Below are 72089 nucleotides of genomic sequence, written 5' to 3'. Positions count from 1 at the left end.
GGCAAAATACACGCGGCCCATGAGCGGCAAGTCGGTAAATCCGGCCCTGCACTCGACCAGACCAAAGTTACCGGAGAGATTCTTGGAATAAACCTCCCTCCTTTCTTTCCCTCAAAAAAGAGAAAAAAATGGGGTAAAGAAAGAAATATTCAGTTTAAGCACACATTTCCCTCTTCTTGACGATAAACCATGGTGCGAAATAAGACACTTCAACGAATGTACGCGACTATGAAAAAGCATTAGCAGCTTGGCTGCAAAAAGAGATACAGAAAAAAGATGTTGTGCGAACGGGCTTCTAGGAAACGCCTCCCATTCGTCTAAAACGGAAAATTAAGGCAAAATTTTAAAGAAGGCTGAAGCCGCACAATATTCTCGGCGAAATTTATATTCCTTTCCGAGATCATTTATTTACATAATAAAATAATAAAACCAGATTTGGCTCCTTTGTATCCCACCTTTCATATTTGCCCCCTCCGCTCATTTGAATGTCTCCCTCCCTCTCGCACTTCTTGCGTCCGCATGTTGCCAATGTTTTTGAAAAACATACACTTTTCTTAAAACCACACATCCAAACAAACTAGATTCACGTTACAATGTTGGTTGATCACCAAGAGGCGCTTATTTGCCACTAGTGGTACAGTGACGTCTATGCTTAACACGATTTGTTTAAAATGGAATAGATAAGGACAAAAAGTTGGCTCTGACAAGTGTTCTGGTGATTGACGTTGTTGTACCCTCTGTAAGCATACCCTATAGACGTAAATATGTTCAGATTTTCTGGAGAACCGTAATATGATGTATGCAACTTTGGAATACATCTACAGTGAAACTGCGAAAATGCGTCTTGCGTAAATCGGTTGCGATGTTTCGGAAGCTCCGCTACTATTTTATTTTTTAAAAGGCAACCGAACCAACATCGTGGCTTGAAATTCGCACAAATAATACCCTTAATGAAGAGAGGAAAAATTACGGAAAATTCTAAGAAATGACGTTCGGTAGTTTTCCATGTAAAAAATAAAGTATGATAGGAAATCTGCAAGGCTGCAAACCGAGATACGTATTTTTGCAGTTTCACCGCCGACATGTGACTGTTTCATGTAACTACTGAGATTTTCCGCAGATATAGACCGTGTCACCGTCTTGTCATGATAATCATGGATGTGTTTCTTGCTTTTCGAATAACATCAGGGAAAAGTCAGCAGCTTTAGTATGAGGTATCAAAAAATACTCAGGGAATTTTCGCAGACGGAATCAAGGGAAAATCAGGGACTTCTTGCATACGTACCGAGTCACTGAAAAGAAAAGATAGGCTTACGTGCTGCCTTAATTTTTTCGTAAAACTGAGTAAAGTTTAAAATTTAACAAAAAGTGCAACCTAGATATTTTTTTAAACCCAATTCAAAAGTTTCTTCCGGGAGGTACACACGGAAAAAAGAGGTAGCGGTTCATTTCCAACTTTGGGGGATCAGTTCCAATTAATTGTGGAGTGCCCCAGTAAATTCCGTTACTAAACCAAATGTTGCGGCACTACCCCGCAACTCGAATTGCTGTACTACCAAAATTAATTGGAAATATCCGTAACACCCAACAAATTAAAATAATGCCGTGCTAAAGAAAAACACCGTATGAGCATTCGAATGTTGCCAAATTGCCCCTCGGAAAATATTTATTTTTGAAGAAACTTATGAATATTTTACATTGAAATTTTCAGACACTTCAGACCAAATTACGAGCAAAATTTTCAGAAAAATCGGAAGATAATTGTTTCTTAATTTTCCCGAAAATTCGTGATTTCTCGAAGGAATTTGGCAACGCCTAAAGGCTCATAGGACGTTCCTCCTTAGTGCGACAGAATAGTGCCAACATTTTTGGGGATATCTTCTAACACTTTTTTTCCGTGCGTATTTTCAAACACGTGGCAACACCTTTTCAAAGGAACTCTTCGCCATCCACGCGCTTCTCGCGAGCTGGAAAAATTGCGAGAGCTGATTCAGTAATTAACATTTTCTCAGAATCCAGCCGGCACGCCGCGCCGCGAAGCGCGCGCATTTTAGAATTCAGTTGCGGATGCTGCGTTTCTACGGATACAGACAAATGCGTAAATTTATCTCGGCGATTTCGATTATTCCTGAGCGGAGGAGCAACCGCTGTTGGAAAATTCTCGCTCGGCCGACTCGATTGAGATGCAAAAATGATCGACAAAGCGTTTTCCCTGCGCCTCGTTAACCAATCTGAGGGGGATAATCCGCCTTTAACCCTAATTTCATCCGCAGATGATTGAATTTTGAATAAACTCTCATCAGCTCCGCAGCAGGGCGTGTTCTTGCACCGCACACCCAGCAGGGAAAGTATTATTATGGCACTTGCCTTTATCATAGCAGGAGACAATCATGAGCTCGAGTGAAAATTTTCGATTTGACATTTTTATTTATTCTTGTTGTACAAGAGGCAGGAAGAAAAAGATCACACCCAAAAGGCTAAGATGTCAGCATTAAAAGCAGCAAAATTGGGAACAGTGAGAAAATTTGCACAAACATCAAAAAGTAGATGGGACCGTCCATAATAGAATACATAAGTAATGCTGAAAGCGGAATTTTTCAAACCCCTTCGTAATGGGTTTGTGAGGTAGACCCTTAATTTCCTTAAGCCGTGTAAAATTCAAAAATAAAGTAACGCCCCCTCCACCCTATAGCGGTCTCCTATGGATGGATAGATATAGTTGCTTACGGAGATGACATTCAGGTAAGGGTACATATCTAAGAGTTATGTGGAAAAGATTTGCTTTCTGTTTGTCAACGCTAAATAAAATGTCGGGGAAAGATTTTTCGAAAAGTTTCTCAATGTAGAGGGTTTATTATTTCAGATTTTCTAGTTGCTTTGAGTTACGCGGCAAAAACTGCAATGACAGAAACTTATTTTTTTTCCTCTGGAAAAACTAAAAGAATTTTCATACTGTTTTCCAATATAAAAATATTTGAAGAGGAAATAATTCATAAACAATGACAAGAATGATCATACTATAGCACACATTTCATTCCCATTTTGATATACAGATATACTACCCAGTTCGCAAACTGATCGCAACAGTAGAGAAATTAAACATTCCCCAAACAACAATCTCATAATATTCGCATTTTATTCCACATCATTCTCTCATCTTCCACGCCTGCGGCCGCGGCAAGGAAAGATGAAGAATCTCGATTTCGCGCTATGCAAAACCACTACAGTCAACAATTCGCGGAGCAAAAAGAAAAAAGTTATAGCAGAGAGACACTTGCATTAACACCAAACAAACAACAAACTGTGTCCGACTCGCAAGGTTGTCAAATCCTCAAAATTAAATCAAGCAAGTGTTAACAATATCACGGGTAAATTTTGGTTGATTCTTGACTTGGCAATCTTGGTGGAGGGTTAATTAACGCGCGAGCGACTTGAATATTCAAGTGTGCATTTTTCATCAACTCCCCGTTGGCAGAAGCCGGACCGCGCGCTCTATGCGTCTTAGCGACTCCGCTTCAACTCAAGTCGCCCCGGCGAGATGTGATAAATCCCTCGCAAACTTAACTTATTTAATTAAAACCTCTTGTTCCAGCAACAGAAGGGCCGACAGAGAACCCCCGTGCGGGCGCGAGTTATGAACTTGTGGAAACAGGGGTCGTAAGGGGTGTCAACACTTGAGCATGTTTCCTTGGCGTGTTTGCTGGTTTTGCGATAGGTCAAATTGGTCGGATTGGCGTCATTAAATCGTATTTTGATCGTTGGATCATACAGATTTGCAAAAATCTTGTCAAATATGTGCTGATCGTAAAGGCCAGAAAACAGAGACAGTGGTTCAGATGGGCTTAATGGTTGGATGAAATGGCCACGTCTGACTAAATTGTGGCGGATATTCAATTTATTTTCAGCCGCGACAAGTTGCAATCCCAGCCTCGACTTGAGTCGAGGATGCACCACCCCCTCATTAATTATATTTGACCATTCAACCCAATAAATTGTGGCTGGCTCTAGAGAATTATGGTTCAGCCAAAACTAATCACAAATTATTTTGCCCGTGGACGGAAATATGAATTTATGAAAAAACAGCATGGAAATTGATGCCATCTGACGGCGATGTGTAAACTATAGTTTCTACTAATATACCGTGGTTTTTATGGGTGACGTACTTGCAGCAACCGTGCAACCAAAAACCAGCGACCAAAAGCGTGGCTCAGTAAAGAGTATAATGATATTCTGGAGGCTCCTCATGACGATAGTCGATTTGAGTCATATTCGTTCATCTCTCACGGGTGCACAAAATGTACTGATTTTTTTCAGTTAAAATCTCGAAGGCAAAAGGACAAGTAGGTAACAATGACAAAATAAGAATCGTTGAGGATACAATTTCATGATTTATTAATTAGCGAGATCAAAAGAAACTGGAGTTATCAGTGTGAGAAGTAACAATTGTACAATGGTGTCGCTATTAAGAGGCGTTCCTCTAACTTCCCGACATACTCAGGAAGTGATGTGAATATACAGCGTCGCTTCTTCTCGTTGATCTCCGATCCTATGGCCATATTTTGCCTAGTGGCAAGGTGGTGGGCATGGTGGTGCGCAAGGCTTGGGAGGAGCAGGGTCTAAATGACCGGGTTTGTCGGCTGAAGGCTGAGCGTGACCATGGCCATGGCCATAACCTCCACCCATACCACCGCCCATACCTCCACCCATACCTCCGCCCATACCTCCAGCACCACCCATACCTCCAGCACCTCCTGCACCACCAGCACCTCCTGCACCACCAGCACCTCCGGCACCACCAGCGTCAGGCGCCACCTGCTGGACGGTAATGACACTTGGCCCGGCCTGCTCGTTGATGGCGGGCGCGTCGAAGGAGTCGAAGACAACGGGGTTGAGGGAGAAGACGTTTAAACGGGCCTCCTTCTCGTGGTTGACGACGGTGGGCTTCTCGAAGTAGTCGATCTCGACGGGGGAGGCGGCGTGCTCGATGATCTTGGGGGCGGCGCCGAAGTTGACGACGAAGGGCGCCGGGAGGGGCTGTTCCAGGGTCACGGCCTGACGCTGCGGGAGGGGCGCAAATCCGCACTGGACGCTGGTCGAGTCCCGGTTGTAGTTGCCGGCCGAAAGTCGGAACCGCTGTGGCTCGCCGTGGTGGGACCAGTGGGGGTTCCGCCGCACTCGGAGGTGGGCCCCGCTGCTCACTGCCACCAGGGCGGATATCAAGAGGAAGCACTTCATGGTGGATTTCGTTGTGGTTGAGGATCGAAGTGAAAGTGACTCTGGGGAGGATGCGCTGAGTACTTATACGGTCCAGCGCATGCTCTATCGAGTGCAGATCGGCGCTCTATCACTCACGCCCACGCTGTGACTATCTCGACGATTTCCTTATTGCCACTGATTCGAAGATTGGTGTTGGCGATCTTTTTCAGTCAGCCGCAGTACCATGAGCCGAAGAAACCGTGTTCTGATCCGAGTAGCACTGGAATAAAAAACACATTGGATCTAGAGTCCAGACTCTTAAAAATATCGACAAGAAAAAGGACTCTGGATTCAATCGGATTTAGGCTTAAATCAAAAGGAAATCCGCTCAAATTAAGAGGCTTGGTTTTTGATTTAAGCTTAAATCTGATTGAATCAAGAGTATTTTTTTTTTGTCGATGTTTTTAAGAGTCTGGACTCTAGATCCAATGTGTTTTTTTTCCAGTGGGGGATCGAATCGTTTGTGCATATTATAGACTGAGAAAATTCAACGCTAAATTGCTCAATTAATGACTTAAATGGAGTGTCATTATTCTTCATTTCTATTTTCATGAACCAAGGAACGTCGATGGTAAAGCTAAACATTTACATTTACGAAGTGTCAGATTTTCGGTCAAGTTTTACTTCTGTAAAGGATAGCTGATCACCGTTATTAGTCAATCGAGTGGTAAAATATTTTACAACCAATGAGGGAGGTGAATGAAAGTAACTCGGGAGCAGAAATTTGTAAACATCGTGGTCGAAATCATTGCTTGTGTATGGTCTCTGTCAATGTGTGCTATTACTAATTTTTTAAGGACAAATAAGTGATAGAATACCACACTTACGTTTCACGTGAACATCCTCATTGTAATGCAATTCACGCAGCAGTAATTGTGCTCTTTGCGAAGCACCACTTACATTATTCTTTTGGAGTAAAAACTTCTGGGTGTGCAAAAAAAGTTTAAGATATGCCGCCTCGTTTACGCCTTTAACCAATTGTAGCGCCCTCTAAAAGACATTCACAATTTTTTTTAACAAAAATTAAAATAGAGAAAACATGGAAACGAAAGTCAGGCACTTGATTGTGTGACTCAGCGCGGCTCCGGTAGTGTGGAGTAAAATAATCAACTCAGTGACAAATTATTTTGGGATCCCACAATATATGCTGCTTGTGGTATTTAATTGGATTTTAATTTGGATTCTTCTGCTTTTTCTTCTTTTGTCTTTCCTTTTTTGTATATTACAAACCATTTGACTGCTTCGATACCTAACGCGAAGTCTCTGACATATGTGGTTCATCTCACACCCGCAGTCCATCCGAGATTCCACAGCCGTGCTTGTTGTTTTTTTCTACAAGAAAAAAAACCTATTTGGGGGAAAGACCTCCAAACGAGCTATGTTGCCTCTCTCTGAACAGCTATTATACTTCAAAACATTAAAACCATATCTTGAGTTTTTGGAGTCAAAGTAATTAAAGTTCATACACAGAAAAGGAGAAGTATCATGTAAAATTATTGACATTTTTGGTAGTTGCCAAGCACTATGGAACTGAGAGACCCCTCAAATTTTACCACATTTGGTAGAGGAAGGAAAAAGTTGATAAATCATCGATATTACGGTAACATTTTTGGATAACAGTAAAACAGCAGTAATATGACAAGTAGTCGGCACAACCGGTTAGGTTGATCGATAACAGTGGCGTGGCGTGAATCGCGATGTATCGATTGTTATGCAATTTAAACCTACGGTAAAGAATCTATTATTAAGGTGTTAGCCGCAAATACCCTTTTCATCGATCCTTTTCCATAGGTTCAAATGGCATAACAATCGATACATCGCAATTCACGCCACGCCACTGATCGCTAACTGTAATAAAGCCCAGGCATTTTGACGGGAGTATTTCCGGACTATAGCGCCCTCTTTGCAAGGGTCTGGATACTCTAATCTTCTAATTTTTAAAATTGATCAAGTTCCTTTTTACAACGGCGTTCCCCCCGGCGGAGGAGTGATACTTCGTCCGAAGGTTGCAAAATTGACTCAATCGATTTTAATTTTCACGAAATTGTACTCATGCAATTACTGTACAAAATTTGTCTGATTTTTGCATGAGATCAGAAGGAGAATCAGTGCAATTTTCAGTTGGTATTGCTCAAGATTCTCCTGGTAGACAATCTATTAAATTTGCGAGGGAATTTGACCACATTGATATAGATGCTTATGTTCTTTCATGAGGGAAATGACGACATACGCGATCGACATACTACAAACTTTGGCAACAATGTCTACATATTTCGGTCCACATCCTACTTCCATGTTTGGAATTTTTTTTTCGCTCATTACTCCAGTTTTCCATGCGGAGGGACACGACAATGAGCCCGTACTTAATTCACACGCAGACCGAAGAATGGATCGCTCCGACCACCGTGGCTCATCCCACAACACTCGCTAATACGCGCGAGGTGGCATCAAACCAAACAAAAGGATGGCCAAATGATCAAATGATTACTTGATGATGGAGTGAAACGGTGTTGCCGCATCTAAATTGGATATGATAAAAACGGAAGAGTTGTAATAATGGGAAAAATTATTACAATCCACGGAAAAAACGATATAGTGCTGAGCACTAACTGTTTAGATCAAATGGTGCCAGCTAGTATGGCAGTAGCGCTGAGCCCTGAAACTTTTGGGTCCAGCCCTACAGACTACAGGTCTCAGCAGTACTGTCATATCAGCTGGCTCCATTTAATCTAAACAGTTAGTGCTCAGCACTATATAGTTTTTTCAAGCCGAGAACACTTTCCATTTTTCGGGTTGTTCTTATGGCAGAGATTGAATAATACTGCTTTGATTCCTCCCACGAAGTAAACAACCATCGATACATCGAACAAACTCTGCTAAAATAATATAGTTTTGTTTTTCCCACTTTATAAAAACAGAGGTACAACAATATTGAAGTATACTTCAGCTTTCTATGATTGAAGAAATCTCTCCCGAAAATTTAACAGTTGATGGTGTGAAAATTGTAAGTTGTTCTACCTATTAAAATAGAACTATAATAATTGAAGCGCTGGGTGCAGAAAGGGCATTTCTTGGTTGTGGTGTCTCAACATCTCCGCTAACGTTTCATCCATTATGATTAAAGCAAATTAAAGTAATTAGTCGGAACTTTCACTGAATATTCTCCAGAATTTCACAATGCTGAAAACGTAAACTTTCGGAAAATTTGGCGAAAATTTAACTCTCAAAAATAAAAATTAGCATTGAAGATTTTGAAACACTTCAACCGAAAAATGCCCTTTCCCTATCCATCACCGCAATTCGTAGATCATTAAGAATGTATATAGTATTGCCTTAAAACGTCCTTTCATTTCAATATCACACACGGATTTTCCTTATCATAATAAGGGGAATTTACATGCGAAAGGTTGAAATACTGCGAAAAGTGAGGCAGCGATTTTGTTTGCCAAATCATATACTGTTGTTTCCCCAAGTTCACCCTTCGTAGTGAAGTTTGTGTGAAGGTCGTTGTGTCGTCGAGTTTAAAGACCCCCAATTTGAACAGTAGGTAATCATATTTTCAAAAGTTCTCGTCAAAAGCTGAGAAAAATAAAGTTCCTAAATGCCTCAGTGCGCGGAAAGTTTGGGAAGTTGCTTTTTGTGTACTTGTTCTTTTTATTTTCTTTTTTATTCGATCTGATGAATGACGGGGTTTCGGCCACCCTTCATCGAAAACTGACATGCGCGGATGTCAAATTGCACGCAATTTTAATTTCAAATTTGAGAGCATATTTTCAGCATGATGATCAATATGGGAGGAAGTAAGTAAAGTTGTTTGGAAAACAGAATCTACTCTTAATCTACATAGAACAAATGACCTTGATTTTTCAATAGGGAACTAAAAATTTTAACTCCTCCATAAAATCACATGTCTGGGTAAGCAAATTAAAGTACCTTGCGTTGTTTCTAAAATATGCAAGAAATAGCAATTCCACATTGCAAAATTCAGACAACATGTAAATCAATTTGATCAAGGTTCAATTTTATGAATTAATTGTTTCTGATAGAAGTCTCGAGAGAGCCTACACAGATAAATTTTTTCTTTTTTGTGCTTTAATTGAAGTTCTTTTTACGGCAGAGAGAGAGGATTATGGGCACAAATCTGACCCTCTTCTTTTGAAGATGATTGGATATTTTACTGCTGTTTTTTACTGATATGACGAGTCCTTCATTCTTAATGATATTTGGATTTTATAATATTTGTATGATTTAATGTGCTCGATACTAGATGGCCTGACAAACAGGGATATACCTTGGTCGTTCGCAGAAGAAGAAGAAGAAGAAGAAGAAGAAGAAGAAGAAGAAGAAGAAGAAGAAGAAGAAGAAGTTTAAGAAGAAGAAGAAGAAAAGAAGAAGAAAAGAAGAAAAGAAGAAGAAAAGAAGACCAAGAAAACGAAGAACAAGAAAAAGAAGAAAAATAAGAAGAAGAAGAAGAAGAAAAGGAAATAGAGGAAGAAGTAGAAAAAAAGGAGAAGAGGAAGAAGAAGAGTAAGAAAAAGAGGAAGAAAAAGAGGAGGAAGAAGAGGAGGAGGAAGAGGAGGAAGAAGAGGGGGAAGAAAAAGAAGAAGAAGAAGAGATGGAGGAGGAGAGGATAAAGCGAATAATAAGTAGGTATATAGACAAAGTATTCTACGGGAATGAATAAATAAGAAACGAAGCATAAGATTCCTTGACTGGCAACTTGGCACGGGTAACGTAAAGGCACGGAAAGTGTCGTGAGGAGCAGGACAAAAGCTTAAAAAGCTTATAAGTCATGCGAGCTTTTAATCTTTTTCGTCGGTTTCGCCGAGACTGGGGACCGAGGAGGGTTTTAAACTTGCGAATTTCAAGATCCTACAAAGCCTGATATATTTGAAGTAACTTTTCTCCACTTCCTCCCCTAAAAAAGGTAGAAAACGAGAAAAAAAGCTTGTGAGAATTTCCAGCTTGTGAGGGTGTACTCCCCACCGGAGGGACGAATCAATTTATTTCCTTTCAACAGCCTGCCTTGAATGGCGATTAGTAAGCTTTCAGCGTCATTCTGGACTTTTTAATTCATAGAAAATGACAGAAAAACTTCTCGAGACTCCGATGGGCTTTGAGTGTACGACGACGTGGGGTATGAAGATCTTATTTCAGAGATGAGGCCTAAGCAGAAAAGAGGAGGAAGAAAAAAACGAAATGTAAAACGGTGAGAGTGTTCTCTAACGAATCTGCCATAAACTTTGTTTTCGAGTAAAACACGGATAATTATCACTTATCGACCTGATTCGTGAAAGTTTCATTCGTTCCAGCGGAGCTTTTTCCGTGATATTACGCGAAAATTGAAGAGATTACATATTTTAAATAAGAAATCTGCACACATGTCACTGAGTCATGGACAACAAATGGAGCATTCTGCAAACCGTAGCAGAAGCTTTGCTCCCCAAAAACACTTCATTTTCTCCCCTAATACCTACCCTAAAGACTTCGCAAAACAATAAGATAAGTTCTAATCATTGATGGAAAAGGAGAGGGCTACTTCTAATATACGGGTCATCTTGCAGCTCATCAGACTATGCAGTCTCTCTATCAAAGGCAACTTCGCAATAACCTGGCATCTCAATGAAAATGTGTCCTCGATGCCGGGGCCGGATTTACTTACTTGCCGCCCATGGGCCGCCTGTATTTTGCCGCCCCCTCCTCATTCGTTTTGAAACATCAATAAGAACCATCAAGTGAACGTGCCGGAGAGGGAGGGGTGCATAAGACGCGTTTACCCGTGTTGGACACATTTTTTTTGCGAAAGCCCTGTCAACGCTACTGCCAAAAGTTCACGGAACTCGGCGCGAAAGTTAAGTTCCGTAAACCTATCCCTGTGTGGACAAGGCCTTTCATTGATATGAAATGAACGAAAAAATTATGAAAGAACAAACATTAATGTGGTTTAATAAGTTTAACTTCCGCCGCCGCGCAGCGCCGACCGCACTGTGTTTGGCGCAATGCGTGAAGTATTCCAATAGTCTTGTATGCGGTATTGCGGTATGCGTTTCAAGCCGACCGCTGCTGCACGCACTGTGTTTGACGCAGTGCGTGAAGTATTCATGCAGTCTTGTAGGCGCTATGCGTTTCACGGCACCCGCTGCTGACCGCAGCGACCGCACTGTCTTTGACGCAATGCGTGAAGTATTCATGCAGTCTTGTAGGCGCTTATATGTTTTACATGCCGACCGCCGCGCTGCGCCGAGGGTTTCTCCTTTTCATCTCAAGATCTCGTCATCATCGGTATGTATTTGCGCCGCGCCGTTCCGGGCCAAATTCCGTGTTTGGTTTCTCTCTCAGTCTTAACTCGACTAATTAAAGGTGCTGTCTCTTGTATCACAGAAAGACGACACAATTAGAGATATACTCTCGGGAAATGAGAGATTTTGTAAGCTTTTCTCGTTTGTATTTTTTTTTTTTTTTTTTTCTGAATCCGATTTTTCTTTTTTACATTTAAAAAAATTACAAAATTTGCCGCTCCCTAAATTTGCCGCTAGGGGCCGCGGCCCATGTGGCCAGCCCCTAAATCCAGCCCTGCTCGATGCGTTGTTCACGATACCCAAGCACACAGCAAAAGAACAATCGCACCTTTCGTCAGCGGGAGGTGAAGCGTTCTCAGGGCTGGGAATAAGAAAAGCTGGCGAAACTCTCAAACTCCGTATCTCGGTTTGCGACGTTGCAAACTTCCTGTAATACTTTATTTTTTAATATTTTTTTTTAAAAATGGTTTCTGAACCGAAAACGAGGTACGTACGATAGTATGGTGGTTTCACTATCGTTACGTGACTCTTCCTACCGAGTAGAGGCCCTCCGAATCCAACGGTGTCGTATTCTGCCATGCTAAGGAAGAACGCCGCATGAGCCTTCAGACGTTGCCATATTTCCTTAAAGAAAAACCGAATTTATGGAGAAACTTGTGAATATATCTCCTCAAAATTTTCAGTCAATTTTGTTCACGATTTAATAAAAAATATCTGAAAATTTCATGGAGAAATAAGCACAAGTTCCCTAAAAAATACACGTTTTATTCGGGGAAATTTGACATATCTCGAATGTTCATGCGGCGTTTTTCCTTAGCACGGCAGTATTGTGGTGACGCGACTGATTTTCCGAACTAATCGATGCGAGCAAGCGAATTTTGGACGCCGCGCCGCGCCGGGATCAGATAGGCAAACGCGTCGGGAACGAGAGGGGGTTTATACATGGGGTCAAGTTATGTAAAATGCATGAAAAAGCTACCGCGGGCTCCCCAGAAAACACCTGATCCGCGGATAATAATTCACGGGGGAAGCGACCAAGCTCCGACGCCAACTCTTCAGATTTACTGTCGTTTCCACGTAAAAAAGTCACCGGGATAACTGAGGAAGATGGGCAAACTCGCTGAAACAATACATACACAAGACAGTCGAAGAACTGCTCCTTTGCTTGAACTTCGACTGTTTGCAGGCAAGGGAACCTTAAGGGGTCGTTCGAGTGTTACGTAAGTTACTGGGGTACGTTAGGGGGAGAGGGCCTCGAGCTTGCCTCGCAGTATTTTACGAGGGGAATCTAAACCGAGTCTCATGTAATGCTCCCACTTTAAAAAAAATTAACATTTTCCAAAATTAAAAAGATTAGCTCGTTTTGGATCTTTCTCTGTCATTTTTTGAAAAATTGGGGGGCGCTCAGACCAGTCTTACGTAAATCAGAAGGAAGGGTAAAGGGTTGTCTAACAGGTGTCTCTTAAAAACTGAGGGAGAAGGGAGGTTAAAAAACTGGCCAAAATGCCTTTCGTAGTACTTTATCGGCCCTTTAATGTTAAAAAAACTCAAATTTGAGACACGTGAACCATTGATATGATACGAGGAGATGCGATCTGCCGAAGGAGCTCTGGCAGGATCGCTATCAGTGGCGGTTGGGTGTCGCAGAGCGCACAGAAGCACTATAAGAGCGACTTGTTAGTACTTAGAACCATTGATGCATTAAGAAGTTTTTACGAATTGTTGTTCCATCAAAAACTCTCAGAAATTTAGAAAAATAAAAATAATTATGAACATGTAATTTTGAGGAAAACTGTGAGGTTTTGTTGATTTATGAATCGGACTCCTCATCAACATCCTGTTGCACTTAAGATAATTTCACAAATAGAATGAGCGATAAAACGCACTGGCGGATGAAGAGTAAGACCTAGGATGGCGCCATTTTAATATATTTTTACCCGTTTTTAAATTAATAAGTAAGCGCGGTTTGTTATTAAACGCGAGAAAACAAGCTAATCCACAAGAATGGCTCAACTTTGGGTAAGACGATCCTCGCGACTGTATGGAAAGGTACTGGCAGAGTCCATCACGAGGAATAAAAGTTTCGAAATTTTATTATTTCTAAACAACGATAAATATTATGACTGGTGTAACCCAACTTTTTATCTGCCGAAGTTTCGAAAACTTCCGAAGCCGGTGCCAGGCTCGTGAGGTGAGTCCCTCCGTTTCTTCTCACATCTCCGAAGATAAATATTGGTGGTAATTCTTCTTGACACTACTTGAGGCGTCGTTACTTGAGACAAAGTTTCGATGCATCGGTATGTGTTAGAAAAAGAGGAAGAAAAAGGAGAAAGGTGGAAAAAAAGTTGGAGCTTTTTCCTCTGAGTGCTTTAATCTATCCGAGTACTAGTTTATCTTCCTTGTTTTCGAGTATACTGGGTAGGGAAAAAGAGAGTAATTAGTAATTTTACAATCTGCGCCATCCCTCATAATTTGGTTAAGAGATATAAAAACAAAGGAGTTAAGAAATGTTACAGCGAAGAGTCAGTACACGACGAAGGTTGAGGAAAATGTATCAATTCCCGTACAATGAAAAAAGTTTTTGAGTGGAGCACAAAATAAAAAAATTAAAGGCTTTTTCAAAAATGTCGTGCATTTTCTCATGGCGGCATAATTCTAAGTATTTGACTCTATTTCCGGTAATTCCTTGAAATTTCAGGAGAAGGAAGCAACAACATTTACGGTACCCATTACCAGACATGCTAAAATAACATAATGTACTAGGGGGCTACGCCCCCTGGCCGCTACGCGGCCCAACCCCCTGAAGGCGCTCCGCGCCATCAATGGGCCGCTTCGCGGCCCTATTTTTACCCTCCTATCGGTGTTAGTTTTATTTTTCCCCTAAAAAATTACGATATGAGGTATACTTTACTTTTAGAATGAAATAATTTTTGGTTTTGATGAATGAAGAAACAAATTTTTTTTTTGAAGTCTAACGGACGCGTTTTGGAATGACTGCTTGATGAAATATTGCAGTAAAACAACGAACATTGATAATCAGGTAATAATTAATTACAACTGGAGACGGGGATTGAACCCACACCTTGATCTTAGTGGAAGCATCCGACGTCTTTGACGACTCGGCCACCGCTTGTCTTTAGGAATTGTGGGCGAATCTTGTGTAGATAAGTGTAGAGCTGATGCGCAGGCTACACAGCTACTGCGCAACCTCCTCGACCACTGCGCATCCTCCCGCGCATAGCGGTAGCAGTCTCGGAGCATTCTGAAAATTTACTCACTATTATAACGTGATTGTAAAAAAACCTGGGTCCTATTTCCAAAATCTGAATAGAGCGGGCTCATCTAGGGCCAATTACCCGTCGATTTACGCAAAAATTATGGAAATCGGCCCGGTAGAACGCTCAAACGAACTATGACAAAAAGTATAAATTTACATTGTTTAAATGGGAGAATTCGCAACTTTACCACGTAATATAAAAAAACCTGGGCCACATTTTGAAAATCTGAAAAGAGTTGGCTAATCTACAAACAATTGTCCGTCGATAGCCGCAAAAATCATGAAAATCGGCCCGGTAGAACGCTGGAACTAAGCGTCACCAGTTTCGCAAAATTAGGAGGTCTTGGAGCTTATAGTATAGAAGAAGAAGAAGATTCTGGGAAAAAGCTGATGTAAAGTAGAAAAGAACACATACAAAAAACCGGGACGTCTCGAAATAAGTACGACCTCATTCTCAACCGGCACAAAAAATAGAGTCGCCGATTCGCTATAATTGCGAGACTGAGACTGGGCTCCATTTGAGTTTCAGTCTCGCAGTAAAAGCAAATCATCGACTCAATTTTTGCTTTTTGGCCGGATGAAAATGACCTTATAATCAATTTGAAACCTCCCGGTTGTTTCTGTGTGATCTTTTGTACTTTACATCAGTCTTTTCCCAGATTACATTGTAATTTTAATTACTATGTTTTCTGGCTGATAAAGTTGTCCTTCGTGCATTACCCGACAGCAGTGCGTTGAGAGTACACTGGAAAAAAAAAACCTATTGGATCTAGAGTCCAGACTCTTGAAAACATCGACAAGAAAAAATACTCTTGAGTCAATCAGATTGAAGCTTAAATCAAAAAGAAATCCGCTCAAATTAAGAGGCTGGGTTCTTGATTTATGCTTAGATACGATGGAATCAAGGGTACTTTTTCTTGTCGATGTTTTTAAGAGTCTGGACTCTACATCCAATGTGTTTTTTTTTTTTGTTTTTTTTCAGTGTACGACATCCCGAATCAATGACTACCTTAACCACTGCCTAAATTATTGCCTTTTTCGGATTTTTATAACTCGCTGACTTTCAACCGTTTTTGTTTTACTCTTGTACCTTGTTCTCCAACAAACTGCGATTCTGCTGATACAGATCTTACTCACCTCGACGATTAGAGTTGAAAATACTATAGCTTAAACTTGCGTCACATTACATTCACGCAATTGCACGAATCAATCCGAGAAGCGTTATACTTGTAACAGAAGCTCTCAATTTGGGATCGGGAAGGGGGTTGTGTACCACCCGATAAGAATCGCAGGGCGGTGGGAGTCAAACATTCTGAACCTGGGGCGGAACGGGAGTCGCAGACTTCATTTCGTGAATAAATAACGTGGGGATGGCGGGGTGACCCTGTTGTCATGTCGCAACTGTTCGTCAGAAATCGTGGTTCTTGTTGTCGTGTTGTTAATCTCATGGTTGTTGTATTTTTCCTTGAAATGGATGTATTTAAATCGAAAGGAACTATCTTCATTGTGACAAGGGCCCTGAGGTCCACTGGAATACGAGCATGACAGGGCTCGTGTCAAAATTGGGATGATTTCTCACGATGGAACAGGGGGTCAGCACTGTTGGCAGAGCAAAATTCGCCTCTGTGATTCAACTGCACATCCATTACTTAGATGCAGTGCAGTGCGGTCTTCGCAGAAACGAAATGCCTGCCAAAATCTCAGAGGCCATCGAATAGTAGTCTTAGTGGTTATCTCTCACTGGTAAGCTGATCGTCGAGCGAGAAACTGAAAAGATTTCACCAACAGATAAACAAAAAATCATCTGAAACAGTTCTTGCACTGATAGACGGATGCTCTGTCGTGTTGGTGAAGATATTGATAGGGTACTAGAAGCTTACACACAAAAAGTGGCAAGTTTAGCTTTGAATTTACTTATTTTGGATACAGGTTGGCTTTCAGATCTTGGATACAGGTTAACTCTCAGATTTTGGATACAGGTTGACTTTCGAGTGTAGTAATCCCAGTTAATTCACCGTGTACTATGGTAATGATTTCACGATTAAGATAACATCAAATTGAGCTGAGTGCCCACTGCCCAGCCATGTTTGGAAAAGTATATCCATTTTCACTGCTTCCAGGTTCTTACCTACATCCTCGGTAACGAGAAATTAAAATAAACAAAAATTGAAAGATTGGACGGTAAAGATGTTCAGATTTTTTCTTCGATTCTGGGCAAGTCTGCAAGGAATTCCCCCGAATTACCGCACTTTTCGAGGAAATTCCTTGTCTTTCCCAAGTTTTTTAGCCGATTTTCCCTCCTACCGATTCCACGTTTCCTAAACCGCAGGCAGGAAACCTTGCTTCGCCGAAGAGTAAATGGACTGAGTTAAGCAGAAAGGAACCAACCCACATTTTGGAAAAAATTGAGTTATGAGTGGTTTTGAACTCAACCACTGCTCTACTATCTATCGTCAAAAATTCAAAGTTTTTGTTGGAGCAAATTTTGCAGAAATTGAACTTGAAGTTCAACTTTTACATTGAGTCTTATGCAGGAGCTAAACTTTAAGCCTCTTTTTCTCGGTTCGATCCCGATGTGGCTTGGTTCCTTTCTGTTAAACTCCGTCCAAATATGTGTACAAAATCACTTTACGTTTTTTTGTATACTCTGTTGGCAACAGCGAAAAAAAGTGAGATAAATTGAAGGTTGGCAGGGATGACTTAAGCCCTGCGCGACAAGGACGCAACACAGCCGCGGTGGCCGTCCGTGCAGGGTCTATGATTGCAGCCCCAGCGCCGTCTGGGGGGGGGGGGGGGGGGGGAAGCGCCCCTTGAGAAATAGTCTTTAAATTGTCCGTGTCCTGTCTTTTTTCCGGCTGCTTTCGCGGGCTCGGACTCCCTGCACTCGATCCCTCCTGGGCTCGCGATATGTCTCAATTTTGTAATTCACTGGTTTAGCGTCCTGTGTCCTCTTTTATCCCTGCCGGGCCTCTTCCTTGGCCCTGAAAAATGACTGTTGATCTCCGTTGCACGGTCCGCTGTTTATCCGTTCCGAGGCGGGATTGAGCGAGTGGTCTCGCTAATGCTCTTGTAGTTTGGAAGATGTTGTCTGGAATTGAAATAAATTTTACTGGCTGGTGGACATTTGTTTCTGGGGTGTTCTCTCATACCTTTTTTTTGTGACAAAGACACTGGATCCTCTCCAACCGCGTTTCGTAATACTGAAAAATGTATTCAAAAAATGTGGAGGAAAAATGATAGAATGATAAAGAATAAACGCGAGAACATTTCATTGCTACAGAGGAAACTGCTCGGTGAGCTGAGTTTGAGGATTGTTAAAGTTTTGGTTCGGGTATACACAGGAAAATAGAGAAAAATAAAGGACTCTTCCTACTTCTAGACCATAAAGTAAGTTGCAGAAGATGTAGTGAAAATAAATGAATTTATGTAATAAATGTAAGCACTGCATTCTGGTAATAATCCGATCGGTCTGAAACTTTACAGGATTTTTCTTTAAAATATCGGCACCTACTAAAAACTGGGAAGCTAAACTTTTCCATTTTTTTTTTTTTTTTTTTTTTTTTTTTTTTTTTTGGCATACCAATAAGTCGCACCCTATGTACAATAATATCCCCCTGCAACACTTTAAAAAATTACGTAACGCACTGGTAAAAGATTGCCATCCGCTTAAATTGACGTTGTATTATTAATTTTGGATGGAAAACTGCATCCTAGCGCCAGCGTTACGTATACGTACCCCTGAGCTGCCCCCTTAAAACGTTACGTATTTTATGACCGACGCCATATGTCCTATCTATGCATGAATAAGGCATTAAAAGTTGTAAAAGTACACGTTAATTTGAGTCGACAAAAAATTGTCAACCTCTTAAATTGACGTTGTATTCCTAATTTTGGATGGAAAACTGCATCCTCGCGTCAGCGTTACGTAAATTTATCCTTGAGCTGCCCCTTCCCCTTAGAACGTTACGTATTTAATGACCGACACTACATGTCCGATCTGCATGAAAAAGTTATGCGTTAGGCGTCAAAAGTTGCATTATTACAGGTTAATTTGAGGATCGACACCTTTCACAATGCACATCCGAACAGTACTGGGAGTTCTTTTTCAACCCTCGTATACCGACGTAATTATCACCGACGAGCCAGGACTCCCCCTCCCCCTCCTCCGTATCGAAATCCATAAGTGCACGCCTGGGTGCCGATTCCAGATCCGGTTGAAAAGGCCGGGATATACGGGGATAAGTGACGCTGGCCGGGCATTAACCGGGAACATAATGCAAACAAATGATGGATTATGACCACGAGCACGCATGAGGAATTAAGCCCCCCACCCCCTCCCCCGCCCGCCCCCGACCCATTTAAAACGAAACAATACGTGCCGCTAATTCCCGCTCAAATACGCATTAGGGACCGCTGCATCGGCCTGTGAGTAATAACCGTTCTGAAATATGTGGAGGTACCATTTTAAACGCTGTTGCCGTGCTCGAATGAGACAAGAAAAAAGATAATTACAGTGAAAAAAGAACCATAAAGATGGGTCACTTCAATGACGCGTTCGCTCTTTTGGAGATGACCTCTGGGGTTTACTTGCACTGGAAAAAAAAACACATTGGATCTAGAGTCCAGACTCTTAAAAACATCGACAAGACAAAGTACTCTTGATTCTATCAGATTGTTGCTTAAATCGAGAACCAAGCCTCTTAATTTAAGCGGATTTCGTTTTGATTCAAGCAAAAATTCGATTGAATCAAGAGTGTTTTTTCTTGTCAATTTTTTAAAGCGTCAGGACTCTAGATCCAATGTGAATTTTTTTCCAAAGTGCTTTAAGAATGGAGGTTAAATGCAATTTTTGAAAAGAGATCGGAAAAGGCAAAATCTTAAGGGAATTCAGCCGTTCGCAAATTGATCCTAGCAGGAAAATGATATTGGATAGCGGAGAAAAAAATAAGAAAAGAAGGGAATGCTGTTTTTCTTGCTGGAAAAGCATTTTGAAATGCAACATTAATTTTTGCAGGGGATGTCAAAATAAGTTTGATTCTTCGAAATAGAAAATTTTTACGGCGAAAATTGAGCATTTAAATTAAAAAAAAGAGTTATAATGATCCAGCCCCATCTATCTCCGTGCTTCTAATGTGAGATACCTAAACTCACTGCTGTAAGATACTTCATCGAAATTTCATACAAACTTGTTACAGAGATGACATCCCTTACTTCAAAGGTCGAGTTACAATAGTTGAATTTCTTTTAACTTATTTATAATACACATGGACATTTATTCTGATTCTGACAACTACTGCGGCTACTTTTGTCTGTACGATAAAAAATTCGTTCTGCAATGTATGAGGCGTTTTCTGAATTTTTTGTACACTAAAATTTTCTCTTATTCAGCCAAAATCTTCATTACAGAAAAACAATTTAGATTGTAGAAAAATGAATTTTGGTACTCTTAAACAAAAGAAATGCTAGGGAAATATTCAAACGATGTTCCTGAAGATTTAAAAAAAAAATTTAAGTACTGACTTCCCTTTTTCAGAAGGTAAATATTATAGCGGGATACACATTTTGTATTAAGTCTCGTCCCTTCACGATTTGAGACGCATTGTTTGAGCGCAAAGCAGGAAGAGATTGAGAGAGTATACACGATTGGGGTTTCTCTGCGATACGATTCATTTTCCCGTGGGAATTATCGAGAACATAAGTTAAAAGCGGAGCTTATCCTTTGCAGCGACACAATGTCCAAATCCAAATGTTCGATGTCCCAGGCTAAAAGCTTTTTTATATAAAGCTGGCTTCTTTAAGGTTCAAGAGACCGCATAATCTTGCCTATTTACCTTGGTTCTTTGGAGGCAACGAATGTTATTTTTCTTGAAGTGAGAACAGATAGATTTCCATTAGATAGTGTGTTTCGCGGGTATATGCAGTTCAATTAGCTTAGGAAGTAGGAACAGTTACGTAACTGATATGTCAGGTGAGCATTTGAGGAATAAAGCGTGCTGGTCTAACGGTAGAATATTTCCGCTTGAGAGTAAAATTGATTGGATGGGCAGAAAAGAGCCAATGCAAGTGAAATAAGTGAAAGGATATTGAACTAAAGATTCATGAGTCTAAAAAAATGCAAGGTAAGATTGGCTAACCCGCATTTTTCAAGGAAAAATGCTTTGTGCCCAATGCGGTATATCCTCATTGGTAATGACCATCCAAAGTTCATTGCTCACACACGCTACGCTTAACTGAACCTTTTTTTTACGGGAGGACTTGCTAAATCTGTCAATTTTTCAGAGGCTCGGGGGGGGGGGGGGGGGGGGCTGACGCTTGCGCTTTTATATAGAAAGATTTAATTCGTTAAACACTGCGTTGAGAGGACAAAATGCGCGATACAAATATATCGACTCTCTCGTACCTAAAATTGCATAACCATCGAAATGAAGGCTAACTTGGATCTCACTTCTGCAGTTCTCATGCGGGCGGAGAATTCGAATAATGTGATTCTATGATACTAACGGTGATCCCTTCCTTTATGGATCCATCCTCAATTTTCGTGACATTTAAGGAGGATAACATTCTTAAATTGCTTTGGTTCTTACCGCGTACCCTTTAAATAGTAGGGTACAACAAGTAAATGAGCTCAATGGAATTGTCAACTGAGTTGGATGTTGGGAATTAAGAAACTCGTTTCTGAGTAAATGTATGTAAAAATTGTAAACTAGGACCCATTTTTCAGCCAATACTCGAGTTCAAAGTTCACCCATGCTATAAGCTTCGATGGCAGTTTTAAACATTAGACGTGTTTTTCTCGAAGTCACGATACTATCATTACTCCACTATCTGCGAAACATTACCTCGTCAATCGTTACACTAAAATCATTGAAAATAGCTAACTTTACTGCTCTCATTTTCTTTTCTTTTCTTTTATTACTCTAAAGTGTACTTTGAGAAGGCTATTGTGGAAGGAGGAATTCGAGAAACAACCCACCCGCGGCATGTGTGACAACACACGGACAAGAGGACACTCGAATTTTCGGCGAAATATCCTTGATGCGTCTGCGGAAGTGTAAATATCCAAGGTGCAACCCCTTTTTACCGCATTTCAGTGCTTACTCGTGTAAGGGCGCACCGTTACCGCAGACTATAAGTGCGATGACAACCCAACCCCGTTTTTATGGCTCGTCAAGATTACCGGGGACCCGCCGTAAAACTATTCACCCTCCATTCAACTTAATGACCGGCCGAAAACAATAAGCCCGGAGTTGTCGAGTGAAAAATGCGGCGGCCTTCCCTCGCGCAATTCAGCCGGACTCCGCAGAGATAGGCAACCCGCAGTTCACCCTCACAGCGAGGCCCATGAAGTATCGGAGTTGAGTATCCAGCGACAAACATAGGAATGCAAATTAAGGGGGATTCGAACACTTCTCCGCAAGGGTTGAGGTCTTGCGTTTAAGACGTTGTTCTGTCCACGCACAGAGATACAGGGTGATTCGGGATGAAACTTGAGGATGTTGGGTCAATTCTTCGAATCAAAATGAGACTTTTCTGTAGAATTTATGTTTTTTAAAAGACATCTTTCTTACCGAGCTACAACTCCTAAAGTTCGAGGACCGGTAAATCCTTTAGGGACATGAACTTTCAATGAATCGAATTCAATGAAAATTTGTGCCTGGGATGATTTCAGGCAATCCGTTTGTATTAATCTCGGAAAATAAAGAGCCGCCTCTTGTGGAAAATGAATAATTTATTGGAGTTGTCAGGGATATCAAATGGAAACAGCAGTTTTGGCTCATTTTTGTAATCGAGAAATGAATTCCATCCCAACCCTCTTGAAAGCGGCGAATGAGAAGAAAAATTCGACACCTGGATATCATAAAAATCACATAATCACACGGTGAAGTAATAAAAAAATCGAAATTCCTGCTTCAGCTTTGACATTTACCCGCAAATACTCTAAAAATTCCAGGTAGGTTAAACCAATTTTTGATCCATGCATTTTCACAGTGTTAAAACAAACATTTTTTTTTTATTTGTGCTCCGGCCGAAAAGAGTGGGTTTTAAGAAGAATGATCCACTCTAGAAAAATTTCTATTTTTACCAAAATGAGTAAGGGTCTGACCTCTGGTCAGGTGCTTGTTAAAGTGGTGTTTTGAGCTGACCAGGAGCTTGACCAAAGGTAGGAGTGTATGACTCCCGGATTTTCTTCAGGTCAAGTCCCGGTCATCCTTTGTTCTACCTCGCAAACCAGTAGTTAGCCAGATTAGCAGATTGACTGCTGGTCAGCGTCTGACCACTGGTTTCGGTAACCAGAGGTTGACAAGAAGATCCTACAAACGGCCTTAAGTCGACTTCTGAAAAAGCCAGATCCTGAATCACCCTATAGTGTGATGAGATTCAGATTCGGAAGGGGATGGGGCTTGGAGTAAAGTTGAAGGCCTGTGAATAGGCTGAGGAGTCTTTAGTGCGGTTTGAGAATGCCTGCGGCAGACCGGCAGCAGCTTACGCAGTTATGCTCGATAATGTTCATATTTCGCCGGGACCGAACCCCGAGCCACCAGGTTGTCGGATCCGGTGCTACGAAATTCACCCCTTCCGATGCGATGTTCCTGGGGGATGAACGTCTGGCGCCCGTGCGTCTGTGGCGGATTTTATCCCGATAATCTTTGCTGACGGCCTCAACATGAATTCTGGATCCCGGCGGCTTCGAGTTCGCTTTTAGTGCCTGTAAACAAGGAGCTGGCCTCTCGAGGACCGTCCGCGGATTCGTTGGGGGTGGTTTTTATCCCGGATGCGGGGGAAAGTTTGTTGTTTGAACTTTCGAGGGAATCGGAAGTTTCTTGCCAGGATACTCGGCTTCGAGATTAGGTCAGTGATTTGAACTTGACGAGTTCTGTGCGTCTCATTGAATTTCTGACATTTTGAGTTACCAAATCGTAAGGCAACGGAATTTGGAAGGCCTCAGGCTTGATCACCACAAAAAGGAGAAAAATTGGCCTTTGGATTGATCGGATTGTCCGATGGATACCTCCAGCACTGATATTCTCTTGGTTACGAATGAAATATTTCTTTTTTGAGGTAAGAATGATCAGCATAAAAGCATCTCGTGGCCTGCCGTTAGTTAGTCTATTATCCACCTTCGTTGTCCATTGCAACCACCCAGGGTGGCAAAATTTCATGAAAAATAAAATCTTGAAATTTCACGTAATATATTTCATGAATTTAGAGATTAATGAAAGGTATTGAAAATACAGAGTCCTTTCCATGTTTTGCAAAATGTAAAAATTGTGACTTTATATTTTTGTGTGTTTTAGTGCGGGTTGCATACTCTAGCCCCTGAAAAATATGAAATATTTCACAGCCTAGTGAAATTGCATAAAATATTTCAAAGCCTAGTGAAATTGCATAAAATATTTCACTGAAGTTTCCGATCCTCTATTTATTTCTTACGTTTCATGCCACCCTGCAACCACCTACTTCCACCGACAGGATCTCTCCCTATCCCTTTTGTCTTCTTCGTGTATAGCTCTGTCTGTCAATTTCAACGATCAGCCCGCAGTATGCCTCTTGGTGGGGCATTGGAGAAAATCTGAGCCCTTGGCGGCTCGTTATTGTTTTCCTGGGAGCTTGGGCCGTACTCGCGGAAAATAGCGCGGATGCTTGGGCAGTCCGGGGGGGGGGGGGGGGGGCACCTAGATGAAACGCACCCGCTTGCCGTTGAAGCACCGCCTCGCCTCGGTCCAGTGCGGCGGTGGTGGCAGGGAGAATGCGAATTCATGGAGGCCTGCCGGGAGGCATTTCCGGGTTTCCTTGCTCCATGCGCCGCGCCGCCCGGCCGCCATGTGTAATTCACTCGAAATTGTTTGCGGTTTGTCGCAACGATAGCAAGCCGGGTAAACGGTAAGATATGCGCGGTTATTACCGCCGCGACGCTCTCCGAGTCGCAGAGACGTGACATTAGCGCCGACGCCCCGAGCTCCTTGCCACGTCGTCGTCCAAACCCGGCTTCAACTCAATCTCTACTCAGAGTCTCAGTGTAAACAAATAATAATTGCAAATCGAACAAATTTTCCTGAAACGCCGATTCCGGTTTCATTCTCAGTGAACCTCGGAGAAAAAAGAAAAATCAGTCATTTAATCCGAAAATTTGGTCCGGAATTCCGGTCGGTCAAACCGATAAACCTCCGAAATTTCGTCGTTTCACAGACTATGGAACCTAACTCCAAACTTGGGTTGTAAAGTTGACGCAAAGAATTAGTTTTTTTTTTTGGTAAAAATATAACTGCACATGCGCAGTATCTGTCCAAAATTTTGCTGATTTTTGGGTGTAATGAGAAGAAAAATCATTGAAAGTTGTAGTTATTTTCGACAGTTTTTTTAGGAAACGTACAATTTGTAAAAAGCGGCGTTGCCAGCGTTGGAGTTTGCTTATATTCTTTCGGCTGGAGAATACAATTCGTTACGAATTTTTATCCAACCACTTGATCGTGTATTGCAGACCTTTGTTGGGCGGGGAAAAAGAAAGGTTGCTACACTTAAGAAAAGTAACACGATCGCAGCGGGAAAGTCTGAAATTTACTCAAAACTTCACAATCGATGTAAATAATTTGCGCACCAGGTGACTTACTTGTTGTAAAATATGTATTTTTAAAAGCAGGAAACGTAAATTTTGAAGCTAGCAGTGAGATTCAGACTTTACCGATGTGGCCACTGTTAGATCGCGAGCATTCGGGACATAAGTTTTGAACACTAGAATCTAAACCGATTGTGAGACGGAAAATGGTTGTCATGTCATGTCGTTGGCACGCACTACAACGTGGCCAATGATCATTTTCCGTGTCAGTGCATGTAAGGCTATCGATTTAAGTGGCAAAAAATTGTGATCCCAAGTTCGTCACAAAGTGTCATCGGACTCTCGGACTATATGAATTTTAAGCCATTATACGTAAGAAACAGCGCTTCTTGCCGCTTCGGTAAAATTTAAGAACAGACCCATTTTAGTCAAAATTTAAATTTGCTCACTCATTTCACAGTATTATTTTTACTTCTTTAGTTCTCTTGAATAAACTTTGAAACATGATATTCATTTAAAATACGTTGAAAATCAAGTTTGAATCTAACTGTTTCAGCGATGTTCATATGGAGTATATGACTACAACCAGTACACGACTACACCGAATGGAATACTTAACCCCACGCTTCTTGTGGGAAGCGTCGCTTGTGGCAGTCATGTCATTAAAGCTTCAATAAGGTACGTGACACTGTCGTTGGAAGTGTCGTTGTACGAACCCGGAACATTGAATGCATATTTGATCAGCATTCCCGACTAGTGTCCGTGCGCCGAAGGTGATCGTCAACGGTGTAAATTCTACGCTCTTCCTGGGTGCACTGTGCAGAGCTCTCGTAATGGGTGGGCAATGCGCCACCGCTGGTGCAACGCCCTCGAACCTCGGGGAAAATTCCTTAAATTTTTATTCATTTCCTGCCTCTACAAATCATACAAAAACATTTCCAAAACCTCCGCACCTATATATCATTTAAGCGACTGTGATTCAAAGTTTTTACAGAGATTCCGACTAGACGATTTATGAAACACTGCAGTTGCACACAGCAGGTTGCGAATAAAACACAAGCCAGTGTTATAAAAAACACATTTTTAACACATAAGTAAAGTTACTCACGGAATATATTTTCACTGAACGTTGGAAGTAAGTCCTTACCTGCGAACAGAAACAATAAAGCTTTAAAATACATTGAGATAATAATTTTGTTGTGAAAGTTTTGACGATTTGTGTCAAAATCAGGAGCATTTCATAACATGCAGAAGTACCTATCGATACTCTACAAATACGGTAGGTTGGGTAAAATATGTTATGAGTGTCGTCGTTCTACTAGAATCGTGAAATTATTTTTCAAATTACCAACTTGAAACATGTATAGGGTGTCTAAAGAGTTCCACAAACAAAGATATGACACATTTATATTATATGTATGTTTTATACGACCATTTGTTGGAAAAAGGTATGACCGCGAGGCTAAAAAAAGGTTTCAGGCCCCATTAAAAAACAGCTTGCGAGGAAAATATTCAACCATTTATATCAATTCTGATTGAAAATATTGATTTAAAAAAATACGAATAATAAACTAATCTACTTAACAATCTACTGATAGGAGCAATTTTAGATTTGATTATTTCAAAATGAATAAACTTGTCATTATCATCTCTACTTCGAAAAGAAAAGAAAATTATCGATGAATGATTGTGTGATGGTAGATTTCAAAGAGATATCTTACTTTCGTAAAATGAAGATTTCCGCATTTGTAACGCAGCTTTATCCAAACTAATCCCCAAGTTTGGTATGACGGCGGATCATAACTTACGGCCACCGAAATAGGTCGATAACCGCTTTCAAGTGCCGCATCATCAGCAACACGCAGTAAAGGCCCGGAGCATCTGCGAGAGGATGGGGAGAGGGGGGTGTACAATTTTAACGACCGTAAAATATCGCTTAACTACGCGACTAATTATTAAAAGGATCCGGGAAGCACCTGAAAGGAAAAGTTTCCGCGCGTCTCGAGTTCCTCGAGATGGGGGCGGGCGGCTAAGAAAGTTGAAATTACCGCCCGCCTTAATTCGGAAAGAAGTGGCGCTTTAAATATGTATAGCCCCAACGCCACACGCATCCGAAGCCTGCGTTGCAATGCTGCATGCGGCAATCACTACGCATGGAAAAATATTGAATAATGCTTCTCGCTATTCCTCTATTCATGCAGAAGAGCGCAGACTACGCAGAGCATCATGATCATTTTCTACTGATGGTAAAAAAGTATTTATACGTACACTTTAAATACGAATTGCGACATCGAGTTTGTATGAACTGATATTAATCAAAGTTAATAATGCATTGTCTTAAATTGTGTTTTTTTGCTAAGTCCTGACGATGGCCAGGGCCGAAAAGCTTCGACGAATAAATACTTAATTTTAATGTTAATGCACGGAGAAAAAACCTCGTGCGTGGGACCGTGGGACCCGAATTTGAGGTCACATGGATCTCTGAAGTTTTCGGATCACGTATCTAAAAACTTGAGGTCCACCTGCCGAAGTTCGGGTCACACATCTGAAGTACTCCGGTGCATACCGAAGTGCCTCGATGTCTGACCCGAACTTCGGCAGCTCGACCTCAAGTTTTCGGATGCGTGATCAGAAAACTTCAGAGATCCATGTGACCTCAACTTCGAGTCCCATGCACGAAGTTTTATTTCTCCGTGTGTGAGTAAACAATTTCATTTTAACCCATAGCACTGGCTACCAAACAAAACAAAAAGTTATACAAAGCGCTACTAGGTACCATAATGTTGTAAAATACATCAACACTTTAAAAAAAAATTCATACAAATTTCAAAGAGTCCAATAAATTTTGCTTTCGATGGGATCAAATTTGCCATTACAGCTACTTCACTAAAGCTATGCTTGCGCGTGAACATTCAAACAACATCCGGCAAAAACGCTCGAACTTTGATGGGGAAGCATCAGCTGTAGCATATTTGAAAAAAAAACCCTCATAAAAAGTGCCCGCTTCCCGGGGCTTCGGAATTTATGCATTGCGCCCCCTCCCCAACGTGGGGTTCTTTTTCGGATTTATGCGCGGTTTTTGGTCTACCTCGCAACACCTGCGCCGCGGCCGGGGTGCGTGCAGTAATCAACGTGGAGCTATATTGCTTACTACTTCAGAAGTGTTTTCCGCGGACGGGTTAATGGATCTTTACGGAGGTAAAACGCTCGATTTATGACGGCAACTGGTCATAAACTATCTCCCAATTAGACCTGCGTGATGCGTGTTGGCCGGTGCTCCAACCAAGATGCATCGATTTTCTCGGAAAAATTTACCACTACTGGTGGAGCAGCACTGGTGATCGTCTTAATTTTTAAAGAATTAGCCCACTAAGGTTGTTAATAAATTATAATGATTTAAAAGATAATAACAAAACAAAATGTAAATAAGGAAATTTTTAAAATTTTGGAAATCTTATCAATAAAGTTGAAATCTCTATTAAAACTAGGATTACAGATACCCTATTATAAATCTTATTAAAGTAGTAAAAGAGATTCTTCAAACCGAAATATCTGCAAATTCTGTTTTATTCAAGCATGATAGTTCTTTTTGGAGCCAAGAGTTTTCTACCTTGATTCAGCCTAAATTCTTCTAGAAACAAGAAAAAAAATGCTGGGGAAAGAGTAAAGCTAAGCAAAGAAGTAGCTTAAATTATGCAGCAACATTCTTGACTTAAAAAAATATTTCTTGGCGGCAAATTTAAGATAACTTTACTTCAGTGAAAGGGTGAGAAATTGCATCAAAATTTATGTATTCATTCTTGCAGAACGCATTGAAAATATCCATGATCAATAATTTAATCATAAATGAGAATTAATGCCGTTCGTTGTTTTCATTGAAATCAATCTATCGCTGGAAAAAGACTTTTGGGTCCAGAATCGAGACTTTTAAAAAATCTGATGAGAAAAAATACTCTTGATTCGATCGATTTTTGCTTGTATCAAAAGAAATCCGCTTAAACCAAGGGGCTTGGCACTCGATTCAAGCAAAATCCGATTGAATCAAGAGTATTTTTTCGTCAATTTTTTGAAGAGTCTAGACTCTGGAGCGAAGATATTTGTTTCGGGGCTTTGAACTCCCCGCTAGCCTAAAGATTAAAATCAGCATGGGTTAAATCGGCCGATGAAAATATATTTCGGCAAAAGGACTGATAAATTCTTAGGAGAGCAGAAAATTCAATTTCCGATCGTGTCAAACGCCGATTTCTCAATCATAGAATGACTTTGAAAATAACAAGATGTGTGTTCGAGGTCTGTAAAATGTTTATGGAGAACAAAGTATTAGCTGATTGGTTTTTTAATTTGTCTGTCAATGTTACCAATGATATAGATCGATACATAACGCTTTTACGAAACACTAATATCGTTAACACAGCGGCCTAAGTGTCACAAGCGCCATGCGGCGTTTCAAAATTCCCGCCGCCATTTTATTTTTTTACAGAGAAATTGCTCAACGAAACTATCCGAAAATTTCACGGAATTTCCTTCATGCTGCCGATAAAATTCAGTGAACTTCTCGAACAGATTCAACCATCGATTTCTCTGTAAAAAAATAGAATGGCGGCGGAAATTATGGAACGTCGCTTGGCGCTTGAGATGCTTTGGCCGGAAGGTGACGATATCGTCTATTTGAAGGGATGAAGGAATTCCCGCAACATCCGACGTCCATGTTGCCACCCCTGAGAGCGTGAAGCACTTTCAATCATGACGCGTAGGCAGACTTAAGCTCATTGAACATGGAGCCGAACAATAAGCATTTAATCATGGACGTCGAGTCGATTCGCACACCCGCTACCCGTAATTATCACCCCTCATCAGCCCCCGTGGTCAGGGGTGATTCCGATTTGCGTCAGTTTTAATTAAGATCCCCTTTTAGTTACGACTCAGCCGGCGGCCTTTCTCTCTCGCGCGCGGCAAAGGGTTGCGTCGCAATTTTTGCATCAGGGACGATCAGGGTGCATACGGAATGTGATCGGAATCGGAAAGCGTAGATTTTATTATCAACGCACGTCTAGAATTTTCGAGCTTGAATATTGAACGGACATCAGATACACTGATAGAAATATTTCACTGGAAAAAAAATCTCTGTGTATTTACTAAGAAAAGGGTAAAATTGCCAAGAATTCAGGGTTCTATTTGATCCTAGTTTTTTCTTGGTAAAATTACCATTTATGGAATTGGTAATCTTACTGAGAAATCTCGGTAAAATTATTGAACTTTCTCGGTAATTTTACTGGACCTTGGTAAAAACGCCAATATTTTTTATCGACTGTGGTAGAATTACCGAGATAAAATGGCAAAGTTACCGGGAATTGATTACCAATAAAAGTGGTATTCTTACCTGGAAAAAACAGTAAAAATACCGGGTTTTAGGTAAGCTTACCAGTCTGTCTTGGTAAAATTACCAATAATTGGTAAAAAAAAGTGAGATGGTAAAGGTACCAACGGACCTTGGTAAAAACGCCGATAATTTTTTTTCATGTGGGGAATCGGTACACAAACCAACACAAATTTTGTGTCGATTATGAAACAGTTTGCAGTGTGTTTGGCGCAGAAAACAGTGGAGGGATTGGGAGAATGTATTCCACCGATTGCGACGTAGGTACTCACCACTGGTTTTTTATTGAATTTTTTCAAGAAAACTAACTGGCATTACTTTCTCTCGAAATTTTGGACCCAGGGCTAGGGTTATTTAGTGTTTTACTACCCGTATAAACCAAACTTTTGTGTTGAAAGTTCTCTCTGTGATTGTTTCGAGGATTCGATACAACCATCTATTCATATAAAAATTTTGGGCGGAATAATTTATAATTATACAAAATCCAAGACGGAATCGAGAAATGGATAGAATCTTGGGATGAAAGGCCATGCCCGATCAGACAACACATTGAAATTCTTGCTGCGATACTAAATATCACTAATTAATAACGGGGAAAATTCCCTGACTTCCTCGATCTTTTTTTTTTTTTTTTAAAAGAAATCCCCAAATTCCCACAGTACTCCCCAACATCTGTAACCTTTTGATGAACCCTCTCTTATATATTTTTCAACTGAAAAATTCGAGCTTTCACCTGTACCATTTGATCTGTCAACTTTGATGGACAGAAAAACGCCCGCTTCGAATGCTTTAATGGATGGGAGATAGATTGTTGAAGCACAGCTCGTTTTTTGGGGGATCACTTACTGGGATGTGGAAAGTTCATGCAACCACAGCAGATCTACTACAAATCCGTTCTAAACACGTCAGTCTGCTCTCAGGACGCAAAGGAACAGTATTAAATAGCGAAAACCCGTACAAACGCAACAATGCACTTTGAAAATTATGCGATTGGTGCTCGTAACAATCCTTTAAGTGGTTAACTAAGCAGAATTAAAATTAAATTATAATTCAAAAACTTTTTCGACTAAAATCGGTGGCGTTGAGTTTGTGCTCTGCAGTGTTTCTTTCATGTGATTACTGTTCGGTTATATCATTTGCTTCGAAGCTCTTTCACATTCTGTCGGATATTGCCTCTTGGTTGCTTTTAAAGAATATTTTAAAGTGATAGACAAAACAACGAGAGAAAGTTGTTACTGTGTCCAAAAAAAATGGAATTCCACGGGTTGAAAATTAAAGTGATTGTAGTTCTTACGATTTTTCCAACAGTTCAAGGGGTGAGTTCAAATAATTAACATTATTTTTCATTCAAATCTGTCCTGTTATTGAGAATAGCATCGTGTACATCAATAATGAAGTTTCGAAAGAGTATAGTTTTCGAGGACCAAGTCCATAGTTATACTGCACAAATTTTCCATTTTTCATTTTATGAATAAATCATGAGTTGAACTCTCGAAAATTGTTAAAATGATTGAGGAAGAGTTAAATTCATATTCAACTCTGAAAACAAACGGGGTTTTTTTTTTTTTTTTTATTTTACCTTTTGTACGTCAGAAACATGTGACACACTTTGCGATTGTGCGAATAGGAACTGTGAGAAAAGAATCAGATTGCTAAACGTCGATAGAGAGATTGCCAATTTACATTAAAACTCCAGCTTGCAGTATACGGTTCTAAGAGATGATGTGTGTTATCACTGCGATCTAAATAGAAAAGAGAAAAATTCATAATTTAGTTATTTCTCACTTATATCTCTCGTTTTCCAAAAGAGGTGTGAACACTGCTATTTATTAAAAAGAAAAAATGGCTCCTCGGATTTAAATTAGCTGCCGAGTACTGGGTTGGTAAATTTACTAAAAGTTGCCTGTTTGTTTCTGTAATGTATATTTTTTCTTATGATGCTCTCATGACATATCTAAGGGTAGAGACGGGCAGTTTTTCACTCATGGTTGGATTACAGAAAATTCATCAAAACATTCACTATTTTTTAGCTAATTTTTGTAAAACACACGAAGAGGCCCGACTGACGGCGTCGAATACTCAGGTATACAGAAAATCGTACATTCTCATCATGCGATACAATTGAGGAGCTTTTCGGAGAAAGGACACATAGCGTGAATGACCACTGGTCCGTTTCCGGCAAAAGGGCACTTTGAGAAAATTTTAAAAAATTTCTCCCAAAAAACTAAAAGAAGTATAAGTTTTACCAATGGTCATTATTCATTATAAAGTGTATAAACTTTGATCCAAGGGTACAAGTTCCGATGTGCGTCACCATCAGTGGCCAGAAAGTAATAGTAAAAACTTCAAATGTGTCTTTCTCACAACGTTATTTCTCGGATGTACGCGCCCTTTTCCCGGAAAGCTCCTCAATTTCAACACTGATCGTGTGCTAGAGTCTAAAGTAGTGGTATTAAAAAAACAAATTTGCCATGCAGGAAATATTTTCAAGCACGTCGAATTTTAAGGCCCAGAAGACTCGCATGAGCGTTTTCCAAATATAAGGGCACTGATAAGTAAAAAAAATAATCCATATCCTTTGTCCTATTCAGCCATTCTGGCAACGACGGGAAAACTTTGCCTATACGCCCGTTTTAAAAGTCGACTTGGAGGAGGCAGACTCGGACACATTAATGGAGTATTTGTACGCAATTCGAAGGGGAGATCCGTGTAAGAAATTGGGACTCTGCGCCAATTGTGATGACCCCAGAACACAGGCTGAAATCAACGCTGATGCAGCCTGCAAGTACGCATTAGACATTTGGGACAGACTCTCCACATCGAGGGTAAGTATGTTTGTAATCTTAAAAGGTAACCATTCCCGGAATAAAGGCCTCAAAGCAAGAATCACCGACTTTGAGAATTTTCGCGACTGCCTAGAAAAGTTTTTGATGAGCATTTTCGCACAGACAAGTATAACACCAACAAACATCAAACCAAACCGAAGTCATGACCGTTTGGACTAGACTGGAAAAAAGAAAAGGAACAAGCGCATCAATTTCCAATTTCATGTCCAATTTAACTTTTTAAATTCGGAAAAATCAAGAAACAATTATTTCTTCCCGCTTCAGCAAAAGTTTGCAACAGTGCCTAATCTCGCTGATTTTTGAAGAGAAAATGTGTATTTTTTTTTTTTAACAGACGGTGCGATGTCTAAACGCCGAGGTCGCAAAATGTCGAAAGGCGACGGAGAAATCCAGAAGATGCTATCCGCACAAGTGGCATCTGGAGTGTTCATTCCGTTGCACAAGAGAAAATCAATCGACTTTCAAATTCCTGTCGGAGTTGGTCGACCTACCAGAAGATAAACTTCCAACTGCTGTAAAACTGTACAAGATTGAAGATCTCCTTAATATTTGAATAGACTGCGGGATTGAGCGATTTAACCGGAGACATGTGAAGATATCAATTTATAGCCGTGAAATAATATCACTTTAATGATGTCTTGCATGCTTCATTTCTAGAATGAGGTCATGTGTGACTCTACACGAGAAAGGCAGATGTTACAATGAGAAATGACTCAAAATTTAGAGATTGGTACCACTTGTTTACACTTTGGGGAAATAGGTTATTGCTAGCCCCCAGAAGTGGCGTAGCTAGAAATGACAGAACAAAATTGGGAGTCTACGGTGAAACCTTTCCCAAGTAGGGGTGTATATTGGTAAAATAATTACCAAAAGTCACGAAAAATGACGGGTTTTTTTTCAATACTTCGTGTTACCCTTGCTGGGCATGCCACCACTGGTACCTGGGTAGCCCAACACGAAAACAACCCTCTATGGATTTTGGGTAGGTCAGTACCAGCTTTAGCCCGGATTCGGAATAGAGTCTACTCCTGCGGCTCTAGGGCTGGTACCTAACCATAAATATAGGTAATGCTCTATTTAAAACCCAGCCCTAGAGACTTTATTCCCGCGTAGTTACTGTTGTGCAAAAAAGAAAAAGGAAAAAAAAATTGGATTTCATTCTAGTTGGTGCTGTAAACCGTCTAGCACCATTATATCTACCACAGTTTAGTCGGTGTGCAACTTCAAATGGTTAGCTGGGTGAAAATCAGGCATACTCTTGATATACAAAACAACATTTCTCTAGTGTACGAACATCATGACACAAAACATGTCAAAACAAACCACAACCACCAACGGTTTATAGTTTCCAGATCAAAAATTTAATTTTCAGAAAAATATTTAAAAATTAAGCTAGAAGTTGAACAAGAAAAAAGTGGGGAAAATTCGAGCGTCACTTCATATTCCTATTAGCACAGATAATGCTCCTAAAGTAAAATAGCCCACAACTTAATTTTTTTAAATATAATAGGAATTATTTTCCATCGGAAACTCGAAGTCCGATGTTTTCATTCAACTCGGCATAATTCACTCTCACGATAAATTTGTCCCCAGGTACTGATGTTTGTTATCCTCTTCTTCTTCGTCTTTTTTTTTTTTTGGTTATACAAGTACCAATTTTATTACTTTGTGATCCGTGTATTATAATGTATGTTTAAAAACTAAGCATTCTCGTATTGTTTTGGATTTACCTATTCAAGCCATATGGTAAATATAAGTTTTTCGTTTCATTTGTGTGATGCTATTACACCCTAAAAATCATAAATGACTACATTTAAAAAAACCTTCTCCCACAAAAGAGCAGCTAGGGGAACATTTATTCTGGAAAATGTATAAGTGTAAGAAAAAAATGACATCCGATGCTTTTAAAGCAATACTTTGTACCGAACCATCTACAGTACATACAACTATTGAACATGAGGAAAATTTTTTTCTTTCAGTCCACTTCGAACTGTCCTGCTTCGGCACAAATGTACTTAGGCTCAACTTTAGCTGAGGAAAAACTTATGAAAATTTTCAAATTAAGCCTATATATCCACACTCAGTGTCGCAGTCGGAAATTTCCATGGAGGGAGATCCGTAGGTGAAAAATTCATTAAAATCACGACAAAATGACGTTGGCGGGGGGTGGGGGGGGGGTTCAGATTGAGGAAGGGTGTCCCGGCTGAACCATTGGCCACCCTGCGTATCGTTCTTTGATTACAATGAGAAACTTGCTAACAGTCACTACTAGTCTCTCCAGACGTTATTGCCGGTGACGTAATTTTATGCAAGTGAACAGGGATCATGATCATGAGTTCACTTGCAAAGACAAGTTTTGAATTTCGGAGCTGATTCTAAATTGCGAAGTCGGACGCTTGCATGTCTGACAGAACTCCGCACATGTTTGCATATTTGGGTTGCGAAAACTGACATCATAGAACAGCTCCTTTCACGTAAAAAAGAAAAAAAAATGGTACGCCATGGTACGTTTCTGGATGACGATAAAAGGAGGAAAGTCCAACAAAAAACGATACATTTCAACCGGGACGTGCGTGCAATATTATACTTTAGAGCTCGATAAAATTTGATTCGCGTTCATGTATGACGGCAAACATGCTGGAAAAAAATGCTTTTAAGCTGCCGCAAAGAACATCCCAAAAGTCTGGTACATTACCACGATGCTGTGCATTCCAAGTTTTCTTGATTTTACTATTAGTGGATCGTCGGGACTGTTTTTTTTTTTTTGGCAATTCTTTTGAAAAAATAAAAAATGAAGTAACACGCTAAAGTAAGGTCAGAGGGGAAAAAAAAATTTCAACGGTGCTTTCGGAGAAGTAAAAAACAAGCCTTACCTAGAGCCAACTCTCTACACGAACCAGGGCTGGTAGCAAAAAAAATTCGTTTTCATAGAAACCAAATTTAAAAATTGTATTGCGGCCTAAAAAATACGCTTGAAACATATGTGCGTCGTATGATCACGAACAATTTCAGTTTGTCGAATTATGTTTCGTAACCATTTCTGAAATTGGACAAAAGGTTTTTCAGACAGTAAAATCTAGTTACTACCAAATTTCGCTTTATCTACGTCAACGCAGTCAGAATCGTCGTGAAATGAGGGGTCTGATGATTGCTCGTACATGCTCGAAGAGTGCCGTATGAACATTCGAGAGTTGCCAAATCTCACCGTATAAAACATGTATTTTTGAAGAGAGCCTTGTTTAGTTTCCCTTGACATTTTCAAGTACATCAGATTAAATTACCAACAAAATTGCCTGAAAATTTTGAAGAAAAATTATTCATAATTTCTCGAGTCAATTTGATTTTTTATTGAAGGAGATATGACGACTTCTGGAGGCTCATACGGCGTTCTTCATCCGCACGGCAACATGTGCGTTCGTGTTGATGGAACCATCGGGAGGTATGAATTCTTGGTTTTTTGCTGAAACATCCAATTAAAAAGACCACTTACGTGCATGATCAAAGAGGCTAGCTTAATGTAGTTTGTGCATTAGCCTTAAATTTTCCAGGCAATATAGTTGGCCAAAATTTCTAAATTTTTCTGGTTATCTTAAAATGTATTTTGTGAGGTTATGCTTTACTTTGGAGAATCTTTGTCGAGGAGCAGAGTCGGTGTGGGCAAAGAAATATTTTTGGGCCGAAACGCACCTTAAATTGTCATTATTCTGTCGTTAAGGGCGAATCTTAATTTCCATTCCACGTGAGCCCCGTTTTACATATAAATCTTTGCATTCTGGGGCTCACGTGAAATTCGAGATATGTCCTGACGTCAAAGGAGCGACAAAATGTATTTAAGACGAGACAACAGTAAGGCACCCTATGTTACGTCATAATGTTGTCATGTACGAATTGACATTTTTTTCTGCAGACTTCACACAGTCAGATTTGCTTCTCATTACTTCGACACGTAACCATTTGGTAACCATGCAAGTGAGCAGTCGCAACAGTCGCATTGCCGCATACTGCTGTCGTACGGAAAAATGAGGGATTAAGTGTAAATTTAACTTATGATTCGCCATCACTGCACCAAATTCTGAGTCTCGCTAGAGTCCCTTTATACTGAGAGTCAAGACAATGGGAATCCATTTCTGATTGGTTCCCGTATTTTAGGCCTTCACAGTGTCACAAACGAGAAAAAAGGTTACATTTTTATCGATTGCAAATATTATAATCTGGAATGATGGACCAGGGGAGTACGGGTTCGGCAAGGAACAAACGGAATGAGAGAAGGAACGGAGAAAGTAATTTGAGAATGGGCCGATCAAAGATTACAAAAAACGTTCAATTTCTGTAATCTTTATTCCCGTTTGTGACTCCATGAGGGGGTGTTGTCTTAACTCTCAGTATAAGGGAACTCTAAGTCTAACCAATGATGACTAAAAATTTTCTGGAAAAAGGAGGGGATTTGTTGAATGTTCACGGAAAAAAATTAAATTGCTGATTCAACAATTCAATTGCTAAAAACAGTGAGTGCAATGTTTCAATGTAGATTTTACAACAAAAAAAGGCTACTTTAACCACCCCCGTGGTTAAATTAGTTTACAATGCGGTTAAAGTAGCATTTTTTTGTTGTAAAATCTGCGTTGAAACATTGCACTCACTGTTTTTAGCAATTGAATTGTTGGATCAGCAATTTTTTTCCCGTGTTATTACCAATTTAAAACCTAAAAAATAAATTTTCAGAAAACTTATTTTTGTACATACTGCTCTCACCGATACCGGGATCCGCAGGGAGGCTTGGGAGCTACAGTTTACAGCGAGAAAGTAAACATGGAGATGGGGCCCCTTTACACCGGTCCCGAGCAAGGAGATGAATATCGCGAAAAACTCGCTTCCAGTCGCAATTAATTATTCCAGCTTCCAGCTCAGGAGCAATCGGTAGCTACGGGAATTAATACCGGGGGCAGGTTTTTCAAAACGTGATCATCGCGGGCCTATTTTTCTCCCGGTCTCTCCTCCCTCTTTTTATCTCACTCCTTCTGCACTGACTGATCGCATTCTTTCTCAGCCCCTCCCTTTTTTTCTCGTGTTGAACCGTCCCCCATTTGTTTGCTGACAGCTTTTCTTATTAGACGCTGCATTGGTTAAGCGCGACTGAAGCAGGATTCCGTGATATTTTTCCGACTCTTGATACCTTTCTTGCATTAAATTGTAGCTGTAAATCGCCTTCCCGTCAAATCCGAGGTTCAAAGTGTGAGTTTCCATTTTATTGGTTTTTCTTTGATCTCTCGAAATTCATAGAAATGAAATATTTGACCCGCTTTATACTGTCGTTACACACGTGTTATAGCGTGAGGACATTTTTGGAGACCTCCATTCACTCCCTTTCTCAAATTGCAAAAAAACTTGAAACAAAACAGTGCAAGAGGTAAAATGGAGAGGGGCAGAGAGGACTATACGAAAAAAGGCACGTAGCGAGTTACGGATTTCAGATGAAGAGTCCAAGACGTTATTGCCATTTCGAGAAAAGCAAAATTCAGATTGGATCATTCATTTTTGGTTCCAAGGTCGGAAAAAATTGAACAAGCGCTGTGAGACTAATAAGTGATTGCATTCTGACAATCAATTGTTTATACGTAATGCTAGTCTTGAGTTTCAAGTTAGAGAAAGAGAATCAATGTATTGATTTATTTATGAAAAAAATAAAAAAGTAAATAAATATCACTTTGCATTTAACATGGTTATATCAGAGAAAAATCGGGGATTTTACGGCAAATAGGAAGATCTAAACACACGCAGATCTATATCCGCTCTGAAAATCAAGGTGTTCACTTTTAAAACGAGAGATCTGGGAAATTTCTGCGGAAGTTTGTTTTGGAAGTAGCAGCAGCTCTAAAATATGTATCTTGGCACAAATTCTCAGGATAGGTAATCCTGACTAAAAGTAGATCCGGAACTATTCTGTTCAAAATGATAATATTTCATTCCAGAAATTGAAGATAAGACTGAGTCCACATCCACACGGGTTTTATGTTTGAGTCAAATTTGATGATATTCAATTAATTTGACTCTAAATGACTTTATTTGGCTCTGGCTGGCTCTAATTGACTCTATTCGGCTCAGACTCTTAACCACTTTTAGTATACCTCGAACTAGTGTTTCCTTTGTCGCAAACTTCAGGTCAATTAAACTGACTGACACTCAAAAAAAGGTAAGACTCTGAGACCCATAAAAAATGGCTCGAAGATCCATAATTTCTAACCAAAGTGACTTACCGTCTACAGTATGGCTTTCTGAGCCATAATTTCTTGGTCGTGAACCTATAAGCATGGCTCCACGAACTATATTTCATGGCTCCGTGATCCATAGCTCGGCCGGCAAGTCTCTCTTCCCATACTTGTTTTTTGAGTGTAGCTTTTATACGGGAACAAAAATATTATTTTTTAGAGTATATCTTTGTGTTAAAGCCGGAACACCTTCTGTAAAAAAACAACTTTAGATCCACCTTGAACTACTGCATAAAAACTCGTCAAAGAAAATGAAGAGAGAACGAAAGTTAGGCCAAAGCTCAACTTTCGGCTGCGGACCGTAAGTTGCGGGTGGCGCATCAGATCGACGATTCCATGAGAAAATGTTCTGGCTAACAGGTGAGAGCGGGGTTCGCCCTTCGTTTTCCCAGACTCCAATGATCATTACTTGCCGTCGCTCTCGGCCGATAATCGCGCAAGCTCCCAGCTGCCGCCCAACTTTCCTGTCAACTTTTGTTTCTACTCTGGGGTTTCCGCCGCTCGGCAAGTGCCTCCCTCATCTTCCTTGATTTATAATTATTTCCTCCGAGTGCCTTCCTTACTTTTCACTTAGCTCAAACATTTTGTTAGGGTCTTTTGAATTTGAGTGCCTAATATTTTCGCAGGTTTAACGCGACGATATCGTTTGGTTTTATCTCCGAGTCTGCTGTACATTTTTACAGACCTTTTTATGGACGTTTTCTTAATTTACATAACACTTCCACAAATATTTTATCACGGATGATGGTCTGTCTACCCTGCCTGAAAAGCTTATCTCCTCCGCGGATTGCTACTTTGTTCCTCGCTGTGTTTGATGCCAAAATATAATGAGGAAATGCTACAATTTAAAATACCTTATTTTTTCGTCTCTTATACACAAAATAAACGATCAGTTTTACACGGAAGACGGATATATACACTGAAAAAAAAAAAACACACACACATTGGATCTAGAGTCCAGATTCTTGAAAACATTGACAAGAAAAAATACTCTCGATTCAATCGGATTCTTGCTTGAATCAAAACGAAATTCGCTTAAATTAAGAGGCCATGGTTCTTGATTTAAGCTAGATTCTGATTGAATCAAGAGTACTTTTTCTTGTCGATGTTTTTAAGAGTCTGGACTCTAGATCCAATGTGTTTTTTTCCAGTGTACAAGCGGATTTTAGCATTTGATCGAAACGATCCCGTTATCAGACACCAAGGGAAATTTTTCAGGAATGCCTCGCAAAAATGTCTACTTACTTTTAGCTACTGAAACCTGAAATGACCTCGGTTTTTCTCTACCCTGCATCGATTTCCCAGAAAATTGAATTTTTCCCGAAAAGTCCCATTTCCCGAAGAAAATCTTGACTTTCAGGAAAATCGATGGGCATTGAGAAGAAGTTATGTCGATTTTGAGACTTGGCGCTAAATATGATGTTGGAATCATCTGTCAACCCTTCAACGTTTCAAACATAAATTCTGCAGGCCTGTAATATTTTGCAATATCCATCGGAACGTCTCAAGATCGACAACATCGTGCTCCAGACGGGAATCTGGGTAGCGAGGTGAGAACGAGGGCTAGCGTAGCGTGCTAATCCGCCAATTTGAACGAGAGCATCTGGAGAGTCGGTCGGCCGGTCTTTTAGAGGTCCGTCCGTCGACGTTGTCCGTGTTGCGTCCAATCGGGGTAATAGGTGGTAATTGAAGTTGTCGCTTGCATTCTGATACCTCTATCTTTTACGGGGAAAATTGTTGCCTCGATCCCCCTCATTGCTCTCACCCCCTCCCCTCCCATCATCCGCCTCCATTGTCGGCTGAAGAGAGCAGTAACTTAACGAGATTAACAGCTCAGTTGCCAGTTTGTTGCTCAACCCGTTAGAAATAACGGAGAATCCAGGTGCACGTCCCGCGGACTTGACTACCCCCGAAGGTAAGTTCGCATTAATAGCATCTCAAAATCAGCAAGCACATTTCTGACACCAAGATGCTATTTCAGCATGTTGTATTTGTTATGTGTATGAGAAGTTCGGATTAAAGGAAGAGGGATAGTAAGGGGATGAAAAAACCTGAGAATGAATCGCTTGTCAAACGTTTTACGTGCACACATAACACCTACGTGCCGTTTGACTTACGTCATCGGACCTACACACATAGTAACCTACAATATTTTTCGCCTGAAAAAATTTTGGCCTTCAAAGTTTTTTGACTGCAAATTTTTTGACCTACATGTATAATACTATTAGTTAATCATAATCACAATGTGTCGGTCTGATGTTGTAGGTCAAATGTCATGTAGGTCTAATGGGCGCAGGTGTCACAATTGTCACATTCTGACACCGGTGCATCCCACAATGGGCCTGTTGCATGCAAGAGATACAGCCGTGCGAATAGACTTTATAGAGGTTAAATGACATGAAAATTACGATGGTCACATTAAAAAAGTCTGAAATACACTCCTTACTGCGCAATTTGCGTTGTTAGGAGCGCGCTTTTTCAAATTTCCCGCGTCGGGGGGCAGTTTTCTTACGGAAACAATTAACGGCAACTCGCGGCTATTTCCGGTCAACTAAAACTGACAACATAACCTAAAAATCGGAGCTCGTGATATCGTGAAATGAAATGTAGATGGATTGCGTTGGATATTTAAAAGTTGATCGATTTGGTGACCGCATAAAGCGTATATGGACCACTATAAGAGATCACGTTAGGATTGTGAACAAACTGAAGGAAAAAACAACAACAACAACAACAACAACAACAACAACAACGACTCGGCATCTTCCGGAAATCACCGAGCCCGCCGTTGGCTCGTTTCCGGTGATTAGAAAACTGCCCCCACACGCGGGAAATTTGAAAAAGCGCGTTCCTAACGACGCAAATTGCGCAGTAAGGAGTGTATTTCAGACTTTTTTAATGTGACCATCGTAATTTTCGTGTCATTTAACCTCTATAAAGTCTATTCGCGCGGCTGTATCTCTTGCATGCAACAGGCCCATTTCCTCTTAGTCGAGCCGCGTATGGGAACACTTCCTTTGTACACTTAAAGAAAAAAAAAAAAAAAAAACAAGCATGCTCAAGAACAAAAAATGAGGCTCTACCTCATTTCCCAACCGAATTTTTATTTCTTCTCCTTTTAAACCTGGACAACCCTTCTAATTCATCTTCTTTCCTTGCATGTTCCCTCTCTCAAACTTCCGAAATTCCCAAACCCCCGGCGCTAGGACCCATGTACCAGGCCACACTCCTTTCGCCAAGCACCTGCTGAACACCTTTGGCCAAACCTTCTCCCCCGGAGATGTCCTACAGTGGCGTGGCGACCGTGGCGTGAATAATCGATTATCGATATCTTGCCATTTGAAGCTATGGTAAAGAATCGATTACTAAGGTTTTCGCTGCGAACACCCTGATAATCGATCTTTTTTCATAGGTTTGAGTGGCGTATCAATCGATATATCGCAAAGCACGCCACGCCACTGCAACATATGGACAACGCTATACTTATTTTTCTGCTCATTAATTATTCCAATTCCCGTTTGCAACGCAAAAATGAACTCGTCCAAACTAACACGACAGCCCAGTTGCCCAGTCAGGAAAACCTACTCCTCGACAGCGCATGCGCGGAGGATGACCTTGGCAGTGGCAGCGACAGCTTTCGGTCACGACCGCAATGCGCGAAACAGCTGGCGAGGATCGCGATCCGCGCTTTATAAAAAGGGGGACAAGTCCATGTATCTGATGAGCCATGATCTCCATTAGACTTTTTACATCTTAGAATCCACCAGATAATGGACCTGTTAGCTTTCTGCATGGACTAATCCACTTGGGAGGACTCCAATCGTTCGGCGAATCTTCCGCGATCGCCCCCCGCGACCGAACCGACACGGACCGGCCGCCGTATTTGGAGCGTTTGGCGCGGGACCGCGACAACGCGACGCGCGACTTCATCCAACGTCACGTCACGTCGCGTCGCGTCGCGTCGTCGGCATGCACGCGGCGTTGCAGCGCCTTGCACTCGGCCGACCGGCTCCCAGACCACGTTCGGACGTCTTCGAAATCGGAGCGTGGAGCTGACGTTGAAAAAACTCGCCGAGAAAAATCGATTACGAAAATGATTCCGCTGTTATGCGAGAGGCCGGTTGAATCTCGTGGATGAAAAATCCTCGGTTTTACGAACTGATAAGTCCACACTGGAAAAAAAACACACTGGATCTAGAGTCTAGACTCTTGAAAACCTTGACAAGAAAAAGGACGCTTGATTCAATCAGATTTAAGCTTAGATCAAAAGGAAATCCGCTCAAATTAAGAGGCTTGGTTCTTGATTCAAGCTTAAATCTGATTGAATCAAGAGTATTTTTTCTTGTCGATGTTTTAAAGAGTCTGGACTCTAGATCCAATGTGCTTTTTTCCAGTGCAGTCAATTTCAGTTGGTTCTTGGGCCTGAAACCATCCAAAACGAATTTTTTATCGCTTCATCTGAACACTCTCTGAGCTGAAAGAGTGCTTAAAGAGCTGATTTTGTGACATTTTTTGAATTTATTTCTGATATGGGAAATAGTACAAAATTTACTTAAAGTGAGAATGTGCACCGCCTAGTGACGTCATACGGCGGCATTTTCCATTTAAACACATGCATATTTTAGCAGATTAGATCATTTTGTCATGTCTCCTCCAATTATTGTCCAATTAATATGAACTAAGGGGTCCTCATGTTCAGTTCACCAAGTAGTTTCTACTTAAACACGAAATTCATAATACAGGTAGTTCAGACACCTGCAAATGCTCCATCCAAATCAATCGTCTAACAGAACATTAGGCGCCCCTCCCTCTCCCTCCTGGTCAATAAGCGTCCAGTAGCTTCGACGATACCCCCTTTGAAGGTGATGCAATGTACTCCTGTTCCTGTATTTTCCTATTTTCCACGCCTTTGACGCCAGGCTGGCAACGCAGCGCTCATTGGCGACAAAAGCTACTCCCAAGTTCATTACTAAAGCTCGGTGAAGTCAAGGTTAGGTTGAACCGGGATCAAACCACGTACCGCATAGAGCACCACCTTCCTTAATCGCAAAAGAGACCAATTTCCTCCTCCATGATCCTCTGTCTTCGCCTAAGCCCATAAGCGACGTAGGCACCTTTTACTCCGAGTGTCCCCAAAGAAGAGGCAGTGTTCGGGTGGGCTTCATGATCAAAGATTTGTACTGCCGTGCTAAGGAAGAACGACGTATGAACATTCGAATGTTGCCAAATTCCCTTTGATAAAAACCGCATTTACTGGGAAAATTGTGAATATTTGTGTCCAAAACTTTCAGACAATTTTGTACACAATTAATTCTAAAATATCTGAAAATTTCAAGGAAAAATATGCACGAATGCTGTCAAAAATACTTGTTTTATCGAGGGAAATTTGGCAACTCTCGAATGTTCATACGGCGTTCTTCCTTAGCACGGCAGTGTACGGGTAGGGAGCTGCTTATTAAAAACTTCAATCGGGTTTCCAAATATTACTCCTCAGCCTTTGATTGTCCATTGTTCGCCGACTGTGCACGCTGTTCAATGCTCGAAGGCGCGAGGTGGTCCCTCCGCAATTCTGTCGCACGTTTATTGTATTAATTAAAAAACAAAAATATGATTTTTGTACAAAATTTCGGCCCAATCCAAAAAATGTCACTAATTACCCAAACAAGGGTGCTTGGTTTTTTTTTTACCAAAAAAAAACCAAGCACCCAAAAAATATGATGGCAGTACCGTTTGGATTCATCATATAAAAGGAAATGATATCAAAACGGCCCAATTTTCTCTTTCATGCCCATGCAATATACCAAACACCCCAACTTTTTTCACAAAAAAAAAAAATAAATAAATAAATACCTATAAGGTATGATGACCTGAACACGTTTATTGGATCCATCGCTTTAAAGGAGTATGATATCAAATCGGCCCAACTTCTCTGAAATATGCCCATCTCGGATCAATAATTTTTTTGAGACCTTCCGACTCATCGCTGAGGAGACACTGATCATTACTTGACCCTTAGTATATGTCCTTGTTTAGATGTCAAAGAGTTCCTTATGAGAACTGTAATGAATTTTTTTTCTTTGAAGAGATAAAATCAAAAAATCGTCATAAAATTGAAAAAAAAATTCGAAGAAAAAAAAAGGAATGGGCCGGCCGGCCGTACATACAAGTGGTAGATAATATAGGGTGATTATCGTCTCTCTTTCACATATACATGAACAAGTATCATCGTCAAAAGGAGGATCAGTCCTTCTTGAAATCGTCATTGAAAGATAGACTGAAAGATATTCACACATGAGTGAACAACTTAACAACTTTCAAGCAATGCCATATTCTTTGTTTGTTTCTGATAGAAGGCCTTACAAACTACTGAACCTTGGCGTATTATTGCGAATATTATGTGCCTCCTACTTACAATGCTTCTTTCTTAGCAACTTCATGGATGTTGGCAAGACCGGGTCGGTCACCCATGCCAAAATGTTGGGGCATACCAATGTATCTACATTTCCCCCTTTTTTTTTGTACGTGCCGGCCGGCCCATTCCTTTTTTTTTCTTCGAATTTTTTTTTCAATTTTATGACGATTTTTTGATTTTATCTCTTCAAAGAAAAAAAATTCATTACAGTTCTCATAAGGAACTCTTTGACATCTAAACAAGGACATATACTAAGGGTCAAGTAATGATCAGTGTCTCCTCAGCGATGAGTCGGAAGGTCTCAAAAAAATTATTGATCCGAGATGGGCATATTTCAGAGAAGTTGGGCCGATTTGATATCATACTCCTTTAAAGCGATGGATCCAATAAACGTGTTCAGGTCATCATACCTTATAGGTATTTATTTATTTATTTTTTTTTTTGTGAAAAAAGTTGGGGTGTTTGGTATATTGCATGGGCATGAAAGAGAAAATTGGGCCGTTTTGATATCATTTCCTTTTATATGATGAATCCAAACGGTACTGCCATCATATTTTTTGGGTGCTTGGTTTTTTTTTGGTAAAAAAAAAACCAAGCACCCTTGTTTGGGTAATTAGTGACATTTTTTGGATTGGGCCGAAATTTTGTACAAAAATCATATTTTTGTTTTTTTGGAAGGATATCACGTATTTTTGGTATGACTTCTACGAAGTATCAGGCAAAGAGAGTTCCCATTTTAAATTTAAAAGTTGTTCCCGCGGGCGCGAGGCAGAGAGGAAACGACCCCCCCCCCCCCCCCCCTCGAAAGCGGCCCACCTTTTTTTAAGGAATTTCGTTCAAACCGCATGTCAATAATCTGTAATCGTTCTCGAGACATCAGTAAGGAAGGATCCATATTTTTGGCACACCCTGTACGTCACAGAAAAAAAAACCGCAGGTCAGTATTGAAATCGTGACAAAGTTGGGTCACTTGACGTAATGCCTAATTCTCATTGGCTACGAACGATAGAAACTACAGTAAAGCGCATTGACTTATAACGCAATCTAGGTCGCGCGGTAGGTAAGACAGCTAGCGGGGTAAATCAAGGTAAAGACGCGCCTTCCGCTTAGTGGATACATCCGGATATACGAACGAAAAGTACCCGTATCAGGCAACGGCACTGGCATGACAGGCATTTCCATTGTCTCGGTCTCGGACTTGCTGGGTGTTGCTGAGTTGCCTATCGTCCCGCCTGAAGGGACTCTAGTCTCGCCGAAATTTCCTAATGCGCAGTCTAAGCCATCTGTGGCCATAGATAGTGCATGGCGTTTGAGTTTAGCAGAGATTCCTTCTTGGCTTAGAAGGTTAGGGATGACAAAAATCCTGCCGCAGATCATCAGTAAGCAAGAGCGTTTCACCGATGCGTCTCTACTCTCAGCTCTAGTGGAGAAAGAAAGAACTTTATTTGCCTTATGTACTGGCAAATTCGCCTCTCATACCAATCGGCGTAGCTAGGCGGTAAGGCACTCGCTCCGTGACCAGAGCGTTCACAGTTCGCGCCCACGCGGTGAATATATTTTAACGCCTTGATCATATTTATAAATGCCGCGTAGGGCATCGCAGGGTTATTTTTTCCAAAAAATCTGAGTGAGGATTGCATTTTGATTGAAACGTAATCGAAAAGGGCTCCTCTTGCTTCAGAGAAACTTCTGAATCCAAGGTCCAGGGCAGAGTTAAGAAATTTCATGAAAGATTACAAAAAGAAATTTCATAAGGAAATTTCAAGAAATTTTATGAGGAAATTTCAAGAAATTTTATGAGGAAATTTCAAGAAATTTTATGAGGAAATTTCATGAAATTTCTTGTGAAATTTCAAGAATTTCATACGATGAAATTCCTTTAGCAACTCTGGTCCAGGGTCCCTGTATGAGGGTATACAGTAGTATACAGGGGCCGTCCAATAAACTTGTTTTTTCTTGGAGGAAAAAGCAGACTCCAGACAGGAATTAATGTAGCATAGTGTTCAGTTAACATCCTTTAGTATAAATTACGTAAGACCTTTTCCCCATTTTTTAACCCCCATACTTCTCCTTGTGCAGCACCGTAAGGCATCCCTTAACCCCCCCCCCCCCCCAAATTACGTAAGTCTCGACTAACCCCCCCCCCCCCTTTTTCAGTTATCGTAGATCGAAGCATGACGTTTCCCTTTAGAACACAATGAAATTTTTAAGCCACAATTTTTTTATGTGAAACCAAATTTCTGGAGTAAGTTCACAGGCAAGATTCATGATATAATTAGTTTAATAAACAAAAATATGGAGCAAAATTGAAGATTCTTTTGGCCTTGGGAGTAAATAGTTAAAAGTATAAAGTTGACGTGAGGATGAAGTCACTACTCATCATCGTGAGAATGAGTGGAGAAGTGGGAATCAAGAGAAATGATAGGGCATGGTTCGATCGGCCAGCAATCGGTGGTTTCCTGATTTCCTCTATTTCATCTTGAATTTTATTATCAACCTGACGAAATATGGATTTTTGCATTTTCTTGAAATATAGGCTAAAAAGTTGACGTAAGGCTCAGCCGTACCCTCTCCTCCCCCCTCGTAAGGCAACGAAAGGCTGTTATAGACCCCCCCCCCCTCCCCATGAGAGCCTTAAGTAATTTATGAACGGCCCCTTATTTAAATTTTTGGTATTCCTTATGGTCTTTATTACTTAAAATTCCTAATCATATAGATAATAGAAGAGAAATCATGCAGATTTTCCTTTAAAAAAAAAGAGCGTTTAATTTGGTTTGAATTTAAAAGATTCCTGCTTGGCCCGAAAGGCGAGGGTTGACAAAAATCCTGCGGCGCGTGGGGAGTGCAGTGAGTCTGCAGAAAGGAAACATCGATGCTCCCGATTGCGCACCAGACAGTTTGCGATGGAAATTCGGCAGGATTTTTGTCATCCCTGCCTTCCGAGCTCAAGGAAGGAATCTCTGCTGAACAGTCGACTCTAGAGACAAAGAGGTTATGATAATTATGTTATTGTTTCGTTTGGAAATTTTGAATCGGGTTTGAGCAAAATAGCATTGCAATTTCAATTTCTCCTGGCTCCTGTCTCGTTTTCTATGTCATATTATTTCTGAAATTAATAACAATATAACTTCTTGAATGGTTTTCTCATTGTACGCACGAAACATTTTCAATTTTATGCTGCCCCGAGGAATAATACTTCCAAATGTGACCATTCTTGATTTTGCATGATTCCTTCTCTCTCTAGGTACCTTTTTCGTTGTGAGTGAGTTTTCTTTTATGATTCTCTGATTACTGAGGGCACAATGCTTGGGCACAATGTGCCTGAAACGAAAAGTTGCTACTTACTTGTTTACTATGTGCATTCCTATCCAGACATCATATGAAATCATCTTGGTACTTGCGTTAAATCTTTCCGTTCATAAGGAGATGGTATACAATAAACTTTAGTTGTGATGACATAAAGTTTCTCAACTGCATGCTGATTATTGAAACTATGTCAGTACGACAAGGCAAGACAGCCCTATCTTGACCGTGCAATATGTCGCATTTCGATCTCTTATCAGACTGCTTCAAACTTTCAATAATCGGCCTGCTGCAATGAAATCCTTTTATAGCTTTCATTAAAATAATATTTATTCTATTCTTGATCAAAACGAGGGAGGCCCCTTGAGTATTACTACGGTTCCTTAAATAGCTATTGTAGGTAAGAACAGTTGCGGTTACTTGAAATGAAGGCTAATAATTTGAGAATAATTGAGTTCAGTCCCTCAGAGCTGGTAAGTATATCATGTGGAGTTCCATCATTTACACTGCTTATGGCCATCCCTGCTCTGTAACCATTCAAATCGCAGCTTCTCCGAGTTACAATTTCATAATCAGGAATAACATTGCACGATGCTCTCTTATGAAAGAGTGTTTGGGGAAGTGAGTGACAAAAATTCTCTATCTTGAGGCAACTAGTTTACTCCCAGCTAGAAAAGATAACCAGTAGGAGTTGATGCTTTCGCGAGCTAAAATCATAGTTGCCACAATTGAAATTGTTATAGTTGCAAAGACATAAACCTTCTGTACTGTAATGAAACAGTTTGATAACATTTCATTTTTATAAGCCTGTATCTGCCAATGCTGGTCATACAGAGTCGACAGCGATTGAGTTTCAATGCGTTATCAGGGTACAACGGAGAATACCATTCTAATTCTTGGTTTTACTTTCAATAACATTTCATTTTTATGAGCCTGTATCTGCCAATTCTGGTTATGCAGAGTCGGCAGCGATTGAGTTTCAACACGCTATCAGGGTAAACAGAGAATACAATTTTGATTCTTGGTTTTACTTTCAAGGATGGATAAAACAGTCCATTTTCTGTCACACCTTCAGGCATGAACTTTTCAGCTAAGAACTCAAACAAACGACAACTTAGGAGCCACTTGTCATGTACGATTCTTCTGGATTGGTCTGTCCCTTTCGCACGGTAGACCGAGAACCAGAGTTTAAAGTAAAAACATTACATTACCTTTACTCAAGGCTTAGTTTTATATCCTACGCTATGTGATCCCTCTCATAAGATTCTATCAAGCTAATGATTCTGCCGGTAAGTTAATTATGTGGAGTACCACCACATCTATGCTGGGAATTGCCAGGGAGATCCTGCAACTATCCGATTAAGGTAACTCTCACATCGATATAGTGGCAGGCAAAGTGAGTAGGTATCAAAATTTGTCAGGCGAGGACTCAGATAATCTAGATTTCAGGAGGCACTGATGTTTTATATTGAACAGCCACTCTGTATGTGGTATAGCCACTCCTATATGTGATAAGCAGTGACGGCAAGTTTGCGTCTCCAGGAACTGCAAATTTTAGCCAATGGGTAGAGAGGTTATCATAAAGGATAGCCTGCATTAGTTAGCAGATCAATTTTATTAAACCAATGAATTAAAGTAGTATAGAATACATACCTTCTGCAGAGGTCAATATGAAAGGTCTTTATTAGAAGAATTTTATCCCAACACAGGCAAATTAGTCGATTCAATCAACTTCTGACACAGAATCCAAGAGACTTGCTAATAATCAAATTAACGGTAATGTTTAAAGTCAAGTATCTTGGATGTTGTGACATTGAGTTGATTTCATTAACGGAGCGCTGCGTAGCTTCTTTGAGTAGACACATACGCACGACTGATTGGTGAATGCGTAAACCGCGTTTCCAATATAGAGCATTACAAGTCTATGAAAACATTGAGGCTTTATGCACCGATAGCATGATACACTGAGAAGAGACACATCAACTCCAGAGGAGTTCGGCTGCTAGCAAAATTTTAGGAGAAAGTGGAAACACAACTTCATCCCCACAAATTGAGACCCCGACAGACATCATCGTATTGAGGGAAAGGATGATTTTCTGGTGGATAGTTGTTGAATCTGATTAACGAGAAATAGTATCTAGGGCTCACTAATATCATCAATTATTCATAAACAATTACTTGTAAAGATCACTAGATCCGGGCCGCTGGGAAGAAATAGCAGGTTGCGATCTGAGTAGGTACTTACTGTAACAGCACATGGTAACAGCTCATAGTAAGGGTGTGGGAATCATAAAAGGATTATATAGAAATGGATCCAGTTATCTTCGGCTACGATAAAATGGAAACACGCATCAATTAATCTATCTTCATCTTATTATTTCAATTAATCTATCTTCTTCGTATTAATTAAATATTTAAAGCCATAATAACAGTAGCATAACCTGAAATTTAACCTCTGGAGTCGGCGCTCACCATCCATCGCGCGGTTCTACAAGTTATTTTCAAATTCAAATGTGCTTGAAGAATTGAAGGACCCGCTCCTTCTTTCGATTATTTCTCCTTTCGACGTCTATGTAAGTCTGAAAACTTTTCAAAGGTTTGATCCTTGGAGTTTACAGATTCTAATTATCCCCAGTTTGATGGGTTTTATGCTACCCTTACCTCCACAGCCCTGGCAACATATCCGACTTTCAGAGCAGCAATAAACGACCTAATTATTAATTGTTCTCGATTACACCTCAACAATATCAAATTTCCAAAAAATCATTTTTAGTATATGTGACGCTGATTCGAAATATCTATACTTGTATGGGGTTTTTTTCTACGGTATAGCTGTAATGTCAGTGAACTAAACACGATGGTCAATCCCGCGGCCGACCGTTTCGCGGGCCCCGTATCTGCTCTCTGCTCATCAACAATTCCATCAGTGTCAGCTTTTGGGGTCCATGTCGTCAAAAACGATCGTCAAGTTTTGGGGTCCAAAATTTGTCGTTAAAGCTTAATAACTTTTTTAATATTTAACTAAACTTAAAAAGGGTGGGCATTACGAGTAGAGCTGAGCATACTCTACCCAAATATTATAGGGTTTTTGGGGTTTACTCTCCGACTTAATTAGTAGGAGAGCTTAATGGACCGCAAACCGTGCAGAAAAGCCCGGTCGCGTTGTTTCGTGTAAAACTAGTTAGGCAGCAGCCACCCGTCTTTTTTTTTTTTTTTTTTTTTTTTTTTTTTTCATTTGGTCTCGTCACTTTTTAGGGGGAGTTTTTTAGGATTGGGCCGGGGTGGCTACCGCCACCTAGAATAATCCCGCCTCCTCTCCCCTAACCTAACCCTCCTCGTAACTTCACACTCTCGTATTGTCTCACTTGACCCCTGAGCACCTTCAATATCCTTATATCCAAGACTTTCAAAGTTCGATAGAACTTAGTATTCAGCTCGGATAAACGGATACTACACGCTTTCACCCCCGCACTGTCGAATGGAGAGCACCGAGATATTCGGAGGCTAATGATGTTGTTACACTATGAATTATATCCCAGATCCGGATATTAATATTTGATCCATACCGGTACTCGAAGGAGGGGGGGCTCTGAGGGGGGCGCGGGTGACTCGCGCCCCTCCCGCAACGACTTCTGAAATAAATCATTGGGAGCGGGGCGAGCGGAGTCTTTGTCGCTATCCGAGAGTGCCACATTGTCAAGGAATGAGTTCAAAGTTTGGAATTCCGGTGAAGAGTTCGAATGAAAGTTCTGGGCGTAGGAGAGAAATATCGAGTAAAACGAAATACTGGCAAAAGCTATATACAGGATTTTGGGGGGCTGCTAGAGCAAGCTGCTGGTTGTAATCATTGGAGCATATAGATCAGTTAAAAAATGGTGCAGTGGTGAAATTAATCGTTTAGTAATTTAAAAAAGTTAAATCTCAACATAGACGACCAATACTTGTTTTTTTTATTATTTAAATTAGGACAGTGATTTTTCCAAGCTTTAAAGTGATCAGTATTGGAAATAAATTTTAGGGATATAGTATATTGCTTCTGATATAGTGAATTGCTCATAATGATCAGTACATTGCTTACCATTTGAGCTGGATATAATGCTCAGCTATCATGGAAATCATCATGATGCCCTAAGGATGTTAGAAATTCGCTGTCAAAACGTTAACAAGTTTTATTTCTACATCAATGTAAAAGTTAATGAAAGAAAAAAGTTCTAATTTTTAAATAGGTTGTTATTTTCTAAAGTTTCTTTAAAAAATCTATATTTTCGCAACCAAGTAGAAGTTGACTCTTTATAGTACTTGCATACGCACGTGTCTCTCAATCGTAATTTTCCGTAAAATCGTGTTTTATCATTATTTCCTTAACCGGCTAAAAATATGACGTTGCTTTAGATTAAAATCATGTCATCCCTTCAAGACAGCGCAAACAGATTTGGGTCAACGCGAATGTTCTAATTTTGGTAAAAAACACGGATATTGAGGAATTCGTGTCCCCTTAAATTTGACTTTCATCTGCAAACTGTATCATAAAATTCAAAGGTACCTCACAATTAGGCAATGATGCCCGAAAGGTTTTATCAGAGCTCTTAACGCGCCATAAAACAGATTTGTGTCCCCCGCATCGCCCGGGCTGTAGCCGGAACATTGTTCAAATTTTAATAAACGCTCGAAATTGTTTTTTCCCCTACATCCAGCCTGGAAGATAGGCAATGCGCCACTCATAGTTCTGTGAGATATGGCCAACGAACCGCATTCCTACGCGAACTGCGGAGTTCGGAGGCTCATTCAAAACTAGCCGCGCAACGGCCTTTCTCCCCGTTTTGAACGACTCCATATAGCCACCGCGCGCCATGTTTTCGACCGTAGTAGAATGGCAACAAAAGTACTTTAAAAAAGAAATGAAAAAAGGTCATCAAACTGATTAATTTTCCTTATTGAGAGAGAGAAAAAAATTATCCTCAAGTAAAAATAAGTATTTCGTACGAACACTGGAAAAAAAAACACATTGGATCTAGAGTCCAGACTCTTAAAAACATCGACAAGAAAAAGTACTCTGGATTCAATCAGAATCTAGCTAAAATCAAGAACCAAGCCTCTTAATTTAAGCGGATTTCATTTTGATTCAATTTGAAAAATCCGATCGAATCAAGGGTATTTTTTCTTGTCAGGGCCGGATTAAGGGGGTAGCCACATGGGCCGCGGCCCATGGCGGCAAATCTAGAGGGCGGCAAATGTTGCAATTTTTTTTAAATGTAGGTATAAAAAAATATCGGATTTAGAAAAACAAATTACAGACGAGAAAAGGCGACAACAAAATCTCTCATTTCCTGAGGGTATGGGAATTTTAAATTGGTCGATCAGCCACGTCCTTTTGCTCCATTTGACCGAGAAAAAACAACTAAAAGTAACCGTCCGAGAAAAAAACGGAAGTTTTTGACCGTGCATCAGGGGATGGCAACTATGCTCACATTTAGTAAAATAGCTGTCTTCTTCGGGAGGATTCTGAGACACGTGAAACCGGAAAGAGGAGAGGAGGGATCGATAGCAATAACTTGGGGTTCTTTAGGGGTGCTCATAAAACTGCAGCGGAGCAAACAATGTGCAAGCTCGAGACGAAAGGGTGTAAAAATAATCATTCCGTCCGTCTGGATGGCGCTGAAATGGCCGTTTAGGGATGGGTCGTGGATTTTAGCCGTCTGGACGTCTGCGGCGTGGGAGCGAACCGCGGACGCTTCGTCCAGTCTCCGTTGCAGGTGGTGAAACTCAAAATCGATTCTTAAAAATGGGTAACACTATTTGCCCTCCATTCAAATACATGCATGACAATCGATGAGTGCCTCACCTAATATCGATATTTTATATGGATTTAAATGAAGGAAAGACAGTGTTGCGAACTTTCAAAATCGGCACTGTCAAGACTGCAAAAAGGCGTGTCTCATTTGAGGAGCTTCGAAATCTCCGCTTTCATTTCATTTTCATCAACACAGAAGTATCTGACATAAACACTTGAAATCTTCACAGAAGATGCTAAGAACAGGTGATAAAAATCAGGGAAATAGTTAATTCTACTATGCCTACACTTAATTCTTCACAACGGAGACAAAAATACTCGTTTGACTTTTTTTGTCTCCCTAAGTTTGCCTCTTTTTTCTCTGTGCCAAAGCACATTACAATGCCAGTGTTGGAAGAATAGTCTACTCCCGGCTTCCTGATTGTACCCCCCCCCCCCCCCCCATTCAGCGTGGTAAGTGAAAACGGTGTATGCGCATTCGAATTTTGGCAAATATACTCTCAGAAAATATTTATTTTTGCCGAAAGTTATGAATATTTTTTCTCGGTATTTCCAAACTCTTTAGATCAAATTACGAACAAAATCATCGGAAAAATCGGAAGGGAAATATTAAAAAAAACCCCGAAAATTTGTGATTTGTCGAGGGAAATTCGGCAATGCCTGGTGGCTTATACGGCGTTTTTCCTTAAGACGACAGCATTCTGTATTATACCTGCTACTTCAATACTGTATTATTATACTAATCAGTGAAAGTGGACATTACTAAAAATGCGCTGAAAGTCTTCAGGATTTCCCTTCGTGCAATTCGTATCGTATGTAAAACGGAATCGAGAATTCAACATGGCATTTGCAAGTTGCAAGAAGAATCGGATTAAGCAGCCCCATCACGGAGCTTTTACGTCTGTTCCCGCTCCACTTCCCTCGCGCCCAGATTTTCTTTCCCTCTTCCGAGCCGAATTAAGAAGCTTAGATTTTTCGCCAAGTCTGAGCCATGCTATCAATTCTTCAGATTCAGTTCCGTCGGCTCCAAAAAACCTTCAGTTGGATGCGTATACGAGTGCATGTTGAGCCCTGAATTTTAAAATACTTCTTAAATTTTTGAGCTATGAAATGCAAAGCGTCAAAGGTTCTCCTCTCAGTACCCATACCAACGCGTCAATTTTTATTTTTTTGATTCGTCATTAAAATGCCTTTCAAAATGGACTATCACATTCCTTTGTAGAGATCACTGAATCAGCGGTGTGGCGCGCTTTGCGATACATCGATTGGTCTGCTATAGAAAAGGGTCGATAAACAGGGCGTCCGCAACGAACACCTTATTAATCGCTTCTTTCCATTTAGCTTCAAATATAGAAATATCGATAATCGATCATTCACGCCTCGCCACTGCACAGAATCGGCAATTGAAGACTATAGTTGAAGCAGCGACAGCAAGAGGAGCTTATTTACATTACAAAGTTTTATTTGACAGGTAATATCTTTTTTCACTAACGGGTGAACATGTTCTTTTGAATATGTTGGGGGGGGGGGGGTTTCCCCGAAATTTAAAAAGAATTTATACATTATTTCATAGGAAAATTGTCGACGGTCTTGAAAAAAAAAATGTCAAAGTGAAACTTTGTCATGTTAATATGCTATTAAATCTCCCTGGCTCTGACCCCTTAATATAATTACTTAAAAAGTCATTGTCTAGCGGACCGCATTCGACAGAGAGGGATCAACGTGCTCGGTTTACTTTAAAAATGACATTCCACCATTGATTCCCTCATACAAATTTTATACACGTGTTTTTTGTGCTCGGTTCCCTCCTGCTATAACCTCTGTCCAGGTATTCTGTAGGGTCGCGGTAATTTTGCTCTCTTGATGGTCACCAGTGCACCCCTAGCACAAATCGGCGCTCTTCGGACGTAGGAGAGTGTCTTCATTTTTACTTGAGCCGCGAAGGCGTGGAGTTATATGAACAGTAAGGCTCAAATCCAAAAGCACTTACGCCCTTACGTCAGGGGAGCGACGATATGTATGCTCTGCACGAAAACGGCGCTTTTTTTTGCTGTCATCGATGGTTTTAATTTACGGTCGTTCGGATGCACTCGACCGTTGTCGGGCGAGGAAATTGAAATTAGACGCCCGGAGCCGTATACACGAATGCGCGTGGGTACGGAGGGTGGCCTACCCAGCTGGGCGCGTTAAATCACTGAGCACTCGCGAACTGCCGATAAACATCAGACGCCGCGTTCAACTAAAGGGTTATTGTTTTACCTCCACAAGGCGGCGGTGCCAAATGTCTCGAGAATTTCCTGATTTTCATTAAAATTGAAAAGTTGTAAAATTCGAGATGCTTGCATGGGTCATTTGTGTAAGTTACAGAATCGTGTTTTGACGGTCAAGTTTCAGAGCCGTTAAAAATATTAAGATCAAAATTATACACGGGCCAATTAAGTTTTTGCGTCAAATATAATTACTTTACTCTGGTACCATTTTGACACAACATTGTAATAGAACCCATTGGAACAGATTACTGGAATTTTAAATGAGCATGGTTTCGCGAACAATTGTCCTAAGCACGATGTATAAATCGGTGAAGTTCTGCAGTTCACGTCAACCGAAAAAACAACAGCGTTTTCCTGTCTGAAAACTTAACACAAGACTATCCTCACTTGCATTTCAATACGATGCACGTCTACATCTATCTTGTTCATTTCTATACATTCTTTTTAATGTATTTTATTTTCGAAAATTGGCTGGATTCTTCCAGGAAAGCTGGCATCAAGGTGGAAAATTCATTTAGAGGGGAGCGCGGAGGCTAACGCTAGCGGCATGATGATACGACCTCAGAGTGGGAGATAGAATTGCGGGGGTGCATGGGTGCTTGCAATGAAGTGAAGCAGATGCTAATAATTATCCGGGCTTACCTTGGGTCCGAGTGAGGACAGAGGTCATTTAGCATGAAGTCCAGGTCGGAGGCCAGCGAGCTCAGGAGCTGAAACATGAAAACACATCAAAAGTGAGACGAGGGTTCTATGATGCCACGTTGCTATAATCCCAGCTGCGAAACTAATTGTGATAGTCGATAAGGGGTGCAAACGTGTAATTTCATCAGAATTCACTAGCTAACGGTCAATATTTTGACACATAACACAGAGTCATTGCAATCAAAGCCATCCCGAATCTACTTTTTTTGTGGAGTTACCTCCGCTCTTACCGAGCAGAATACAGTGAACTTGCTACCAGGCTCATTCACGTTCCACAAAAGTAAGTACGAAAAATTATTTTCGAGAAAGTGTCGAAGATCCAGTTGTACAATCCATTCTCAAAGTCGGATTTCTTATCACTCAACTCAATAATTCGTTCAGGCTAATAGGAAAAAGTATATGCAAAACTACCAGGCCTGTTTTCATTGATTCTCGTGTAATTTTTGGCGCAAAGTTGAAATTCAGATTCAGCTTTAAAATTACGCGGGAATCAATGAAAATATAGCTAACCGGGATTTTCGCAGGCTATGACCTCTTTTATGGACTATCAACCAGGAAGAAGAAAATAATTTTCAACCAGCACGTTGCGGTTTTCCAGAAAATTGAAATTTCTTTCGCAACAGGCTCCTCGTGGAAAAATCCGACCTTCTGGACCACTGGTTCAAGATGAGGATGAAACTGTGTCCTTTATTACTCGAAACACATACATTATAGGATATAGAATTCTTCCAACTCTTTTTGACAAGCGATTTAATCCACCTGCTGAACTTCATAGAAAACTTTTCCGGCTGTTTGGCGTCTTGGAGGAACGTTCGAAGATTTTAGTAGGTATCAAATGAAGCTTATATCTCACGTCAGTTTAACAGTAAAAGCTGATGAAACTTATCTTTTTTCAATCACCTGCTCTGACAATTGATTTTTCCAAAATAATTGAATTTTGCAAAATAAGAAAATACATCTATCACCCCCTATAGTGTACAGACGAAATTCGGAGAGCATTTAAGAACGCTATCTGGCAACTCGATGAGCGATACTCCACGTTGTACGAGATAATTAAAAAATAACAGCGGTACCGTTTGTGGTTTATTCGAACGAGTGACCCAACCCTCATCCTCAACATGTAATGTTACTACCCTTTTGAAACAAGAATGCTCAGGATAGAGCGGCAGGTGAGTTACAGCGTGCGCGAGGGTCCGAAAATGGGAGTAGGGTGAAGGTACCGGTGGTGGGGAGATTATATTTTACTAGAATCAACAATCCGGCTTTATGAGGTATCTCATATTCCAGGGTTGTTTCGAAACGTCACAAGTTTAAAGCTTCAAATTTAGGCGTCATGGATCGTAAGAAATTTAATTTGACGGTGCAAAACTCACTATTGAGTTTTTAAAGTTGACAAGAAAACTTTTTAAATTCACAACCACGATTACCTCAATTTGAGGAAATGTCACTAGCTTACTCCATCCAGTTTACTTCACCACACGCTTCAATTTTTGAATTTTTTTTTAATATTTTCAGATTTTGTACCTTTTTCCTACGATGTTCCCGTTTTCTTGCTCAATCATTTCAGACATTTCTTTGAAGAGGAAATAACCTGAAATTCATCCTCGAGAGACCTAAAATCGTCACCTTCCAGCCAAAGTATCAAAAGCGCCATGAGACGTTTCAAAATTTCCGCCGCTATTTTATCATTTTACAAAGAAATTGTTAGTTGAAGCTGTCCGAAAATTTCACTGAATTTTTTTTGCTGCCGCTGAAATTCCGTGAAATTTGCAAACAGCTTCGACTAAAAAATTTTCTGTTTAAAAATAAAATGGCGGCGGATATTTTGAAACTTCGCATGGCGCTTGTGATACTTTGGCCGGAAGGTATAACGAAATGATCACACATCACCGCCCAGCTCCCAAATCGCATCGATCCTCTGAAGAAGTTAAACGGCATCAGGAACGAGCTGAGTTTTGGTGAAAGGAGGGAGTCCGAATAATGTTGCCACAAACACTTAGAAAAGTCAACTTGGAAGAGTTATACTCGACTTTTAATCTTATTGAATCGCCCATTAGACAGGTAACACGGTCCGCGGGTAATGCGAGCTTACTGGCGATAAATCCGTCGCCTGAGAACTCTTATTGTATTGAACTCATCTGTCTTCAGGTGATGCTAAGTTGTAGGTAATATAAAATCCTCTTTTCATCCCTAGAATAAAATTCATCGCCTTGAAATGTTTATTTATTTTGGTCATGTAATGAAAACATTATGGAAAAAACTTTCCCCTGGTCAAATAGATCCCTACTTGTTACGAATCGAACAGTGCTCGCCTCATAAATCTTTCAGAGGGTGGCACAATTCAAGAAATGAAACCCCTCTGAAGGTTACAGGAGGCACTCATACGACTAAATGCAGGAGTGAATTGTTTCCTTCCATTCATACTCAGGATCGGAATTGAAAGATTTTTTTGAGGAATGCTGGCGGCCTGGAGTCAAATTATGTAAAGGAAGTGACTCGAAAATTTCGGTTATATATTTCTTAAGTTGCGAAACAAGGAGAAACCCCACATAGTTTTAATGGTAATATTGGCAATAATCTTTAAAAAAATTACATTCTACAAGAATGGTTAACTGAAATTACCCGTTTACAAATAGGCTGTCTTAGTCTGCACACGCAGAGAGGAACAACTTAATGGATTCCTGTGTTACTTATTCGATTATTTGAAAAGTTAAAAGTAACTTATGTTAATTTTTGCAAAAAGAACAGTGCAAAAAGAGGAAACCCCGGCCAATGGCTATGTTACTCTGTATCCCACTTCCCATGTTTCTGTGCTTTCTACTTTTCTGCACTTGTAATCTTTGTGATATTGTTTCGCTCACAATCGGTCCCTGAATGTATCCACCGAATACATCGCCCCTTAAAACACACAGCCTGAAATGAGTTTACCTTCTTCTTGAAGATAATTCTTCTTCTAGCATCATCAAATCTGCTGTCGTTCATATCCTTAGTAAAATTCACTCCTTACAACGGAGTAGATTGGTTTTCAAAGCACGGTCATAGAGAACGTTAAAGACGAATGAATACCAAAATGTGTGATGAAATTTAGCGGAGACAAACATTAAGCAACACCTGTGAATGTTTTTTAGTTACTTTTTTTAATCAGAAGCCACCGTCATATATGAGTGTGACTTCTATACTTTTTCTATAAGGAGAATCTCTGTTTATATCAGTTAGAAACGAAAATCATAAATTTTAAAGACATGAAAGCAATTTTCGTCATCTCATGTTCTTTTGCATTAGTTGTGAGAATCACTTTGGGCCCTTGTGCGAATCTCCAGGATTGCCCGGCAAGGTAAGTGACGAATGTATTACTTGGACCGACTTTGATAGTTAGAAATCTATCAGTTCATTCTTACTAACTCTCGAGAAACCGGCAGTTTAAACAAATAAAACAAAAATAAAAATAAATCCCAACTTCAAGCTTTTTGAGAAGTTAAACAGAAAGATTTAATGGGCTTCCATACAAATGGGCGAAGTTGTAAGAGCGGCGTATCCGAAGTGCGCACTAAAACCGGAAACAAACAAACTATGCGACACCCCGTCGCGTCGCGTCGTAAGTAGGTCGGAACCGAACACTGCCCTCGGGATAGGGCTGACTAACCGTGGTTGTCCTATTGCAGGGAATTGTAAACAAACCGGTCGCCTAGGTGACCATGTTTTGATTTGAAGACCTCGGTCATTCTGATCGGAGCCTTTGACGAAAATATGCAGTAAGTCTACTAAAATTATATTCATAATGGAATGAAATAAGCACCTCTCCTCCCTGAAATATCTAAGGACTGTAATTCGGGAAATATTGGTGAATTTTGATGCATTGAGAAATTTGAAAAATACGCTAACCCTTAGTAAATTTTTCCTCCGACCAATGATGTCCCTTACCCAAAAATCTATTTAAACCGATTCTATACTAGGGATATTTTCTTCCACTACCACTGGAAAGAACTAAGTATCTATTCTTTGGAAAGAGAGGGGGGGAGTAAGTGATAAATTACTCCTCAAATACCTTTTTACTAGGATTTATGGTCGTTTTCTCAGAGGAAATCATCGCTGGTTACTGGCTGCTATTTGCATTGAGCGCATCAATTAGTAGTGATACCTCGACGAAACCTTGATAAAAGGTGCCCCTGAAACTGTTTCTTTGAGAGGGCGACACATTTCAAATCTAAAAAATGAACACAGGATGCAGAAAAAAATTGAGGTAGCCAAAAGTCAAAGTGCAAAATGAATGATGTGACGCAATAAACAACTCTCTGGGAACTTGAAAGTTCAGTGGTTTGGTGAGGAAATATTTGACTCATTCCCAGTGGGAAAAATTGCATAATCTTCCAGCTCCCTAACTAAATACAAACGAATCAGGATCGGACATCTAAATACTTGCGGCAAAATTTGCACCGTTTAAGTTCTTTTGAAAAGACCTTTGAAAGTACTTTTTCTGAAGGTTCCGAGCAAGGAAATACCCTTGAATTTTACAATTACAGTGAATGCTAGCTTCCAAATGACAGAGAAACCAACAAAAAATAAGAAAACTAATGAAAAGAAAAGAGAAAATAAATGGGAAGAGAAGAGGGACGGAGGAGGAAATATAACATTCGCAAAAGCTTGCGAGTCTTAATATTTATGAGCAAAGAAACGTGCATTCCATGCTGTAGGAATTACTAAATAGGAGGTAAATTCTGTAGCATTAATATGGTTTATATGTTGACCTGCAACGAGAGTATTTATTTTTTTAAATTTTAAGGCTTTTAAAAAAAATAATTTACATGACTAAAACACATTTCAGGGTTTTCAGTGATTGTTGACGCGCATCGCTGTCTCGAGAGCTCCATGGGTTGTGAATTCGGTTACATCCGTCCCAATGATGCTCCTTCAATCCGGCGTCTATGCAATGTGCTCGCACTGGCGTTCGAATAGTTGCTCAACTGAGATTGATGTTTAACGTCGTTTGGAGACGCGGTCTGAACAACTATAACGTTACAAAATACGGTCTCTTCTTTAATTTTCACCAGAAAATCATGGTGAATCCGCTCTCAGAAGTTTTCTTCTTTAGGATTAAGGTGGAAAACCCACTACAACTGAGTCTCCGGGGGAAAGGAATAAAACTAGTCAGTATCATCAGATCGCGTTTACATGTGGATGCAACGCTCTTGATACGATTCAGAGGCTTCAAATTTTCAAAGTATCGAAATCAAAATGCATAAATAGTTCCTGATAATTTTAATTTTTTTATGGGTCCTTGCTCGAATGTCAGAGCTGGAAAAATATCAACATTTGACAAAAATAGTTTCAATGATAGACAATGGACAGGCGGCACACGTGTACAAAGCTTTCCTCCCCTTCATTTCTCTCTGTGGTTTCGATTACTTTTATTGCTTTTGGCCAACAGAAAAAAATTGGCATTTCTCGCGGCAAAAGTCCTCCCAAAACATAACGTGGCACTGTGGATTCAGGACTCATTATAGTCAAAGACGTTTCAAGGGGCTTGAATGATATTTTCAGACTTTCAAAATCTTGCAAAAAATTTTAAAGACCCTGCATACTGCCTCAAAAATTGAGATTTCCTCCATATATTATAACGGCCCCCTGTAATATTAAGTGCGTGGACACGCAAGAGAACCTGAGAAAAATGAATAAAGTAAGAGACCAATTTTCCAAACGACGAGAACGGAAACATCCGATGACAATACTGCCGTGCTAAGGAAGACCGCCGTATGTGCATTCGAGAGTTGCCAATTTTCTCCCGATAAATAATGCATTTTTCAGGAAAGTTGTGCATAGTTTTCCTTGAAATTTTGAGATATTTTAGACTAAAGTGTTTGCAAATTTGTCTAAAACATTGCCTGAAAAATATCCACCAGTTTCCGTGAAAATTCGCATTTTATCGGAGGAAATTTGGCAACGGCTGAAGGCTCATACGACATTCTTTCTTGGCACGGCAGTATAATCCGGGGACTTTCGAGTGGATTCAATAGGTTTTCCGAAATTTGTGAATATTCAAGGACTTGAAAGTCGAAGATGAAAATGGAAGTGCATTCAAGGTATTGTCAGCGCCCCACGAACCCTGGAATTGAATGGTTAATCACGCTCAGTTTCGGATCGTGCGCGAATTTGTTTTCAAGTTTCTTGAAGACCTTTTTGCAAACTCTGTGAAAAATACACCAGGCCCTAGCTTTGTCCTTCTTCGATAGGAGTTTCCTGTACGGAGTGTTGACGTAACAGACGCACTTCTTGGAGACACAGCGGCCTTTCGCGAACGGAGGCTGAATGATGAGTAATCCCACCGTGTTTGGCAATTTTCCCCTTGGGGTCGGCCGACCATATTTGTCTGCGCACCAAGAGTAGCAATTATGGTTGGCAAACGCGTCGTTCTTCCACCATTTCGTGCACACTGGAAACAACCGAAATATGAATGACGAAAAAATAGAGACGAACGGTGCCGTGGGGAAGAGGAACAAAAAAACTTGAAATGAGTCATGGGGTCCGTGTTTTAATGAACACACGCTTTGAAAAGTGGCATAACGTGATATGTGATGGATAGATTGACCCGTCATTAAAACCTACGGAAAAGGATCGATAATAGAGTGTTCGTAATGAACACCTTAATAAACGATTCTTTACCACAGCTTCAAATGGAAAAATATAAAAAATCCATCATTCACGCCACGCTACGGGCTTTGAACAGGAGAAGGGATTTTAGCTCAAGTGACGGAGATGAAACTTGCTGATGTGACGCTGGATAAGATCTTCTTCCATTTTCTTTTCCGCTGTAAAACTGATTTAAACTATGCGTGGATTAGGCACGGACAGTGTTAAGAAAACGGGTTATACCTACTTAAGGCCTACCCTACTTAAATAAAAAGCCTATCCGTATCAGTTTAGCGGAAGAATTTGGATTTTTAGCCATTTTTAGGGGCTAAGTTTGAGGTAATTTTATTAGTGTACCAGGTTTGCAATAATCTGAGTAACACGCTTAATATGCGACTTTACAATCTCTGATGACTCGAATTTTTTTTTTTTTTTTTTTTTTTTTTTTTTTACCAATTTCAAACAGCCTATTGGCTAATCCCACGCTTATTACCCCAGCCCCAGGTGACCATTGCCTGAGACCATCAAACTCAGATCACCTGGCCGGGAATCGAACCCGGGACCTCTAAAAAAAAAATAAAAAAATAAATTGAATAAAATCGCTTGCAACTTATTCCTTGGGATACTCAGAAGTGTTTTTCGACGAAAACTAGAATTCACATTTTTCCACAGCACTTCACAATTCGTCGCTTGGCTGACAAAGGGGCGTAAGTACAATTTGAGATGAACCCAAGAGAGCTAAATTTATTGAACGACAGGGTTAATCGCGAAATGTGTACGTCGAAGGCAAATAGTCAAATAAGGCATTTTGTCAAATGCCGAGGCAAATAGTCAAATATTCGCTCTACATTTACAGAATTCCGTAAACTGTCAAAATTTGACTACCGGCCTAGGCATTTGATAAAATGCCAGATTTTATTAATTGCCTTCGACATATACGCCCTTGTGTCAGGAACTCGGCGAATTTTAATATCGGTCTTCTGAGATTTCCTTAAAAATCGACAACACTTCACGAAAATGTTTCAAATGATGCAACTATTGTCGGGACTCTCTCAAATGCATTATAATTAAAGGTTTATAAAATTGTTTTTAACAAGCCTTCCGACATAATTCTTAATTTAAAAATCAAACTAAAATTTCATAAAATTTCACCATTGTCAATAAAACTTTTATCAACTTTAGGAAAATATTCTTAAAAAAAGTGTTAAAAAATATGATCGAATTGACCTACATTCTAGCAGCCTTAAACTTTTACAGAATACTTTAAAATTAATTTAGAAAATTTTCAGGTTTTTTTATTGAGGTACCTCTGCACACATGGGTAACTTTTCCCGTGGATGCCAAATACACTATTTCAAATACGATCCTAAGACAATCCAAATTGAAAATTGAATGGTATTATTACCGTTTTTAGTTTCCACGATTGAATTTTGAAACAAACATAGGAGAATGATGACTAGAGCGATATTTATTGGAGCCATTCCTCTGCCATGAAATGTTGGGCACTGGTATACTTGTGCTGAAAACAAGCTATGCAAAACACGATGTGCTGATGCACTTTTTCCGTTCCCCCGGAACCGCAAACATTCATTATTAAGAAATCATAAAACTGCTTTGCACGCCAGTGATCGTGGATCATGGGGATTTTTTTTCTTCACACTGAAAAAAGTGTATCGCTTAGCGCTTATTACGGCGCGATTGTTGAAATGAAAGTAAACTGCACCACCAGGTTACACGCCTATTGCCTAGGTAGCTATGTTACTCGGATAGGTGCTATGCTCATATGCACGTTCCAAAAACAGGTTTCCTCATCATTCTTTAACATTATAGAGGTTTCTAATCAGCCGTTATCACGATCTGTTTCGCAGGATGAGGTACCAAATTTTAGTGAACATATTTTTCTTCGCCAGGTCTAGGATTTAGTACCTATCTGTAAATAACAGCCCTGTCTGAAAAAAGCTAAAAACTAGGCTACATCGTTCCCACAAGGAATCAACTTATTACGGGCAAAAAAAGGAACTTTCGTTAAAAAAGCTTGATTTTTGAGTTCGCATCTCATCTGGAGGTTTACAGATTCAACAGAGGTTCGGCTTCGGTCTTACGGATTAAGCAGCTAGAATCAGAGTTCGTTACGTCAAAATGAAGCTTCTCTCTTTTTGGGAAAGCAGATATGTTTCTTAGTCTGCACTGAAAAAAATAAGAAATGAAGCTGATTTTCTGCGCTAACAGCATGGCCGATGTTGATCCTACGTCAGCGCTGCAGACCAAACGAATTGGGAGTGAGCAGTGAACATTCTATATCAATTGATATAATGCTACAATAAGAACCCGAAATCAGGACTCACTGATTTCAGGTTTTTGCTGTAACGTATTGTATTAAATAAGAGAAAAGGCGGACAATCTTGGAGGACAAGGCGCATAAGTGCAGTTTTTGCTATTTCGAGAAATACACACCGTGTTTGAAGTTTCGAAATTACATCGGTTCTTATGGCGGAAAGAAGGTTCAAACTGACTTTTTATGCTTAAACATTGTGATTCGGGAGTGAATTTTCCACAGAATATGCATTAAGACTAGTTTTAATTGAAATAATTGATACCTCAATTTTTCAAAAACCGCACTTACGCGCCTTGTCCTCCAAGCCCCTCAAATATGATTGGCGGTATGGTGCGGTTTGCGATAGTTGGTTAACAGCGCCAGCTAGTTTCTGTGCGTGAAACTCAAATTTTATTGGTGTGCGTACAATGGATAGCATCAACTGGGATTGGCTGAGTTAGCAACACTAACTTTTTTCTCTCAGTATGTACGCGGAGAAAAATCGAATCAACAAGATCTAATTTTCAGACTGATTTTAATATTTAGTTTACAATTTTCCTTGAAATACAAAGGAAAACCAATGCGATGCCTGGCAACATTTCAAAACCGACAAGGAACAACCGGTCAGACTTCAGAATATCGACAAAATCTAATTTTCAAACTGATTTTAATATTTACTTCACAATTTTCTTTGAAATACAATGGAAAATCAATGCGATGCCTGGCAACATTTCAAAACCGACAAGGAACAACCGGTCAGACTTCAGAAATCCAACTGCACAGCACATCTACTTCGAACGGTCTTCTTCAATTGGACTGCATTTTGCAATTTGGAACTATACATGATGGCTTTTCTGGAAAAACACTTATGTGCATAGGGAACCTAATGGCACGTACGTTGTTTTTAAACCGGGCTAAAAAAAGTTCCAAATTGCAAAATGTACTTTAATTCGATAGGTAATCGTACTTCGTATCGGGAGGATTGGTTGCGCTCAGCTTGTAGTTTCTTGAGAACATCACTTGCAGTGTCTGCAACGCCCCTTCGCAGAATGAGTCGGGGGCGCAGACGGTCCTCACTCTGTCCGCAACAGGAAGGAACCGTAGGTACACAGGATTGACGAAACATACGCACTTATTAGAGCGAGTGATGAAGCCTGTTGCAAAATTCGGTTGGACTTTACGAAGTTTGGGGTAAAGTTCTATTGTTCCTCGAGAACTAGGTCTCCCCCATTTGGCTCCGCAACTGACTGCACAGTCATGCGCTTCCACGGTATCCGGCGCGCTCGAGAAAGGGACGGTTCTCCGACCCACCGATGACGATCTTCTAAAACTCCCTGTAACAAATGTATCGGTTATTTCCCATCGTGACGTTGAAACCTATGCTGAGAATGAACCAAAATGAAGATCGTGGGTGTAGCTAGGGGGGTCCAGAGGGACCTCCCCCTTGAAATTGGGAATGGTAGGTCTCATTTGCCCAGTCCCTTGGAAATTCTGTTTTGTGGAAAAGAATCTCCGTCGGCAATAATTTTTTGTCGCCGTGTAACTTTTAGTAACTATTTGAAATTATTTTCAGCTGAACTTCTTGCAGTGAAAATGTACAGGCATTTTGGGAAATTCGCGTCACAAATCTCATAATATGTTCGATTAGTCAAAATTTTAAAAAAAATCCCTGGAAGGCCCTCTCCTTATTAGAGTGGAAGGGGGGATCCCATACCCCCTTGTGATAGAGGAGAGGGGGGAAAGGCCCTTCACTGTTCACTGATAGGTGAAAATTTCTGCGAAATTCAGGAATCTCTAGTGCTTAGCTGATGGTGAGCGCTTTTTGCTTTCAGTCACCAATTTCAATCAGTCGTGATTCTTGCGCGTCGACAACACCGTTGTCTCTCCATTTACATGAACGTAAAAAATCGATTCTATGTAAAACTGTCTTACCGAGAGCCGATAGTTGTAATGGATTTCAATGAAGGAAATAAAATAAATTAAATTTTGCAAACTTGCAAAAATCGCTGCTGAGCTCGATTGTATAACAAGTCGGAGAGCTTCTTCACACTTTAAAACAAAATTGGCCTGTTATATAATTGTTCCACATACTTTAATTTTTATAATTCTGCTGTTTGTTACAAAAATTTGATTGTCAAAATTTTGATGGGTGTCTTCCGTCATTTTACTTTGGAGATTTGAATAAACCGCCTGATGCTTCTGCGTAAATGAGAGTTTTCATTGGTCAATTGTTTTCTCTTTACAGAGTATACTGATTACGACAAGATTTACAAAAACGATACTGATTGCCGAGCGCTTCTCTAGAACCTTCAAATTAAATATGCTCATTTGTTTTAAGTTTGCAGCAGCCCCTCTCAATGAGGAATTTTTGACCGCAGAACCTCCTCATTTCTCAAGCTACGGCCTAGATCAAGAAAGGTAATGAATATAGGTGAATGACTGCTGTTAAACTTTTAATATTCAAGCAAAAGGACGATTCAGACTCTTCTCTGAGGGAGCTCGAGCTTCTCCCGCGTGCGTTAGAAAATGTTCTAGTTACTCAAAACGTAGGGGAGTAAAACCCAACTTCAGCTATTGATCCCAAAAGCGCGAAAAATCAAAAATATGTCATGGAGACAGTGAAGCTTGAAACATTGAAAAAGTAATTATTGTATTGTTACCCGAAGTCTTCATTCCATTCACCCGCAGGCACAGAGGCACTGATATCAGTATCACCGCAAGGTAAAAATTCAAAGCCTTCATTATACACGTGACTATGAACAATAATCTTTAAAAGTTGGAAGATGGAGACACAATGATGCGCTGACGATTTTCACTGTCCTGGTCGATGAGCAATTATAGTGAGTGCCACTATCAAGAACCTACTAGTTGACTTGTGAAATTAACTTTAAACGCGTAAATGAAGTTGGCGGTTTTCCTGCCGATTATTAAAAAAAAGAAAAAAAAGTCCGTTGATGAGTTGAACTGACGTTGATTGCCGAAAATAGACGATTCCATTTACGCGTGGAGACCGATCGAGTCGGTTGGTGTTGAAACCTGATAAGTCCATTTTCTGACGATCCCCGGAGTACCTGGGATTGCTTACGTTCTGGGGTTTGCCGAAAACTAAAAATGTTCGGTTTTTAGCAGGAGCGGATTCGATTGGATTGCTTACGTTCTGGGGTTTGCCGAAAACTAGAAATGTTCGGTTTTTAGCAGGAGCGGATTCGATTAAAAAATGCCAGACATTATAATACGCAAAGAACTCCCCTCCATTTTTTGCTTGAAATCTACTTCGAGTATCTAATTCCAACAGCATGAAAATCAGGAATAAAAAATTAACAAATTCTGAGTCATCTCGTTGATGAAACTTTTTTTCGTATGAATTTTTTTGTGGTAGTGAAAATGGAAAAGCCATCGGGAGAAAAAAGTAACAATGTCGGTCATTTTAACAGGGTGTAAAAACTCGTACAATTGTGATCATCTAATCATTAGGGAGTTGAAAAATGAGGGGATACGTTTAAAACGGCGGCAAAGTGATAACTTGAGATTTCGCTTTGCGATTCTGACTCTCTAAAGTGAAGTACGTTTCTGGTTAGGCCGAGCTACTCAAATCTAATATTTCATTGGGGAGGCGTGAATGATTGATAATCGATATTTCCCCATTGAAAGCTACGGTAAAGAATCGATTATGGAGGTGTTCGTTGCGGACACCCTGTATATCGATCCTCTTCTATAAGTTGAAATGGCAGATCAATCGATGTATCTGCCGTGCTAAGGAGGGATGCCATATAAACATTCGAGAGTTGCCAAATTTCCCTGGATAGAACATGTATTTTTGACAAAATTAATTTATGCATTTTCCTCGAAATTTTCAGATATTTTACACTGGAAAAAAAGAATCTTAAATTTGCCGCCAATAAGTATTTTTTCTTAAATCAAGACTTTTGTTGCTTAATATAAGCTACTTTTTTGCTTAGCCCAAGCATTATTTTTCTTGTATCAAGAAAAATTCAGCTCAAATCAAGATAAAAAAGATTCTTGACCGAAAATGCAAGAATCACCATGCTTGAGCCGAGCAACTTTTTTTCAGTGTAGATTAAATTGCGTACAAAATAGTCTGAAAATTTCGGAAAAATGTACATGCAATTTTCCCGGTAATTTCGGTTTTTATCGGAGGAAACCTGACAACGTCTAAAGGCTCATACGGCGTTCTTCCTAAGCACGGTAGAATACTTGTGTATTCTTTGACCGGCATGACCGAAGAAAAAAGTCTTCAAGTGGGTGGGATCATTTTTTTCTAGAGAGCGATTTGTGTCTCGCTAATAGAAAGATTGGAGATGGATTTTTGATAGAAAACATTCTCCGACATCCCGATGTATGAAATGCAACTGGTTTGGTTCATTCCCACGCCAGAGGAGGGTTAGGTATTTCAGTTGACGTCTTAATCTTGAAGCTCCTAGGTCCTGAACGTGGCTGAGGAGACTTCCAATATATTTTCTACAAAACTGTTTCTCTACCTACCGAGTCCAGACTGCGATCACTCTAGATTTGTCTGCACTTTACTACCCTGTCTTTCTTATAGTACCCGAATGGGCTGGTATGAGAGTGAAGGTATCTCTATCACGGCCGGATTAAGGGGGTGGTCACATGGGCCGCGGCCCATGGCGGCAAAATGTAGGGGGCGGCAAATTTTGCAATCTTATAAATGCAGGTATCAAGAAAAGAGAGAGAAAAATCGAATTCAGAAAATAGATTGCAAACGAGAAAAGGCGACAAAATCTCTCATTTCCTGAGAGTGAAAGTCTAATAATTTCT

General features: G+C 40.3%; 2 protein-coding genes across 2 annotated transcripts; one reads left to right on the top strand and one right to left on the bottom strand.

The window, feature by feature from the left end:
* The first annotated feature begins 27689 nt into the window (after positions 1-27689).
* LOC109029916 (uncharacterized) lies at positions 27690-35676 on the top strand. The gene is made up of 3 exons (XM_072298010.1): positions 27690-32080; positions 33356-33589; positions 33945-35676. Exons 1-3 carry the CDS (start codon positions 32015-32017, stop codon positions 34161-34163), a joined length of 519 nt encoding a protein of 172 aa, XP_072154111.1. The 5' UTR covers positions 27690-32014; the 3' UTR covers positions 34164-35676.
* Positions 35677-61006: 25330 nt separating this feature from the next.
* Positions 61007-67759, bottom strand: LOC109029915 (uncharacterized). Its single transcript, XM_019040620.2, has 2 exons — positions 66384-67759; positions 61007-64781 (listed from the first exon to the last, which is right to left on the bottom strand). Exons 1-2 carry the CDS (start codon positions 66457-66459, stop codon positions 64438-64440), a joined length of 420 nt encoding a protein of 139 aa, XP_018896165.2. The 5' UTR covers positions 66460-67759; the 3' UTR covers positions 61007-64437.
* Positions 67760-72089: the final 4330 nt, after the last annotated feature.

This window comes from Bemisia tabaci, chromosome 3, assembly GCF_918797505.1.
Source record: "Bemisia tabaci chromosome 3, PGI_BMITA_v3".
In the NCBI taxonomy this organism is placed as follows: Eukaryota; Metazoa; Arthropoda; class Insecta; order Hemiptera; family Aleyrodidae; genus Bemisia; species Bemisia tabaci.
Note: the sequence above shows the minus strand (reverse complement) of the source record. Positions and strands in the feature narration are given on the sequence as shown.

Excerpts from the sequence above, each read along its gene's own strand:
- LOC109029916 (XM_072298010.1), top strand. The coding sequence starts at position 32,015 with ATGGAATTCCACGGGTTGAAAATTAAAGTGATTGTAGTTCTTACGATT. Across the intron at positions 32,081-33,355 it reads TTTTTCCAACAGTTCAAGGG|CCATTCTGGCAACGACGGGA; the intron begins GTGAGTTCAAAT and ends TGTCCTATTCAG. Across the intron at positions 33,590-33,944 it reads ACAGACTCTCCACATCGAGG|ACGGTGCGATGTCTAAACGC; the intron begins GTAAGTATGTTT and ends TTTTTTTAACAG.
- LOC109029915 (XM_019040620.2), bottom strand. The coding sequence starts at position 66,459 with ATGGCTCCAATAAATATCGCTCTAGTCATCATTCTCCTATGTTTGTTT. Across the intron at positions 64,782-66,383 it reads AATCGTGGAAACTAAAAACG|TGTGCACGAAATGGTGGAAG; the intron begins GTAATAATACCA and ends GGTTGTTTCCAG.